The following is a 72,089-nucleotide window of genomic DNA, read 5'->3' as shown; positions in this document are numbered from 1 at the left end:
AGTGGAATGTAATGGAGTGGAGTGTAATTCGATGTCATGGAATGGAGTGGAGTGGAGTTCATTGGAGTGGAGAGGAGTGTAGTGGATTGGAATGGATTGTAGTGGATTGGAAAGGAATGAATAGAGTGGAATGGAATGGTCGGGAATGGGATGGAGTGCAGAGGTGAGGAATGGAAAGGAGTGGAGTGGCATGGAATGGAGTAGAGTACAATGGAATGGAATGGAATGGAATGGGGTACAGTGGACTGGAATGGCATGGAGTGGAACAGAATGGAATTTAATGGAATGGAATGTAGTGGAACAGAGTAGAGTGGAGTGGCATAGAATGGAATAGAGTGGAGTAGAGTGGAATGGAGTGGAGTAGAGTAGAATGGAGTTGAATGGAATGGAAAAGAATGAGTTGGAGTGGAATGGAATGAAGTGGAATGGATTAGAGTGGAATGGAAAGGAATTGAGTGGAATGTAATGAAATGGAATGGAATGGAGAGGAGTGGATGGGAATAGAGTGGATTGGGGTAGAATTCAGTGGAATGGGGTAGAATGGAACGGAATAGAATGAAATGGAGTGGAGTGGAATGAAGTGGAGTGGCGTGGAATGGAATGGAATGGAATGGAGTGGGGAGTATTGGGAGGAGTGGAGTGGAATAGAGTGGAGTGGTGTGGAGTGGAATGCAGTGGACTGGAATAGAGTGGAATGAAATGGAGAGGAGTGGGGTGGAATGGAGAGGAAAGTCATGTAGTGGAATGGAATGGAATGAATTGGAGTAGAATTAGTTGAGTGGAGTGGAGTGGAATGGAGTGGAATGAAACGGAGTGGGGAGGAATTAAGTGGAGTGGAATGGAATGGAATGGAATGGAGTGGATTGGTATGCAGAGGAGTGGAGTGGAATAGAGTGGAGTGGAGTGGAATGGTGTGGAGTGGAATGGAGTGGAGTGGAATGGAGTGGAATGAAATGGAGAGGAGTGGAGTGGAATGGAGTGTAAGGTAGTGGAATGGAATGGAGTGGAGTGGAGTGCAATGGAGTGGAACGGAATGGAGTGGAGTCGAATGGACTGGAATGGAATTGAATGGAGTGGAGTTGAATTGAATTGAATAGGATGGAGTGGAATTGACTGGAGTGGAGTGGAGTGGAGTGAAGTGGAATGGAATGCAATGGAATGCAGTGGAATGGAATGTTGTAGAATGGAATGAAATGGCATGGAATGGAGCAGAGTGGATTGGAGTGGAGTGGAATGAAGTGTAGTGGACTGGAATGGAATGGAATGGAGTGGAATGTAATGGATTGTAATTCAGTTGAGCGGAGTGGAATGAAGTGGAGTGGATTAGAATGGAATGGAATGGAGAGGATTGGAATAGAATAAAATGGAGTGGAGCGGAATGTAATGGAATGGAGTGGAATGGAGTGGAGTGGAGTGGAATGGTGTTGAATGGAGGGGAGTGGAATGGAGAGGAGTGGAGGTGAATTGAATGGAATGGATTAGCGTGGAGGGCAGTGGAATGGAATGGAATGGATTGAAGTGGAGTGGACTGGAATGGAGGGGAGTGGAGAGGAATGGAATGGAATGTAGTGAAGTGTAATGGAGTGGAATGGAATGGAAAGGAATGGAGTAGAATGGACTGGAATGGCGTTGATTGGAGTGGATTGGAGTGGAGTGTAACGGAGTGGATTCTTCCACTCCATTCCATTCTATTCCATTCCAATCCATTCCACTTAACTCCATTCCATTCCACTCCACTCCACTCCAGTAGGCTCCATTCCATTCCACCCGGTTCCATTCCACTACACTGCACTCCACTCAACTCCATTCCGTTCCATTCCATTCCATTCCATTCCGCTCAACTCCACTCCACTCTATTCCACTCAACGCCACTCCATTCCTCTCCACTCCATTACATTCCATTGCATTACATTCCACTCCACTCCACTCCATTCCATTCTATGCCATGCCATTCCTTTCCATTCAACTCCATTTCACCGCATTCCTCTCCATTCCATTCCATGCCTTTCCTTTCCATTCAACTCCATTTCACTCCATTCCACTCCATTCCACTCCACTCCACTCCGTTCCATTCCATTCCATTCCACTCCAATCCATTCCATTTCATTTCATTTCATTCCATTCTTTTCTTTCCTCAGGATGTCATTCTGTCAGAAAGGATGGAGTGCAGTGGAACAATCTCAGCTCACATTTCTTTTCAGCATTCCATTGCTTTTCAATCCATCCCCTTCCATTACATTGTATTTCACTCAGCGCACTCCACTCCACTCCGTTCCGTTCCACTCCATCCTATTCCTTTCGACTCCATTCAACCCCACTCCAATCCACTCCACTCCACTCCACTCCACTCCATTCCATTCCATTTCGTTTCGTTGCATTGCGTTCTATTCGTTTCTTTCGACAGGATATCACTGTGTCACCCATGCTTGAGCTCATTGGCACAATGTCAGCTCACATTACGTGTCAACTTTACATTGCATTGCATTCCATTCAATTGCATTTCATTGCATTCTATTACATTCTGTTCCATTCTTTTCCATTCCATTCCATTCCATTGCACTCACTTCCATTCCTTTCCACTTCGTTCCACTCCACTCCACTCTACTACGTTCCATTACATCCAATTCCATTCCACTCCATTCCACTCCTTTCCACTCCACTGCCCTCTACTCCACTCCATTCCACCCCATCCTACTCCATTCCCCTCCATTCTACTGCACTCCACTCCTCCCCACTCCATTCCACTTCCTTCCATTGCATTGCCTCCCATTCCATTCCTCTCCATTCCATTCTGCTCCACTTTATTCCACCCCACTCCATTCCAGTCCACACCATTCCATTCCTTCCCACTGCATTCCATTCCATTCCTTTTTATCGAGAGTATCTCACTCTGTCACCTAGCCTGTAATGCAGTGGCATAATCTCAGCTCACATTCCATTCCATTCCCTTCCATTCCTTTCCTTTCCTTTCTGCTCCACTCCGCTGCAATCCGCTCCATTCCATTCCGTTCTTCTCCTTTCTTTCGAAAGATCTCCCTCTGTCACACAGGCTGTAACGCAGTGACATAATCTCAGCACACATTTCTACATTCTGTTCCGTTTCTTTCTATTCCATTCTTTTCCATTCCGTTCCTTTCCAATCCGTTCAACTCCACTCCACTCCACCCCACTACATTCCATTACATCCGATTCCATTCAACTCCTATCAACTCCTCTCCACTTCACTGCACTCCACTCCCCTCCATTCCACTCCATGACATTCCATTCCACTTCATTCCAGTGCACTTCACTTCACCCCATTCCACTCCACTTCATTCCGTTACATTCTACTTCATTCCATTCCTCTCCATTCCACTCCACTCCACTTCACTCGACTCCACTGCAGTTCACAACATTCCATTTCATTCCATTCCTTTCAGTTGCATTCCATTGCATTCCTTTTTATCGAGAGTATCTCACTCTGTCACCCAGCCTGGAATTCAGAGGCAGAATCTCAGCTCACATTCCATTCACTTCCGTTCCGTTCCATTCCATTCTGCTCCGCTCCACTCCACTCCAATCCGCTCCATTCTATTCCATTCCATTCTTCTCCTTTCTTTCAACAGGATCTCCCTCTGCCACACAGGCTGTATCGCAGTGGCACAATATTAGCACACATTTCTCCATTCCTTTCCGTTTCTTTCTATTCCATTCTGTTCCATTCCATTCCATTCCAAAGCGTTCCACTCCACTCCACTACACTACATTCCATTACATCCGTTTCCGTTCCCCTCCTGTCAACTCCCCTCTAGTCCACTGCACTCCACTCTACTCCATTCCACTCCCTGATAGTCCATTCCGCTCTATTCCACTGCACTCCACTCGACCCCACTCCACTCCACTTCATTCCAATACATTCCATTCTATTCCATTCATCTGAATTCCACTCCACTCCCCTTCACTGTACTCCAATGTAGTTCACTACTTTCCATTTCATTACATTCCTTTCTACTGCATTCCATTCCATTCCGTTCTTTGGAGAGTATCTTACTCTGTGACCCAGGCTGCAGTGCAGTGGTACAATTTCAGCTTACATTTCATTTCACCATTCCATTCCATTCCACTGCACTCCACTCCACTCCACTCAAATCCATTCCACTCCACTACACTCCAGTCCATTCCAGTCCACTCCAATCCTTTAATTCCATCCCATTCCATTCCACTCCTTTCCACTCCACTCCACGCCATTCCACTCCAATCCATTCCATTCCATTCCAGTCCTTTCCATTCTATTCCTTTCTTTGAGAGGATCTCATTCTCACCTGGCTTGTGTGCAGTGACACAATCTCAGCTCACGTTTCATTTCACCTTTCCAATCCATTCTTTTCTTTACATTCCACGGCACTCCACTCCACTTAACTCAATTCCAGTCCACTCTACTCCAATGCATTCTATTCCATTCCTTTCCAACCCTTCCATTCCACGCCTTCTTTCGACAGGATCTCCCTCTGTCACACAGTCTGTTCCGCAGTGGCACAATCTCAGCATACATTTCTTCATTCCATTCCATTCCATTCCATTCCACTCCACTCCACTCCAATCCATTCCAGTGCACTCCATTCCATTTCTCTCCATTCCATTCCCCTCCATTCCACTCCACTCCACCCCATTCAACTCCACTCCATTGAACTCTACTCCATTCTTTTCCATTCCATTTCATTCCATTCCACTCAATTCCACTCCACTCCACTCCAATCCATTCCATTCCATTCCTTTCCGTTCCATTCCATTCCATTCTATTCCATTCCATTCCACTCCTTTCTTTCAACAGCATCTCCCTCTGACACACAGGCTGTAGCGCAGTGGCACAATCTCAGCACACATTTCTCTGTTCCTTTACCTTTCATTCCATTCCATTCTGTTCCGTTCTGTTCCTTTCCATTCCACTGCACTCCACTACATTCCATTACATCCGATTCCATTCCACTCCTTTCCACTCCTCTCCAAGCAACTACACTCCACTCCACTGCATTCCACTCTGTCATTCCATTGTGCTCCAGTCCACTCCACTCCATTCCACTCCACCCCACTCCACTCCACTTCATTCCATTCAATTCCATTCCATTCCATTCCATTTAGTTCCATTCCGTTCCTCTCCATTCCACTCCACTCCACTTCACTCGACTGCACTCCAGTTCACTCCTTTCCATTCCATTACATTGTATTCAATTCCATTCCTTTCTTTCGAGAGTATCTGACTCTGTTACCCAGACTGGAGCGCAGTGGCACAATCTTAGGTCACAATTCATTTCACCCTTCCATTCCATTCCATTCCACTTCATTCCACTCCACTCCACTCCACTCAATTCCAAACCATTCCACTCCACTACATTCCATTCTATCCATTGTACACCACCCTACTCCATTCCTCTTCACTCCACTCCATTCCATTCCATTCCACTCCATTCTATTCAATTCCATTCCACTCCACCCGACTCAATTCTCTCCACTCCATTCCATTCAATTGCACTCCTTTCCACTCCATTCCATTCCATTACACTCCACTACACTACACTTCACTCCACTCCATTCTATTCCGTTCCAATCCAGCCCACTCCAATAAATACCATTCAACTCCATTCTACACTTCTCCATTCCCTTCCATTCCATTCCGTTCCTTTCCAATCCACTCCATTCAGTTCCTTTCCACTCCACTAAACTCGATTCCATTTCTCCCCACTCCACTCCATTTCACTCCACTCCAATCCACTCAACTCCACTCTACTGCACTCCACTCCATTCCATTCCATTCCATTTATTTCCATTCCATTCCAATTCATTCCATTCCAGTCCACTCAATTCCACTACATTCCACTCCATTCCACTCCATTCCATTCCACTCCACTCAATTTCATTACATTCCACTCCATTCCACTTCATTCCATTCCATTTCACTCCTATTCACTCCAGTCCATTCCAATCCATTCCACTTAACTACATTCTATTCCACACCTCTCCACTCCATTCCACTGCATTTCACTCCATTCCATTCCATTCCATCCACTCCACTCCATTCCTCTCCACTCTATTCCACTCCAACAAATACCATTCCCTTCCATTCCAGTCCGTTCCCCTATCTTCCACTCCACTTCACTTCACTCAACTCCACTCCACTCCAATCCATTCCATTCTGTTCCTTTCCACTGCATTCCATTCCATTCCTTTCTTTTGAGAGTATCTCACTCTGTCACCCAGTCTGGAGTGTGGTGGCACAATCTCAGCTGCTGTTCCGTTCTGTTCCGTTCCGTTCTGCACCACTCCACTCATCTCTTCTCCATTCAGTTCCGTTATGTTCCACTCCATTCCACTCCACTACAATCTATTGCATCCGATTCCAGTACACTCCATTCCACTACTCTCCACTCCACTGCACTCCCCTCCTCTCCTTTCCACTCAATCCCATTCCATTCCACTCCATTCCACTGCACTCCACTCCAACCCACTCGATTCCACTTAATTCCATTCCATTACATCCCTTTCCATTCCTCTGCATTCCACTGCACTCCACTCCACTCCACTCCACTCCACTCCACTCCATTCCATTCAATTCCATGCCACTGCATTCCTTTCCATTCCTTTCTTTCAAGAGCATCTCACTCTGTCACACAGCCTGAGGGTAGAAGCACAATCTCAGCTTCCATTCCATTCAATTCCATTCCATTCCATTCCTTTTGAATCCATTCCAATGCATACCATTCAATTCCCATCCACTCCATTCCATTCCATTCCACTCCATACCAGTCCACTCAGCTGCAATTCACTCCACTTCAATCCACAACTTTCCACTCCACCCTTTCCATTCAAGTCCATTCCATTCCACTCCTCTATACTCCACTTCACTCCACTCCACTCCATATCACTCCATTCTACTCCATTCCATTCCACTCCTTTCCATTCCACTCCATTCCATTCCACTCCATTACACTTCAATCCACTCCTTTCCACTCCACTCCATTCCATTCAACTCCATTTCATTCCACACCTTTGCACTCCACTCCACTCCACTCCATTAAATTTTACTTCACTCCACCCCAATCCACTCCAGTCCATTCCACTCCACTCCATTCCATTCAATCCCATTCCACTCCACTCCACTACATTCCACTCCACTACGCTCCATTCCACTCCAATCCGTTCCACTCCAATCCATTCCCCTCCACTCCATTCCATTCCATCCCATTCCATCCCACTCCACTCCACTCCATTCCACTCCTCTCCACTGCAATCCATTCCATTGCACTTCACTCCACACCAGTCCAATCCGCTCCATTCCACTCTACTCTGTTCAATTCCATTCCATTCCGTTTCACTTCACTCCAATCCATTCCTCTACACTACTCTCCATTCTACTTCACTTCTCTCCTTTCCATTCCATGATATTCCACTCAACAGCATTCCATTCCATTTCAATCCATTCCATTGCATTCCACTCCATTCCAGTCCATTCCACAGCATGCCACTCCACTCCACTCCTCTCCATTCCATTCCCCTCCATTACATTCCACTCCATTCTATTCTACTCCATTCCATTCCATGCCACTCCATTTTACTCGACTCCACTCTATTCCTCTCCATTCCATTCCATTCCATTAAAATCCATTCAACTCCACTCAATTCCAATCCACTCCATGCTGTTCAATTCCATTCCATTCCCCTCCACAACATTCCTCTCCACTCCATTACACGCCACTCCATTCCATTCCTTTCCATTCCATTCCGTCCCCTTCCATTCCACTCCAATCACTTCACTCAACTCTATCCCTCTCCAATCTATTCCATTCCATTCCATTCCATTCCATTCCATTCCATTCCATTCCTTTCCATTCCACTGCATTCCATTCCACTCCTTTCTTTCGAGAGTATCTCACTCTGTCACCCACTTTGGAGTGCGGTGGCACAATCTCAGCTGCTGTTGCGTTCCGTTCCGTTCTGTTCTGCTCCACTCCACTACTCTAGACTCCTTTCCGTTCCATTCCTTTTGACTAAACTCCACTCCACTACATTCCATTACCTCCTATTCCAGCTCACTTCATTCCACTCCACTCCAATTCACTGCACTCCACTCCACTCCATTCAACTTCATCCCATTGTATTCCACTGCATTCCACTGCACTCCACTCCACCCCACTCCACTCCACTTCATTCCATTCCATTACGTCGCATTCCATTCCTCTCCATTCCACTCCACTCCACTGCACTTCACTCCACTCCACTTCAGTCCACTCCATTCCATTCCATTCCATTGTGCTGCATTCCACTAGATTCCTTTTTTTCAAGAGAATCTCACTCTGTCACACAGCCTGGAGTGCACTGACACAATCTCAGCTTCCACTCCATTCCATTCCATTTTATTCCATTCCCTTCCATTCCATTCAATTCCATTCCATTACTTTCCAATCCATTCCACCGCATTCCATTCCTCTCCAATCCCCTCTGTTCCACTCCACTGCACTGAACTCTAATCCACTCCAATCCACTCCACTCCACAACATTCCACTCCATTACTTTCCATACAATTCCATTCCATTCCACTCCACTATACTCCACTCCACTCCATTCCAATCTACTCCATTACACTCCATTCCATTCCGTTCCATTCCATTCCACTCCATTCCACTCTAATCCACTCAATTCCACTCCACTCCCTTCCATTAAACTCCGTTTCATTCCACTACACGCCACTTCAGTCCACTCAAATCCATTCATTTGTAATCCACTCCACTCCACTCTAGTTCATTCAACTCCATTATATTCCATTCAATTCCGTTCCACTCCACTCCACTACATTCCACTCTACTGCACTCCTTTCCACTCCACTCCTTTCCACTGCACTCCTTTCCACTCCACTCCATTCCATTCCATTCCATGCCACTCCACTAAACTCCATTCCTCTCCTTTCCACTCTAATCCATTCCATTACACGTCACTTCACTTCACTCCCCTCCATTCAATTCCACTCCATTCCATTCCATTCCATTCAGTTCCATTCCATTCCATTCCATTCCACTCCACTCCAATGCATTAAACTCCACTCTTCTCCATTCTACTCCACTTCTCTCCTTTCCATTCCATTATATTCCGCTCCATTGAATTGCATTCAACTCCAATCCATTCCATTCCATTCCACACCATTCCAGTCTATTCCACTCCATTAGACTCCACTCCACTCCCATCCATTCCACTGCAATCCACTCCACTCTTTTCCTCTGCATTCCACTTCACTACTTTCCTTTCCATGCCACTTCGTTCTAATCCACTCCACTAAATTCCTCTCCACTGCAATCCATTTCAGTCAATTGAATTCCATTTCATTTCACTCCACTCTACTCCACTCTACTGCACTCAACTCCACGCCATTCCATTCCATTCCTTTCAATTCTATTCCATCACATTCCATTCCATGGCTTTCTCTTTCAATAGACTCCATTCTACTCCACTACATTCCACTACATTCCTCTCCACTCCATTCCATTTCACTCCACTCCACTCCACTCCTCTCCATTCCACTGCAATCCATTCCATTCCATTCCATCCCACTGCACTCCATTCCATTCCATTCCACTCCTCACCATTCCATTCTACTCCATTCCATTCTACTCCATTACACTCCACCCCATTGCATTCCAATCTATTCCACTGTACTCCACTCCGCTCCACTACACTCCTTTCCATTTCACTCTAATCCACTCCACTCCATTCATACCACTCCAATCCATTCCATTCCACTCCACGCCACTCCACTCCATTCCACTCCACTCCACTCCTGTCTTCTCCTATCCAGTCCAGTCCACTCTACTCCACTCAATTCCACTCCATTCCATTCCATTCCACTCCATTCCTCTCCACTCCATTCCACTACACTACACTCCATTCCATTCCACCCAACTCATTCCACTCCACTCGACTCCTTTCCACTTCTCTCCACTCCACTCCATTCCACTCCATTCCATTCCATTTCATTTCACTCCATTCAACTCCTCTCCGCTCCACTCCATCCCATTCCATTCCCTTCCAAACCATTCAATTCCATTACACTCCACTCCAATCCATTCCATTCCATTCCATTCCACTGCATTCCATTCCCTTCCTTTCTTTCAAGAGTATCTCACTATGTCACCCTGTCTGGGGTGTGGTAGCACAATCTCAGCTGCTGTTCCATTCCGTTCCATTCCTTCCCACTGCACTCCACTAGAGTCCATTACATGAGATTCCAGTGCTCTCCTTTCTACTCATCTCCACTCCACTGCACTCCACTCCACTCCATTCCGTTCCATCACATTCCATTCCACCACATTCCACTGTACTCCTCCCCACCCAACTCCACTCCACTTCATTCCATTCCACTACATCCCATTCCATTCCACCCCACTCCACTGCACTTCACTCCACTCCACTCCAGTACACTCCATTCCATTCCATTCCATTCCATTACATTCCATTTCATTCCATTCCTTTCCATTCCATTCCGTTTCATTGCATTCCATTCATTTACATTAAATTTCAATGAATTCCATTCCATTCCTTTCCTTCAAGAGAATCTCACTCTGTCACAGAGCCTGGAGCGCAATGGGACAGTCTCAGCTTCCATTCCATTCCATTCCATTCCATTCCATTCCATTCCATTCCATTCCGCTCCATTCCCTTCCATTCCTTTCAAATCCATTCAATTGCATTTCACTCAACTCCACTGTATTCCACTCCAATTCACTCCATTCCACTCCAACACACTGCACTCCACTACACTCCACAACATTCCATTCCATTCAATTCCATTCAATTCCGTTCCATTCAATTCCTATCCACGATGCTCCAGTCCACTCCACTCCACTCCATTCCATTCCATTCCACTCCATTACACTCCAGTCCAGTCCATTCCACTGTAATCCATTCCACTCCCCTCCACTCCATTCCACTCCAATCCATTCAATTCCAGTCGATTCCACTCCAATCCACTCGAGTCTAATCCACTATACTCCATTCCATTCCATTCCATTCCATTCCCCTCCTGTACATTCCACCCCACTACACCCCATTCCAACCCAATCCATATCATTCCACTCCATTCCATTCCAATCCATTCCATTCCATCCCATGCCACTCCACTCTCCTCCATTCCACTCCTCTCTCCTCTGCTCCATTCCATTCCATTCCCTTCCAATCCATTACATTCCATTACATTTCGCTCCAATCCACTCCATTTCACTCTATTCCACTCCACTCCACTCTATTCCACTTCTTTCCGTTCCATTCCAATCCACTCTACTCCATTCCATTCCATGCCACTCCATTCTACTCTGCTCCACTCCATTCCTTTACACTGCATTCCTTTCTATTCCATTCAATTCCATTACATTCCACTCCACTACTGTCCACTATACTCTACTCCACTCCACTCTATTCCATTCCCCTCCTCTCCTCTCCTTTCCACTCCACGCCATTCCATTCCTTTCTGTTTCAATCCACTCCACTCTACTTTACTCCATTCCACTCTATTCCCCTCCACTTCAATCAATTCCATTCCACTCCACTCCACTCCATTCCATTCCACTCCACTACACTCCATTCCACTACACTCCTCTCCATTCAACTGCATTCCATTTCATTCCGTTCCTTTCCACTCCACTCCTTTCCATTCTGCTCTATTACAATCCACTCCATTGCCTTCTACTCCATTCCACTGCACTCAACCCCACTCCTTTCCATTTCAGTCTATTCCACTCCACTCTACTCCATTCCACTCCACTCCAATCCATTGCATTCCATTGCATTACACTCCGCTCAACTCCATTCAATTCCACTCCACTCCACTCCACTGCAGTCCACTCCATTCCACTCCACTCCATTCCATTCCAATCCACTCCACTCCATTCCATTCCCTTCCATTCCATTACACTCTACTACACGCCATTCCACTCCACTCCACTCCATTCCACTTCTCCCCACTCCACTCCTCCTCATTACATTCCATGCTGTTCTATTCCATTCCACTTCTTTCCACTCCACGCCATTGCATTCCATTTCCTTTAAATCCATTGCATTCCATTACACTCCACTTCACTCCAATCCACTCCATTACATTCCACTCCATTCCATTCCCTTCGTTTCTTTCCATAGGTCCTCACTCTGTCACAAGGACTGGAGTGCTGTGTCTCAATCTCAGCTCCCATTTTGTTTCACCATTCCATTGCATTTCATTCCATCCTATCCCATGCCATTCTATTACACTTCACTCCACTCCACTCCACTACATTCCATTCCACTCCACTGCATTCCATTCGAATCCGTTCCTCTCCACTGCACTCCACTTCACTCTACATCACTCGACTCCATTCCATTCCAGTCCAATCCATTTCACTCCCTTGCATTCCACTGTTTTCTTTTGACAGGATATCACGGTGTCCCCCAGCGTGTAGTTCAGTGGCACAATCTCAGCTCATATTATATGTCAACATTCCATTGCATTGCATTCTATTCCATTGCATTCCCTTGCTTTCCATTAAATACCATTCCATTCCATTCCATTCTATTCCGTTCCAATTCATTCCATTCCTTTCCATTCAATTCCTTTCCATTCCATTCCACTCCACTCCACTCCATTCCACTCCAGTCCACTCCATTGTACTCCACGCTACTCCACTGCACTCTAATCAATTCCACTCCATTCCAATCCTATCCATTCCATTCCACTCCGTTCCTTTCCACTCTATTCCATCCAACTCCATTCCATTACAATTCACTCCATTAGTCTCCACTACACTCCACTCGAATCCATTACACACCACTCCAGTCCACTCCACCCCATCCCCTCCACTCCACTCCATTAAACTCCACTCCCCTCCATTCCACTCCACTCCAATCCACTACATTCAAATAAATTCCACGCCACTACACTCCACTACACTCCACTACACTCCACTACACTCCACTCAACTCCGTTCCATCCCACTCCATTCCACTCCATTCTGTTTCACTACATTCAACTGCACTCCATTCCGTTCCATTACACGCCCCTCTCCACATTCCATTCCACTCCATTCCACTGAACTCCATGTCATTACACTCCACTCCACTCCACTCAATTGCAAGTCATTTCTTTCCATTCCATTCCACTCCACTCCATTCCTCTCCAATCCAGTCCTCTCCACTCCCCGCCATTCCATTCCATTCCACTGCATTCCATTCTATTCCTTTCATTCGAGAGTATCCCACTTTGTCATACAGTCTAGAGTGCGGTGACACAAACTCAGCTGCTGTTCCGTTCCGTTCTGCTCCCCAAGACTCCTCTCCAGTCCTTTCCGTTCCATTCCTTTGCACTCCACTCCATCCACTACATTCCATTACATCCTATTGCACTACATTCTCTTCCACTTCTCTCCACTCCACTACATCCCACTCCTCTCCTTTTCACTCTATCCCATTCCATTCCACTGCACTCCACTCCACCCCACTCCACTCCACTTCATTCCTTTCCATTTGGTCCCATTCCATTCCTCTCCATTCCACTCCACTCCACTTGACTCCACTCCAATCCTCTTCAGTCCACGCCATTTCATTCCATTCCATTCCAGTTCATTCCAATCCATTCCTTTCTTTGAAGAGAATCTCACTCTGTCACACAGCCTGGAGCACAGTGGCACAATCTCAGCTTCCATTCCATTCCATTCCATTCCATTCCATTCCATTCCACTGCAGTCCATTCAACTCCACTCCACACCATACCACTCCACTCCAATCAATTCTACTACACTCCACTCCACTCCACTCCACAACATTTAACCTTGTCCTTTCCATTCAATTCCATTCCATTCCACTCCACTATACTCCACTCCACTCTCTCCATTACATTCCTTTCCACTGCATTCCATTCCATTCCACTCCGATTCACTCAATTTCACTCCACTCCATTTCATTCCACTCCCCTCCACTTCTCTCCACTGCACTCCATTCAATTCCACTCCACTCCACTCCAATCAACTCCCGTCCTTGCCACTCCACTCCATTCCATTCCATTCCATTCAAATCCACTCCGCTACATTCCACTCCACTCCATTCAACTCCAATCAATTTCTCTCCACTCCATTCCAATGCACTCCATTCCATTCCATTCCATTCCATTCTATTCCATTCCATTCCGTTCCATTCCATTCCATGCCACTCCACTACACTCCATTCCACTCCACTCCACTCCATTCCACTCCACTCCATTCCACTCCTCTCCCCTGCAATCCATTCCATTCCTCTTGACTCCACTTCACTCCACTCCATTCCAGTCCACTCCATTCCATTCCATTCCACTCCACTCCATTACATTCCTCTACACTCCTCTCCATTCTAGTCCACTTGTCTCCATTCTGTTCCATTCCATTGCATTGCATTCCATGCCATTCCACTCCATTGCGTTCCATTCCATGCCATTCCACTCCACTCTAATCCATTTCATTCCTTTCCACTCCATCCCATTCCACTCCATTGCACACTATTCCATTCCATTATATGCCACTTCATTCTACACTCCACTCCATTCCTCTCCACTGCATTCCATTCCATTCCACTTCACTGCACTCCACTAAACTCCATTCCATTCCATTCCACTCCACTCCACTCCATTCCACTGTAAGCCATTCCATTGCATTCCATTCATTACCATTCCATTCCATTCCATTCCATTCCTTTATGTTTCTATCTAGCTATCTCTGCTCCACTCCACTCCATTCCCCTCCACTCCAATCCTTTCCACTCCACTCCACTCCACTGCATTTCATTCCACTCCACATGACTCCAATGCACTTTTCTCCATCCACTACATTCCACTGCATTCTCTTCCGTTCCACTCCACTCCACTCCGTTTTAATCCATTCCATTCCACCCCATTGCATTCCACTTCACTCCTCTACACTCCACTCCGCTTCACTTCACTCTGTTCCATTTCACTCTATTCCTTACCGCTCCACTCCACTCCAATCTATTCCATTCCATTTCCTTCCAATCCACTCCTTTCCACTCTGTTACATTCCACTCCACTCCGCTACAGTCCACTCCTTTCCACTCCACTCCATTCCATTCCTTTCCACTCCACTCCATCCCATTCCATTCCACTCCACTCCACTCCATTCCACTCTACTCATCTCCATTCCTTTCCTCTCCACACTATTACATTCCACTACATTCATAGGATCTCACTCTGTCACAAAGGCTGGAGTACAGTTGCTCAATCACAGCTCAAATTTCTTCACCATACCATTGCATTCCATTCCATCCCATTTAGTTCCATTCTATTACACTCCACTCCACTCCACTCGACTCCATTCCAATCCACTGCATCATTTTCCTTTCGAATTCATTCCACTCCACTCCACTTCACTCCGCTCCACACCATTCAGTTCCCTTAAAATCCATTCCATTTGAATCTCATGTATTCCACTCCTTTCTTTCGTCAGGATATCACTGTGTACCCCAGGCTGTGGTGCAGTGGCACACTATCAGCTGAAATTATAGGTCAACTTTCCATTGCATTGCATTCTATTCCACTGCATTCCTCTGCATTCCATTCCTTTCCATTCAATTCCATTCCATGCCACTCCATTCCACTCCACTGCACTCCATTGCATTACACTTCGGTCCACTCCTTTCCACTCCACTCTACTCCACAGTGCTTCACTCAATTCAACTCCATTCCATTCCACTCCATTCCATTCCATTCCATTCAACTCCATTCCATTCCACTCCACTCCACTGTACTCCACTCCATTCCATTTCACTCCACTACACTCCACTCCAACCCAATCCACTCCACTGCATTCCACTCTACTCCATTCCCCTAGACTACACTCCATTAAACTGTACTCCACTCCATTCCACTCCACTCCATTGCATTGCATTCCATTCCCCTCCATTTCACTCCACGGCACTTCACTCCACTCCACTCCACTCCAATCCATTCGATTCCATTCCACTGCACTCCATTCCATTCCTTTCTTTTGGTAGTATCTCAATCTGTCACCCAGTCTGGAGTGTGTGGCACATTCTCTGCTGCTGTTCCTTTCCTTTCCGTTCAGTTTTGCTCCGCTCCACTCCTCTCCACTCTGTTCCATTCCGTTACATTCCAGTGCACTCCACTCCACTCCACTAAATTACATCGGATACCATTATACTCTATTAAACTCTACTCCATTCCTATCCACTCCACTGCACTCCACTCTACTCCATTCTACTCCATCCCATTCCTTTCCACTCTATTCCACTGTACGGAATTACCCCACTCCACTCCATTTCATTCCATTCCATTACGAACCATTGCATTCTTCTCCATTCTACTCCACTCCACTGCACTTCACTCCACTACACACCATTCCATTCCATTCCATTCCATTCCACTTCATTTCATTCCATTCCTTTCTTTCAATAGAATCTCACTCTGTCACAAAACTTGGTGCACAGTGGAACAATCGCAGCTTCCATCCACTCCATTCCATTCTATTCCATTCCATTCCATTCCTTTCCAATCCAGTTCACTGTATTCTATTGAACTCCACTCCACTCCATTCCACTCCACTTCACTCCATTCCACTCCAATCCACTGCCCTCCACTCCACTCCACAACATTCTACTCCATTCCATCGTATTCCGTTCCACTCCATATAATTCACTCTACTACACTACACTCCAATCCACTCCATTCCACTCCATTCCATTCCACTCCATGCCATTCCACTCCATTCCATCCCACTCCACTCCACTCTAGTCAACTCTATTCCACTCCACTCCATTAAATTTCATTCCATTGCACTCCATTCCATTCCATTCCAATCCACTCCACTCTAGTCCACTCCACTCTACTTCATTCCATTCCACCCCACTCCGTTCCACTAAACTCTGCTCCATTCCTTTTCCTCCACTCCACTCCCCTTCACTCCATTACACTACATTGCATTCCATTTCATTCCACTTTATTCCACTCCACTTCACTCTACTCCATTCCATTCCTTTCCTTTCCAAGCCATTCCATTACAGTACACTGCACTCCAATCCACCCCACTCCACTCCATTCTATTCCACTCCTGTGCATTCCATTCCTTTCATTCCATAAGATCTCACTCTTTCACAAAGGCTGCAGTACAATGACTCAATCTCAGCTCACACTTGTTTTCACCATTCCATTGCATTCCATTCCATCACATGCCTTGCAAATCTATTACACTCCACTCCATTCCATTTCACTCCACTCCATTCCATTCCATTCCATGCCACTCCACTAAACTCCATTCCACTTCTCTCGTCTGCAATCCATTCCATTCCACTTCAATCCACTCCACTTCACTCCACGCCTTTCCTCTCCACTACATTCTATTCCATTCCAATCCATTCCATTCCCCTCCCCTCAAATCCATTCCACTTCACTCATCTCCATTCTACTCCACTTCTCTCCATTCCATACTTTCCACTCCATTGCATTGTATTCCATTCCACTCCATTCCAGTCCATTTCACTCCATTCCAATCCACTCCAGACCACTCCATTCCACTGCATTCCACTCCATTCCATTCCACTCAATTCCACTCTACCCCATGCCATTCAATGCCACTCCATTCTACTCCACTGCACTGCCTTCCATTCCATTCCATTCCAGTCAACTCCACCCCACTATACTCCACTTCACTCCCCCACATTCCATTACACTCAACTCCACTGCATTCCACTCCGTGCCATTCCACTCCGTGCCATTCCTTTGTGTTCCATTCCATTCCATTCCATTCCATTCCGTTCCATTCCATTCCTTTCCATTCCACTACTTTCCTTTCCACTACATTCAATCTCACTCCATTCCATTCCATTACACTCCATTCCATTCCACTCCATGCCATTCCATTCCACTGCACTAAACTCCAATCCATTCCACAGCACTCCATTCCATTCCACTCCATTCCTCTCCACTCCACGCCATTGAACTACACTCCACTCCATTCCACTCCACCACAATCCACTCCACTCAACTCAATTCCCCTCCACTCCACTCCACTCCACTCCACTACTCTCCACTCAACTGCGTTCATTTCCACTCCTTTCCAATCCATTCAAATGCACTCCATTCAACTACACTCCATTCCTTTCCATTCCACTCTTCATCACTCCATACCCTTCCACTCCATTCCATTTAACTACATTCCATTCCACTCCACTCCACTCTACTCCACTCAATTCCACTCCATTCCTTTAGACTGCACTTCATCCTTCTCCACTCAATTCCACACCACTCCTCTCGATTCTATTCCATTCCATTCCATTTTCCTCCATTCCACTCCGTTACACTGCACTTCATCCTTCTCCACTCAATTCCACACCACTCCACTCGATTCTCTTCCATTCCATTCCATTTCGCTCCATTCCACTCCATTGCATTCACTCAACTCTTCTCCACTCCAATTCGTTCCATTCCATTGAATTCCACTGCATTCCATTCCATTCCTTTCTTTCAAGAGTGTCTCAATTTGCCACCCAGTCTGGAGCGCGGTGGAACAATCTCAGCAGCTGTTCCGTTCTGTTCCTTTCCGTTCTGCTCTGCTCCACTCCTCTCCACTCCGTTCAGTTCCTTTCTTTTCCACTCCACTCCACTACACGCCATTCCACTCCTCTCGACTCCGCTGCACTCCACTTCACTCCATTCCACTCCATCCCATACCATTCCAATCCTCTCCTCTCCACCCCAATCCACTCCACTTCATTCCATTCCATTAACTCCCATTTCATTCATCTCCTTTCCAATCCACTCCACTTCACTCCACTCCATTCCTCTCCAGTTCACTGTATTCCATTCCCTGCCATTCCACTACAATCCATTCCATTCGTTTCTTTCAACAGAATCTAACTCTGTCACACAGCCTGGAGCGCAGTGACACAACATCAGCTTCCATTCCATTCCTTTGCAATCCATTCCAATTCATTCCACTCAACTCCACACTACTCCATTCCACTCCACTCCACGTCATTCCACTCCACTCCACTTCACTGCACTCTAATCCAACCCAATCCACAACGTTCCACTCCATTCCTTTCTATGAATTTCCATTCCATTCCACTCTACTATACTCCTATCCACTCCACTCCGTTCCACTCCATTCCACTCCATTCCATTCCGCTCCATTCCATTCCACTCCATTCCACTCTAATCCACTCTATTCAACTCCACTCTATTCCATTCCACTCCATTGCATTCCACTCTCCTCAACTGCAATCCACTCCGCTCCATTCAATTCCACTCCATTCAACTCCAATACACTCCAATACACTCCAGTCCGTTCAACTCCACTACATTCCATTAAATTGCATTCCATTCCACTCCACTCCACTACATTCCAATCCACTACACTCCATTGCACTCCAATCCATTCCACTCTACTCCATTCCCCTCTACTTCACTGCATTCCATTACATTCCATGTCACTCCACTAAACTCCATTCCACACCTCTCCACTGCAATCCATTCCCTCCACTCCACTCCATTCCACTAGACTCCATTCCATTCCATTTCACTGCACTCCAATCCATTCCACTCCAGTCCTCTCCATTCTACTCCACTTCTCTCCATTTCATTCCATTACATTCCAATCCATTGCATTCCATTCCATTCCACTCCATTCCACTCCATTCCACTCCATTCCACTCCACTCCATTCCATTCCAGTCCATTCCACTCTATTCCACTCTACTCCACTCCACTATATTCTAGTCCATTACATTCCACTCCATTCCATTGCATGCAACTCCATTCTACTCCACCCCACTCCATTCTTCCTCACTAAAGTCCATTCCATTCCTTTCAATTCCATTTCATTCCACTCTACTCCTCTCCACTATACTCCCCAACACTCCACTCCACTCCATTGCACTCCACTCCTCTCCATTACACTTCACGCCATTCTATTCTATTCCATTCAATTCCTTTCTATTTCAATCCACTCCACTCTACTCCACTCCATTCCACTCCATTCCCCTCCAATCCAATCCATTCCATTCCATTCCACTCCACTCCATTCTTTTTGACTCCACTCCATTACACTACACTCCTCTCCATTCCACTACATTCCATTCCATTCCGTTTCACCCCACTCAGTTCCATTCTAATCCATTAAACTGCATTCCATTGCATTCCACTCCATTCCACTGCACTCCACTCTGCTCCAATCCACTTCTTTCCATTTCACTCTTTTCCCCTCCTCAACAGTCCATTCCACTCTACTTCAATCCATTCCTTTCCATTTCATTCGACTAAACTCCACTCCTTTCCATTCCACCCCACTCCAAACCAGTCCACACCATTCCACTCCACTCCATTCGATTCCAATCTACTCCACTGCATTCTATTTCATTACATTCCTTTCCACTATCCTCCACTCCATACCACTCCACTCCATTCCATTTTATTCAACCCCACTCCATTTCACTCCACTCCACTACATTCCACTTTTCTCCATTCCACTCCACTGCACTCCATTCCACTCCTTTCCCTTCCATTTCACTTCATGCCTTTTCACTCCACTCCACTCCACTCCGTTCCCTTCCAAAGCATTAAATTCCATTACACTCCACTCCAATCCACTCCACTCCACTCCACTGCACTCCACTACTTTCCATTGCACTCCATTCCATTCCATTCCTTTCTTACCATAGGATCTCACCATGTCACAAATGCTGAAGTACAGTGGCTCAATCTCAGCTCACATTTCTTTTCACCATTCAATTGCATTCCATTCCATCCCATTCCTTACCATTCTATTACACTCCACTCCACTACACTACATTTCATTCCACTTCTTCACATTCCATTCGAATGCATTCCACACCACTCCACTCCACTTCACTTTGCTCCACTCCATTCCATTCCATTCCAATCCATTCCATTTCACCCTCTTAAATTCCAGTCCCTTATTTTGACATGATATCACTGTGTCCCCCAGGCTTTAGGGCAGTGGCACAATCTCTGTGCACATTTTATGTCAACTTTGCGTTGCATTGCATTCTCTTCCAGTGCATTCCTTAGTATTATATTCCAATCCATTCCATTCCTTTCCATTCACTTCCTTTCATTGCCACTCCATTCCAATCCACTCCACTCCACTCCATTCCACTCCATTCCGCTGCACTCCACTCTTTCCTCTCCATTCAACTTCTTTCCATTCCACTCCAGGCCACTCTACTCCATTCCATTCCTTGCCACTCCACTGTACTCCACTCCTCCCCATTCCTCTCCACTGCATACCATTCCATTCCATTCATTTCCATTCCATTCCATTCCACTCATCTCCACTATATTACACTCTACTCCATTCCATTCCACTCCACTCCACTCCATTCAACTCCACGCCATTCCATTCCATTCTATTCCATTCCATTCCATTCCTTTCTATTTGAATCCACTCAACTCTACCCCACTACATTCCACTCCATTCCGCTCCACTCCAATCCATTCCATTCCACTCCATTCCATTCCACTCGTCTCCATTCCACTGCCTTACATTCCATGCCATTCCATTCCACTCCACTCCATTCCATTCTACTGCATTATACTCCACTCCATTGCCTTTCACTCCAACCTACTGCTCACCACTCTGCTCCACTCCACTCCTTTCCATTTCACTCTATTCCACTCCAATCCACTGCATTCCACTGCATTCCAATCCATTCCATTCACTCCTCTCCATTCCACTTCTCTCCACTTAACTCCACTCCACTCCAATACACTCCATTCCATTCCGTTGCATTCCATTCCACTCCACTCCACTCCAATACACTCCATTCCATTCCATTCCATTCCATTCCATTCCATTCCATTCCATTCCACTCCACTCCATTATATTCTATTCTATTCCATTCCATTCCATTCAATTCCCTTCCAATCCCTTCCATTGCATTCCACTCCACTCCAGTCCACTCCACTCCAATCCACTATACTCCACTCCACCCCACTGCATTCCATTTCCCTCCGTTCCATTCCATTCCTATGTTTCCATAGAGTCTCACTCTGTCACAAATGCTGGAGTACAGTGACTCAATCTCAGCCCACATTCCTTTACACCATTCCATTGCATTCCATTCCATCCCAATCCATGCTTTCTGTTACACTCCACTCCACTCCGTTCCACTCCATTCGTTTTCAATGCATTGCATTCCATTTGAATCCATTCCACTCCACTCCTTTCCACTTAAATCTGCTCCACTCCACTCCATGACATTCCAATCCATTCCATTTCATTCCCTTGCATTGCTCTCCTTTCTTTCGACAGGATATCCCTGAGTCCCACAGGCTGTAGTACACTGGCACAATCTCAGCTCACATTATATGTCAACTTTTCATTGCCCTGCATTTTATTCCATTGCATTCCTTTGCATTCCATTCCATTAGATTCCATTCCATTCCATTCAATTGCTTTCCTTGTCACTCCATTCCACTCCACTCCACTCCACTCTACTCCTGTCCACTGTACTCAATTCCACTCCATTCCATTCCATTCCATTCCCTTCCATTCCATTCCATTCCATTCCATTCCTTTCCATTCCTCTCCATTCCATTCCACTCCATTCCATTCCACTCCATTCCATTCCACTCGACTCCAATCAATTCCACACAACTCCATTCCACTCAACTCCATTCCCCTCCACTCCACTCCTTTAAACTCCACTCCATTCCACTCAACTCCAATCCACTCCAGTTAACGAAATCCCACTTGACTACACCCCACTACACTCCACCTAACTCCATTCCATTCCACTCCATTCCATTCCACTCCTTTCCAATCCACTGCAGTCAAACCACTTCATTCCATTCCATTTCACTCCCCTTCACTCCATTCCATTCCACTCCATTCCACTTAGCTTCATTCCATTCCACTTCACTCCACTCCACTCCACTCAATTGCACTCCCTTCCATAGCATTCCATTCTACTCCACTCCACTCCTCTCCGTTCCATTCCACTCCACTCAATTCCATTCCATTCCATAGCATTCCATTCTACTCCACTCCACTCCTCTCCGTTCCATTCCACTCTACTCAATTCCATTCCATTCCATTGCATTCCATTGCATTCCATTCCAACCTATTCCATTCCATTCCATTCCTTTCCCCTCTATTCCACTCCAATACACTTCACTCAACTGCACTCCACTCCAATCCTTTCCTTTCCATTTTATTAGACTGCATTCCATTCCATTCCTTTCTTTCAACAGTATCTCACTCTGTCACTCAGTGTGGATTGCAGTAGCACAATCTCAGCAGGTGTTCCTTTCCATTCCATTCCGTTCCATTCTACTCCACTCCACTCCTCTCCACTCCGTTACGTTCCGCTCCGTTCCACACCACTCCACTGAATTCCATTACATGCGATTCCAGTACACCCCATTCCACTCCTCTCCACTCTACTAGACTCCATTCCACTCCATCCAATTCCATTCCACTCCATTCCACTGCACTCAACTCCACCACACTCCACTCCACTTCATTGTATTCCTTTACTTCCCCTTCCGTTCCTCTCCATTCCACTCCACTCCACTTCACTCCACTCTACTCCACTCCACTTCACTCCACTCCACTCCAGTCCACTCAATTCCTTCCCTTCCACTGCATTCCATTCCATTCCTTTCTTTCAAGAAATCTCACTCTGTCACACAGCCAGGAGTGCAGTTTTACAATCTCATCTTCCATTCCATTCCATTCCATTCCATTCCATTACTTTCTATTTCAATCCACTCCTCTCTACTCCACTCCATTTCACACCATTCCCTTCCACTCAAATCAATTCCACTACACTGTGCTCCACTCCGCTCCTTTCCATTTCACTCTATTCCACTCCACTGCACCCCATTCCACTTCAATCCATTCCAATCCATTCCATTTCACTCCCTTGCATTGCACTCGTTTCTTTAGACAGTATATCACTGTCTCTCCCAGGCTGTAGTGCAGATCACATTATATGTCAACTTTTAATTGCACTGCATTCTATTCCATTGCATTCCATTTCATTCCATTCGTTTCCATTCAATTGCTTTACATGCCACTCCTTTCCATTCCAATCCACTCCACTCCATTCCACTCCAGTCCACTCCTTTCCACTCCTTTCTACTCCACTCCACTATACTCAATTCCAACCCATTCCATTCCATTGCATTCCATTCTTTTCCTTTCCATTCCACTCCACTCCATACCACTGCACTCCATTCCACTCTATTCCATTCCACTCCACTCCACTCCAATCAATTCCACACAACTCCATTAAACTCCACTCCATTCCCGTCCACTCCACACCATTGAACTCCCCTCCACTCCATTCCACTCCACTCCAATCCACACCACTTAACTAAATACCACTCCACTCCACTCCACTAGAATCCACTACACTACACTCAACTCCATTCCATTCCACTCCATTGCATTCCATTCCACTCCATTAGAGTCCACCCCTCTCCAATCCACTCAATTCCATTCTATTCCACTGCACTCCACTGCATTCCATTCACTCCATTCCTCTTAACTCCATAACAGTCCACTCCTCTCCACTCAATGCCACTCCATTCCATTAAATTCCATTCCACTCCACTGAATTCCTCTCCAGTCCATTCCACTCCATTGCACTCCACTCCACTTCACTCATCTCCACTCCACTCCAACCCAATCCATTCCATTCCATAAGAATGCATTCCCTTCCATCCCATTAGACTGCATTCAATTCCATTCCTTTCTTTTGAGAGTATCTCACTCTGTTACCCAGTCTTTATTGCGGTGGCACAATTTCAGCTGCTGTTCCGTTCCGTTCCGTTCTGTTCTGCTCCACTCCAATCCTCTCCACTCCTTTCTGTTCCGCTCCGTTCCACTCAACCCCAGTACATTCCATTACATCTGATTCCAGTACACTCCATTCCACTCCTCTCCAATCCACAGCACTCCACTCAACTCCATTCCACTCCATCCCATTCCATTCCACTCCATTCCACTGCATTCAACTCCACACCACTCCACTCTACTTCATTGCATTCCTTTACATCCCATTCCTTTCCTCTCCCTTCCACTCCACTCCACTCCACTTCACTCCACTCCACTCCAGTCCATTCTATTCCATTCCTTCCATTCCACTGCATTCCATTCCATTCCTTTCTTTCAAGAGAATCTCACTCTGTCACACAGCTTAGAGTGCAGATTCACAATCTCAGCTTCCATTCCATTCCATTCCTTTCCATTCCATTCCATTCCATTACTTTCTATTTCAATCCTCTCCTCTCTACTCCACTCCATTCCACTCCATTCCCCTCGACACCAATCCATTCCATTCCATTCCACTCCATTTCACTCCATTCCCCTCGAAACAAATCCAATCCATTCCCCTCCACTCCACTGCATTCCATTCTATTTCAGTCCACTACACTCCTCTCAATTCCACTACATTCCATTCCATTCCGTTTCACTCTACTCCATTACATTCTTCTCCATTACACTCCACTCCTATGCATTCCACTCCATTCCACTGCACTCTGCTCCGCTCCTCTCCTCTCCTTTCCATTTCACTCTACTCCACTCCACTCCATTCCAATCCACTCCACTCCAATAAATTCCATTCCATTTCATTTCACTCCACTCCACTCCATAACTTTCCACTCCAGTCCACTCCATTCCACTGAACTCCATTCCATTTCATTCCACTCCTCTCCATTCCATTCCATTCCATTCCATTCCATTCCATTCCATTCCATTCCATTCCACTCCACTCCATTCCATGCCACCTCACTCCATTCCACTTCTCTCACCTCAACTCCACTCTACTTCTTTCCACTCCATTCCATTCCTTTCCACTCCATTCCACTCCAATCCACTCCAATGCATTGCATTCCATTCCCTTCCTATGCATTACATTCCATTTCACTCCACTCCAATCTACTCCACTCCACTGCAGTGGACTCCACTCCATTCCATTCCATTTCACTCCATTCCATTCCATTCCTTTCTTTCCATGGGATCTCACTCTGTCACAAAGGCTGGAGTACAGTGGCTGAATCTCAGCTCACATTTCTTTCACAATTCCATTGCATTCCTTTCCATACTGTTCCATGACATTCTGTTCACTCCACTCCACTCCACTCCACTTCACTCCATTCCATTCATTTTCATTCCTTTCCTTTCTTTCCATAGGATCTCCTTCTCAGAAAAGCTGGAGAACAGTGGCTCAATATCAGCTCACATTTCTTTCCACCATGCCATTGCATTCCATTCCGTCCCATTCCATGCCATTCTATTATCCTCCACTCCACTCAACTCCACTCCACTCCATTCCATTCCAACAAATCGCATTACATTTGAATCCATTCCACTCCACTCCACGCCAGTACACGCCGCCCCACTCCACTCCATTCCAATACATTAGATTTCACCATCTTGCATTCCACTCCTTTCTTTCAAGAGGATATCACTGTGTCACCCAGGTTGTAGGGCAGAGGCACAATCTCAGCTCACATTATATGTCAACTTTCCTTTGCAGTGCAATCTATTCCATTGAATTTCTTTGCATTCCATTCCATTTCAGTCCATTCCTTTACATTCAATAACTTTCCATGTTCCTGTCCACTCTATTCTATTCCATTCAATTCCATTCACCTCCACTCCATTCCACTTCACTCCACTCCATTACACTCCACCTCATTCCATTACACTCCACTCCAATCTATTCCAGTCCACTCCACTCCACTCCACTCCATTTCATTCCATTCCATTACAGACCACTCCACTCCATTCTAATCCACTCCACTCCACTACATTCCATTCCACTCGACTCCATTCCATTTCTCTCCACTCCATTCCATGCCATTTCTTTCCACTGCACTCCATTCCATTCCACTTCATTCCACTGCACTCCACTCCATCAACTCCAGTCCGCTAAATTGCATTCTATTCCATTCCACTGCGCTCCATTCCAATCCATTCCACGCCATTCCACTCCACTCCACCCAATTCCATTCCTTTCTATACCATTTCACTCCTTTCAATTCCATTTGAATTTACTAAATTCCTCTCCACTCCATTCCACTCAATTCCATTCCGTTCCATTCCACTCCGTTAAATTGCATTCCACTCCACTCCATTCCATTCTATTCCATTCCACCGCACTCCACTCCAATGCACTCTACTCCACTCCTTTCCACTCCATTCCATTCAACTCCATTGTACTTCACTCGATTCCATTCCATTCCTCTCCAATCCACTCCACTCCATTGCAAGCACAACAGTCCACTCCCCTCCATTCCATTCCACTCCATTCCATTCCATTCCATTACAATCATGTCCATTCCATTCCACTCCACTCCACTCCATTCCATTCCACTCCACTTCACTCCTTTCCACATCACTCCACTCCCCTCCATTCCGCCCCATTCCATTCCATTCCAGTCAACTCCATTCCATTCCATTCCAGTCAACTCCATTCCATTCCATTCCACTCGACTCCATTCCACTCAATTCCACTCCATTCCACTCCATTACACTCCATTCTATTCCACCCCACTGCACTGCAATCCATTCCATTCTATTCCACTGCACTCCAGTCATCTCCATTCAATTGCTATCCCTACCACTCCACTCCTTTGCATTCCACTCCATTATATTCCATTCCATTCCACTCCCTTTCATTCCAGTACACGCCTCTCTGTTTCATTCCACTCCACTCCACTCCATTCCAACTCACTCTACTTCACTACACTCCATTCCAGTCCAATCTGCTCCATTCCATTCCATTTCATTCCACGCCATTCCATTCCACTCCATTCTAATTCATTCCAGTCCACTCCAATCCACTCCACTCCATTCCATTAAATGCCATAGCACTCCACTCTAGTCCGTTCCAATAAATTCCACTCCACTGCATATCATTCCACTACACGCCACTCTATTCCAATCCAGTCCACTCCATTCCATGCCATTCCATTGCATTCCACTCCATTCCATGTCATTCTATTTCATTCCACTCCATTCCATTCCATTTCACTCCATTGCAGTCCATTATACTCCACTCCACTCCATTCCATTCGATTCCACACCAATCAAGAACATTATACTCCACTACAATCCATTCAACTCCATTCAACTCCATTCCACTCCTTTCAATTCCACTCCATATCATTCCATTCCATTCCATTCTGTTAATCTCCACTCCACTCCATTCCATTCCACTCCATTCCACTATACTCCATTCCATTCCCCTCCAGTCCACTGCACTCCTCTCAGTTCCATTCCAGCCAGTTCCATTCCTCTCCATTACACTGCACCGCACTCCATTCCACTCAAATCCATTCCATTCCAATCTGTTTCATTCGACTCCACTCCACTCCATCTCACTCCAGGTACTCCACACCACTACATTCCCCCCCCCCCATTCTATTCCCTTCCATTCCATTTCATTCCCCACACTCTACTCCATTCCAATCCAATCCACTCCATTTTAATCCACTGCACTCCATTCCATTCCATTCCTTTGAACTCCATTCCATTCCATTCCACTCTACTCGATTCCACTCCACTTCATTCTACTCCACTCCATTCCATTCCATTCCATTAAACTCCATTCCACTCCACTACACTACATTCTACTCCACTACACTTCATTCCATTCCATTCCATTCGACTCCACATCATTCCACTCCACTGAATTCCATTGCATTCCTATGCATTTCTTGCCATTGCATTCCTATCCATTTCTTGCCATTGCATCCCACTCCACTTCATTCCAGGCCACCGCTCCCAACTCCACTGAACTCCAATCCATTCCACTCCACTCCATTCCATTCCACTCCACTCCATTGCATACCACTCCATTGCATTCCTCTCCAATGCATTCCACTCCTGTCCATTCCACTCCATTCCATTCCACTCCATTTACTTCCATTCTAGTCCACTCTTACTCCAGTCCATGCACTCCTCTTCACTCCACTTCCATTCCTCCTCACTCCAATCCATTCCATGCCATTGCAATCCACTCTACTCCATTCCATTCCGTTACACTACATTCCATTCCATTCAACTCCATTCCAGTCCAGTCCTATTCACTCGACTCCACTGCTTTCCAGGGCACTCCACTCTATTCAACTCCTCTCAACTCCCCTCTACTTCACTCCACTCCACTCAATTCCATTCCAATCCATTCCATTCAATTCCATTTCACTCCACTCCTTCCCATTCCCGTCTACTCCATTCCATTCCATTCCATTCCATTCCATTCCATTCCACTGCACTACACTCCTTTCCACTCCATTCCACTCTATTCCTTTCCATTCCCTTCCACTACAGTCCCTTGCCTTCCTTTTCACTCCACTCCTATCCACTGAAGTCCACTCCAGTCCATTCCACTCCATTCCAATCCAACCCACTAAATTCCATTCCATTCTAGTCCTCTCTAGTCCACTCCAGTCCATTCCACACCATTCCACTCCACTCCAATCCAATCCACTCCAATTCACTGCATTCCATTCCACTCTATTCCACTCCACTCCTCTCCATTCCAGTCCACTCCATTCCATTCCACTCAACTCCACTCCACTCCATTCTACTCCACTCCATTCTTTTCCATACAACTCCATTCCATACCGCTGAAGTCCATTCCATTCCACTCCACTGAATACCATTCCACTGCACTTCATTCCATTCTAATCCACTCAATTCCAACGCATTCCAGTCCATTCCACTCCACACCACTCCATTCCATTCCATTCAACTCCACTTCATTCGTTTCCCGTCAACTCCATTCCATTCATTTGCATTCCGCTACACTGCACTCTTTTCCACTCCATTCCACTCCATTCCTGTTCATTCCATTCCACTCCACTCCATTGCATTCCATTCCGTTCCTCTGCGTTCCACTCCAGTCCATTCCACTACATTCCACTCCACTCCATTAAATTCCATTCCATTCCACTCCTCTCCACTCCACTTCAGTCAATTCCACAACATTCCACACAATTCCACTCCACTCCACTCCAATACACTGTATTTCATTCCAATACATGCCATTCCACAACATTCCAATCCCCTCCACTCCATTCCAGTCCACTCCATTCCATTTCCTCCACTCCATTCCACTCCACTGTATTCCACTCAACTCCATTCTTTTCCTTTTTTCTCCATTACACACCACTCCAGCCCATTCCTCTCCACTCCACTGCATTCTACTCCACTGCACTCCATTCCATTACGTTCCTTTCCAATCCACTCAATTCCAATGCATTCCACTCCATTCCACTCCACTCAATTCCATTCCAGTCCATGCAAATCCATTCCATTCCATTCCAATGCATTCCATTCCACACCATTCCATTCCACTCCAATCCATTGAAGTCCAATCCACTCAATTCCTCTCCACTGCACTCCACTTCACTCAACTCCATTCCATTCCATTAAGTTCTGCAAAACTCCATTCCATTCCAGTACAATTCATTCCATTCCATTCCATTCCACAGCACTCCACTCCATTGCTCTCCACTCCATTCCACTCAATTCCATTCCACTCCATTCCACTCCATTCCATTCCAATCCATCCCACTCGTCTCCTGTCCATCCATTCCATTGCACTCGATTCCAATGCACTCCATTCAATTCCACTCCATTTCATTCCATTCCATTCCATTCCATTCCACTCCACTCCATTCCATTCCATTCTACTCCATTCCCTTCCAATCCACTTCACTCCATTCCGTTCCACACCACTCCACCCTATTGCACTCCATTCCTCTCCAATCTACTCTACTCCTCTCCACTTCATTACATTCCACTCTTTTCCACTCCACTCCACTCTAGTCCACTACGTTCCATTACAACTGATTCCATTCCACTCCTCTCCACTGTATTGCACTCCTCTCCACTCCTCTCCACTGTATTGCACTCCTCTCCACTCCTCTCCACTGTATTGCACTCCACTGTACTCCATTCCACTCCATCCCATTTCATTTCACTCCACTCCAGTGCACTTCACTCCACCACACTCCACTGCATTCCATTCCATTCCAACCCATTCTATTTCTCTCCACTCCACTACAATCCACTTCACTCCACTCCATTCCAGTCCACTCTAAAGCATTCCATTCCATTCAACTGCATTCCATTCTAATCCATTCTTTCGATAGTATCTCACTCTGTCACACATTATGGAGATCAGTGGGACAATTTCAGCTTCCATTCGATGACATTCCATCCCACTCCACTCCACATCACTCCACTCCATTCCACTCTACTCCATTCTACTCCACTCCTCACCACTCCATTCCACTGCACTCCATTCCTTTCCATTCCACTCCTCTCCACTCTACTCCACTGCATTCCATTCCATTCCAATCCATTCCATTCCATTCCACTCCACTACTCTGAATTTCTTTAAACTCCATTCCACTCCAAACCTCTCCACTCCACTCCATTCCATTCCGTTCCATTCCATTCCATTACTTTCCATTCCAATCTATTCCATTCCATTACATTTCATTCCACTCCATTCCACTCTACTGCACTCCACTCCATTCCGCTCCATTGCATTCTACTCCATACCATTCGAAACCATTCCATGCAACTCCACTCCATTCCATCACACTCCAATTCATTCCAACCCATTCTACTCCATTGCACATCTCTGCATTCCACTCCACTCCCCTGCACTCCAATCCATTCCAGTCCTTTCCACTCCACTCCATTCCATTCCCTACCCCTCCATTTCATTCCACTCCATTCTGTTCAATTCCACTCCATTAGAGTCCATTCCACTCTATTCCAGTCTACTCCACTCCACTACATTCCTCTACATTCCACTCCATTACACTCCGTTCCATTCCACTCCATTCAATTCCACACCATTTCACCCACAGCACTACATTACACCAATCTCCAATCCATTCCATTCCATTCCACTCCAGTCCACTCCACTGCACTCCTTTCCATTCCACTCCACTACCCTGCATTCCACTACACTCCACTACTTTCCACTCCACTCCATTCCTTTCCATTCCATTCTATCCACACTAGTTGACTTCAATCCATTCCATTCCACTCCATTCCATTCCATTCTAATCCATTCCCGTCCATTCCACTGCATTCCACTTTACTCAACTGGTCTCCATTCCACTCCATTCCACTCCATTCCATTTCATTCCATTCTACTCCTCCGCATTCCATTCCATTCCACTGCACTCCACTCCATTCCACTCTTTGTCATTCTGCACCATTCTTTTCCACTCCATTCTACTCCACTCCAGTCAATTCCCCTCCAATCCATTCCATTCAACTCCATTCCATTTCTCTGCATTCTACTCTACTCCGCGCTATTGCACTCCACTTCTTTCCATTCCATTCCACTGCTCTCCAGTCCAGTCTACTCTTATCCTTTCGATTCAACTCCTCTCCACTACACTCCATTCCTCTAATTTCCACTCCACTCCAATCCACTGTATTCCATTCCACTCCACTCCATTCCACACCAATCTAATCCATTCCACTCCACCTCATTCCGTTCCATTCCATTTCATTCCACTCCACTCCATTCCATTCCACCCCACTCCATTCCATTCCACTCCTCTCCATTCCAGTCCACCCCACTCCATTCCACTCCACTCCACTCCCTTTAACTCAACTCCGTTCCATTACATCACATCCCACTTCACTCCATACCTTTCCACTTCACTCCATTCCATTCCATTCCATTCCATTCCAGTGCACTCCACTGCACTCCACTTCACTTCACTCCGTTCAAGTCCATTCCATTACCTTACATTCCACTCCACTCCATTCCATTCTATTCCACTCCAATCCACTCCACTCCATTCCACTCCATTCCACTCCACTCTACTGCTTTCTACTCCGTTACAGTCCACTCTACTCAACACCACTCCCTTCCTCTGCACCCCACACCACTTCGTTTCTCTCCATTCCACTCCATTCCGTTGTACTACGTTCCACTCCACACCATTCAATTGCATTCCACTCTACTCCACTGTAGTTCACTCCATTTCATTTCAATTCCTTCCATTCTATTCCAATCCGGTCTTCTACAGTCCATTCCATTCTAATCCATTCCACGCTATTCCTCTCCACTGAACTCCCTTCCACTCCATTCCACTCCATTTCATTCCATTCTATTCCATTCCATCCCATTCCATTCCACTACATTCCGCTCCATTCCTTCCATTTCATTGCACTCCATTACTGTCCATTCCACTACATTCCACTCTACTGCACTCTGCTCCATTCCACTCCATTCCATTCCCTTCCATCCCACAACATTCCTCCCCACTCCAGTCCATTCCATCACATTCCAATCCAATCCAGTCCATTCCATTCCACTACATTCTAATCCACTACATTCCAGTACACTCTATTCGACACCACTCAACTCCATCCCATTCCATCCCATTCCATTCCATTCCATTCCATTCCATTCCATTCCACTACATTGCTTTCCATTCCACTCTACTCTACTCTAATTCACTCCATTCCACTCCAAACCTTTCCATTCCATTCCATTCCATTCCATTCCACTCTACACCACCACATTACACTGCACTCAAATTCATTCCATTGCATTCCTCTCCTCTTCATTCCACTTCACTCCACTGCATTCTAATCCACTCTACTGTATTCCATTCCATTCCATTCCATTACACGCCATTCCATTCCACACCAATCCATTCAAGTCCACTCCACTCCATTCCATTCCATTTGCTAGCATTCCGTTCTATTCCATTCCATTCCATTCCATTCCACTGCACTCCACTGCATTCGATTCCAATCCCTTCCACTCCAATCCTTTCCATTCAACTCCACATCACTCCATTCCATTTAATTCCACCCCTTTCCCTTCCACTCCATTCCACTCCACTCCATTCCATTCCATTCCATTACAGTCTATTCCACTCCATTCCATTCTACTCCACCTCACTCCATTCCCCTCCACTTCACTAGATTCCATTCCATCAAATCCACTCCACTCCATTCTAATCCATTCCACTCCATTACACTCCACTCCAATCCATTCCATTCCATTCCATTCCATTCCATTCCATTCCATTCCATTCCACTGCTTTCTTGTCCATTCTACTATATGCCACTGCACTCCACTCCATTCCAATCCATTCCTCTCCATTTCACTCCACTTCTTTCCTCATCATTCCACTCCATTCCATTCCATTACACTTCACTCCACTCCACTCCACTACATTCCTCTCTACTACATTCCACTGTACTCCATTCAATTCCACTCCAATTCACTGCACTCCATGGCACTCCATTCCAATCCACTCCATTCCACTCCCTCCTCTCTTTTGCAATCCACTTCATTCCACTCCATTCCACTCCACTCCATTCCATTCCAATGCATTGCATTTCATTCCACTCCAATCCATTCCACTCCATTCCATTTCATTCAACTCAGTTCCACTCCACTCCTGTTCATTCCCCTCAAATCCACTCAATTCCATGCCATTACATTCCACTCCACTTCAATCCACTCCACTCTCCTCCATGCCACTCCACTCTACTCGATTCCATTACATTGCATTCCATTCCACTTCATTCCATTCCTCTTCACTCCATTTCAATCCATTCCACTCCTTTTAAATCTACTCCACTCATCTCCACTCCATTCCATTCCATTCCACTCAACTCCATTCTATTCCACTCCACTCCTTTCCATTCCTTTCCATTGAATGGAACTCCACTTCTTTCAACTCCACTCCACTCCATTCCACTCCATTACACTCTACTCCATTCCATCCACTCTAATACATTCCACTCCACTCCACTACACTTCCCCCCATTCCATTGCACTCCATTCCACTCCACTCCATTCCATTCCATTCCTTTCCCTTCCATTCCACTCCATTCAATTCCATTCCACTCCAATCCTCTCCACGCTATTCCATTGCTCTCCACACCACTCCACTCCACTCCATTCCATTACAATCTACTCCATTCCATTCCCTTCCTTTCCACTCCATTCAACTTCACTCCATTCCTAATCATTCCACTCTATTCCATTCCAATCCATTCCAATCCACTCCACTCCACTCAATTCTATTCAATTTCACTGCAGTCCACAGCTTTCCATTCCAATGCATTCGTCCACTCCACTCCAATCCATTCCATTCTATTTTATTCCACTCCATTCCATTCCTCTCCATTCCATTCCCTTTTACTCCACTCCAGTCCACTCCACTTCACTCCATTCCATTCCATTCCTTTCCACTCCTATCCACTCCACTCCACTCCATTTCACTCCATTCCATTCCTCTCTATTGCACAACACTCCACTCCATTCGACCCCATCCCATTCCATTCCTTTTCATTCCTCTCCATTCCACTCCTATCCACTCCATTCCATTCCACTCCACTGCGCTAAATTCCACTCAAAGCCACTCCACTCAATTACACTCCACTCCATTCCTTTGCATTCCTTTCCATTCCATTCCACTCCACTGCGCTAAATTCCACTCAAAGCCACTCCACTCAATTACACTCCACTCCATTCCTTTGCATTCCTTTCCATTCCATTCCACTCCACTCCATTCCACTCCCCTACACTCTATTCCGTTACCTTCCATTCTTTTCCCATCCAGTCCTTCCACTCCAATCAATTCCTGTCCACTCCACCCCATTCCACTCCACGTCACTCCACTCTACTACATTCCATTCCTCCCCACTGCATTTCAATACTCTCCAATCTTTTCCATTCCATTCCATTCCACTGCACACCACTCCACACCCCTGCATTCCAATCCATTCCATTTCTTTCCACTGCATTCCATTCGATTCCAATTTACCCAACTTCATTCCACTCCACTCCATTCCTCTCCAGTCCGCTCCATTCCATTTTGCTCCACAACACTCCATTACAACCCATTCCACCCCATTCCTCTACACTACCCTCCACTGCATTGGATTTCATTCCATTCCATTCCATTCCACTTCACTCCATTCCAATGCATTCCACTGCATTCCAGTGCACTCCACTCCACTCCACTATATAATATTCCATTCCACTGCACACCATCCATTCGATTCCAATCCATTCCACTCCACTCCATTCCCTTCCCCTCCACCGCACTACATACCAACCCAATCTAATCTGTTGCACTCCACTAAACTGCATTCGGTTCCATTGCATTCCACTCCATTCCATTCCATTAAACACTATTTCACTCCACTCCACTAAATTTAACTCCATTCCCCTCCATTCCAATCCATTCCATTCCACCCCATTCCAGACCATTTCACTCTATTCCACTCCACTCCACTCCATTCCACTATATTCCACTCCATTCCACTCAATTCCATTCCATTACATTCCACTCGACTCCATTCCATGCCATTACATTCAACTCCATATCTCTCCATTCCATTGCATTCCATTGCACTCCATTCCACTCTACTCCATTCCGTTCATCTCCAATCCACTCCACTCCACTCCATGCTGTTCCACTCCATTCCATTCCTCTCCATTCCTCTCCACTCCACTCCCTTCCACTGCAATCTATTTCATTACATTCCATTTCATCACACTCCACTCCTCTGCACTCCACTCGATTCCATTCCATTTCATTTAAATCCACTGCTCTCCACTCCACTCCACTCCACCCCATTCCATTCCACTCCAATGTACTCCACTCCTCCCCATTCCTCTCCTGTGCATTCCACTCCACTCCATTCCATTCCATTCTATTCCATTCCATTGCCATACATTCCATTCCATTCCAATCCACTCCACTCTATTCCACTCAACTCCACTCTGTTCCACTGCAATCCACTGCATTCCACTCCACTCCTCTGAACTCCATTCCATTCCATTTCATTCCACTCCATTACATTTCATTCCACTCCATTCCATTTCCTTCCACTCCATTCCATTCCATTCCACTCTACTCCATTACACTTCACCATGTTCAACTCCACTCTGTTCCATTCCAATCTATTCAACTCCTTTCCACTACACCCCAGTACATTTTACTCCACTCCAATTCATTCCATTCCATTCCATTCACCTCAAATGAATTCTACTCCACTCCACTCCATTCCATTCAATTCCATTCCATTATACTCCATTCCATTCCATTCCACTCCATTCCAGTCCATTACACTACATTGTCCTCCTCTCGACTTCACTCTACTCCACTCAATTCTATTCCACTGTACTCCATTCCAATCCATTCCAGTCCATTCCAATCCATACCATTCCAATATACTCTACTGCATTCCACTCCACTCCACTCCATTCCATACCGTTCCATTCTATTCCACTCCCCTCCCCTACATTCCATTGTACTCCATTCCACTCCACTCCACATCACTGCACTCCATTCCTTTTCATTCCATTCCATTCCATTCCACCCTACTCCACTCAATTCCATTCCCCTAAAGTCCACTCCCTTCCACTCAACTCCACCCCAGTCTACTAAACTCCATTCCATTCCACTCTACTCCATTCCAATTCATTCTTTTCCACTGCATTACACTCCATTCCAGTCAACACCATTCCACTCCATTCCTCTACACTACACTCCATTCCCCTCCATTCCACCACACTCCTTTCCACTCCATTAAACTCCACTCCGTTCCATTACATTACACACCACCCTAATCCACTCTATTCCATTCCTCTACACTCCACTCCATTCCAGTCGATTCCATTTCATTTCACTCTACTCAACTCCTCTCCACGACATTCTATTTTATTCCTCTCCAGACCGTTCCATTCCATTCCACTCCACTCCACTCCATTCCAATCCATTCCACTACATTCCACTCCACTCCCCTCCATTACTTTCCATTCCACTCCTTTCCTCTCCATTCTGCTCCTATCCACTCCCATCCACTACATTCCTGTCCACTCCAGTCTACTCCATTCCATTCCATTCTTCTGCACACCATTCCATTCCATTCCGTTCCATTACACTGCAATAATTCCATTCCGTTACACTTCATTCCAATCTATTCCACTCCATTCCATTCCATTCCTTTCCACTCCAACCGATTGCATTCCATTCCATTCCATTCCACTTCACTCCATTCCGTTACATTCCACTCCACTCCATTCCATTACACTCCTCTCCATTCCTTTATTCTCCACTCTATTCCATTCCATTCCACTCCACTGGACTCCACTTCACTACAATTCACTCCAATCCATTCCACTCCATTCTATTCAACTCCCTTCATCTTCAATCCATTCCATTCCATTAAACTCCACTACACTACACACCATTCCAAGGCACTCCATTCCACTTCTCTCCATTCAATTCCGTACCATTCCCCTCCAATCCACTCCATTCCGTTTCACTCCACTCCACTCCTTTCAACTCCAGTGCATTCAACTCCTCTTCTCCCCTCTCCATTCCATTCAATTCTACACCACTCCATTCCATTCTATTGCCCTGCACTCCACTCCACTCCATTCCACACCATTCCAATCCACTCACTCCCCTCCAATCAATTCCGTTCCATTCCACTGCACTTCACGTCACTCCATTCCATTGCGCTCCATTCGACTCCACTCTTTTCCATCACACAGCATTCCATTCTATTCCATTCCACTCCATTCCATTCCACTGCACTCTATTCCATTTGGTACCACTCCACTCCACTCCATCCCGTCCATTCTACTCCATTCCATTTTATTCCAGTCTATTCCACTCCACTCAATTCCTGTTGATACCAATATATTCCTCTCCATTCCAGTCCACTCCACTACACTCGACTCCATTCCATCCCATTCTACTCCACTCTGCTGTATTCCATTCCATTCTACTCCAATCCACTTCATTCCAATCCATTCCACTCCATTCCACTCCATGCCACTCCATTGCATTACATTACACTCCATTCCACTTGATTCCACTCCAATCCATTCTACTCCACTCGATTCCACTCCACTCCATTCCACTCCATTCCCCTCCATTCCAGGCCACCCCTCTCCAATCCACTCAATTCCATTCTATTCCAATGCACTTCACTCCATTCCATTCCAATCCATTCCATTCAAGTCCATTCCATTGCACTCCATTCCACCCCACTCCAATCCATTCCACTCCCTTCCACTCATTTCCACTCCACTCCACCCCATTAAACTCCACTCCACTCCACTCTATTCCTTACCATTCCATTAAATTCCAATCCATTAAATTTCATTCCACTCCATTCCATTTGACTCGACTCCATTCCAGTCAATTCCACTCCACTCCAGTCCACTCCATTCCATTCCACTCCATTCCAGTCCATTACACATCATTCCACTCCACTCCACTCAATTCAACTCCATTCCACTCCATTCTACTACATTCCAATCCACTCCATTCCATTCTATTACACTCCATTCCACTCCATTCCATTCCAATCCATTGCACTCTACTCCATTCCATTCCTGTCCACTCCACTCCACTCCATTCCACTCCTTTCCTTTACATCCCATTCCATTCATCTGCATTCCACTCCACTCCACTCCATTCCACTCCAATCCATTCGAGTCCAATCCATTTCATTCTGCTCCACTGCACTCCACTCAATTCCATTACCCTCCAATGCACTCCACTCCAATCGACCTCACTTCATTCCACTCGAGTCCTTGGCATAACAATCCATTCCATTCCACTCCCTTCCACTCCACTCCATCCCACTTCAATCCACTCCATTCCACTCGACATCACTCCATTTAATTCCATTCCTTTCAACTCCATTCCATTCCAATCCACTTTACTACATTCTACTCCACTCCATTCCACTCCACTACATTCCATTCCATTCCATTCAACTCCATTCCACTCTACTCCACTCCGTTCCACTCCACTCCACTCCATTCCATTCCATTCAACTTCAGTGCACTCCATTCCACTCCACTGCATTCTATTGCATTCCACTCCATTCCATGCCATTCTATTCCAATCCACTACATTCCACTCCACTCCATTCCATTCCTCTCCATTCCATTCCATTCCCCACCTCTCCATTGTATTCCACTCCACTCCATTTTATTCCATTCAATTCCATTCCGTCAATTCCTGTCCATTTCATTTCACAGCAATCCACTCCATTCCACTGCATTCCACCGTATTCGATTCCATTCCATTCCACTACACACCATTCCATTCCATTCCTGTCCACTTCACTCCACTCCATCCATTCCACTCAATTCCATTATATTGCACTAATTTCTAATCCACTCCACTCCACTCCACTCCACCCCATTCCATTCCATTCCCTTCAATTCCATGCCATTTCACTCCACTCCACTCCATTCCACTCCACTCCATTCCACTCCACTCCATTCCGCTCCATTCCACTCCACTCCATTCCATTCCAATCCATTCCACTCCACTCCTCTCCATACCACTCCACTCCTTTTCATTCCATTCCATTCCACACCACTCCACTCCACTCCACTGCACTCATTTTCACTTCATTCCATTCCATTCTGCTGAATTCCATTCCATTCCACTCCATTCCAGTCTGCTACACTCCACTCCACTTCACTACACTACTCTCCATTCTATACCAAGCCATTACGTTCCACTCCGTTCCATTCCATTCCATTCCACTGCATTCCATTCCATTCCTTTCCACTTCACGCCACTCAATTCTACTCCATTTCCATTCCATTTTTCTCTTCTCCAATCCACTCCACTTTAATCCACTCCAGTACATTCCATTCCGTTCCATTCAACTCCATTCCTATCCACTCCACTACATTCAACTCCAATCCACACCAGTCAACTCCAGTCCACTCCATTCCATTCCATTCCACGTCACTGTACTCCATTACACCCTACTCCAATTCATTCCATTGCATTCCATTACACTCCATCACTTCCACTTATATCCACACCATTCCACTCCATTCCACTCCATTCCTCTCTAGTCCAAGCCACTTCATTCCATTCTATTCAATTCCATTCCATTCCACTCCGTTCCACTTCACTCCAATCCATTCCACTCAACTCCATTCCATTTTTTTGCATTCCATTCCATTCCACTGCATTACATTCCACTCTACTACATTACAGTTCAATCCACTCCATTTCCCTCCACTGCATGCCAGTCGGATTCACTCCCCACTCCAATCCACTCCAATCAACTCCATTCCAGTCTGCCCCGTTACATTCCATTCCATTCCACTCCATTCCTTTCCACTGTACTACATTCCGACCCACTGCACTCCATTCCACTCCACTCCACACCACTCAATTACATTAAATTCCACTCCTCTACATTCTATTCCACTCCACTCCATTACATTCCATTCCTTTCCACCTCTCTCCGCTCCATCCACTCCACTCCATTCTTGTCCACTCCAATACACTCAATAACATTCCATTCTGTTCCATACCATTCCATTCCATTCCATTTCATTCCTTTCCATTCCACTATATTCCATTCCATTCCTCTGTACTCCATTCTTCTCCACTCCATTCTGCTCCACTCCATTCCATTGCACTCCATTCCACTCCACTCCATACCATTCCATTCCACTCCACTCCATTCCTTTGCACTCCACTGAACTCCATTCCACTCCACTGCATTCCAATCCATTCAATTTACCTCCGTTCCACTCCACTCCATTCCTTTCCATTCCTCTCCACACCACTCCATTCCATTCCTTTGAACTCCATTCCACTCCACTCCATTCAATTCCACTGCATTCCATTCCATTCCAATCCGTTCCATTCTATTCCACTCCACTCCATTCTATTCAACTCCATTCCACTCTTCTGACTGCATTCCACTCCACTCCACTCCATTCCATTCCTGTCCATTCCATTCCACTCCCCTCCTCTCCATTCTGATCCACTCCACTCCTTTTTATTCCATTCCATTCCTTTCCATTCCAGTCAATTCCATTCCATTTCACTTCACCACAATCCACTCCATTCCATTACATTCCCCCCCATTCATTTCCATTCCATTCCGCTACACTCCATTCCATTCCACTAAATTCCATTCTATTCCACTAATTTCTATTCCACTCCACTCCATTCCACTTCACTCCATTCCATTCCATTCCCTTCAATTCCATGCCATTTCATTCCACTCCACTCCAAACCAATCCACTCCACTCCACTCCACTGCACTCCATTCTACTCCAATCCATTACGCTCCACTCCTCTCCATACCATTTTGCTCCTTTTCATTCCATTCCATTCCACTCCACTCCACTGCACTCATTTCTCCTTCATATCATTCCATTCTTGTGAATTCCATTCCATTCCACTCCATTCCAGTCCACTACACTCCATTCCACTCCACTCCACTCCACTCCACTCCATTCTATACCAAGCCATTACATTCCACTCCGTTCCATTCCATTCTACTGCATTCCATTCCATTCCATTCCACTTCATGCCACTCAATTCCTCTCCATTCCATTCCATTCTTCTCTATTCCAATCTACTCCAATCCAATGCACTCCACTCCATTCCATTGCATTCAACTCCATTCTTATCCACTCCACTCCATTCAACTCCAATTCAACCCAAAATGACTCCAGTCCTCTGCATTCCATTTCTTTGCATGCCTCTCCACTCCATTCCACTATATTCCATTCCATTCAATTCCATTCCACTCCATTCCTTCCACTCCTTTCCAATCCAGTCCACTAAATTCCACTCCATTCCTGTCCACTCCACTCCACTCCATTCCGTTACATTCCTTTCCACTCCACTCCATACCACTTCACTCCATTCCACTCTACTTCACTGCATTCCTTACATTCCATTCCATTCAACTGCATTCCATTCCACTCCACTCCATTATAGTCTATTCCACTCCATGTCCCTCCACTGCATGCCAGTACATTTCACTCCATTCCACTCCAATCCACTCCACTCTACTCCATTCCGGTCCACTCCATTTTATTACATTTCATTACATTCCACTCCATTCCTTTCCACTCTACTACACTCCAACCCACTCCATTCCATTCCACTCCACTCCTCACCACTCCATTACGCTACATTTCACTCCACAACATTCTATTCCACTCCACTCCATTACATTCCATTCCTATCCACTTCACTCCACTCCATCCACTCCACTCTACTCCATTCCAGTCCATTCCATTACACTCCATTGCATTCCATTCCATTCCAATCAATTCCATTCCATTCCTTTCCATTCCGCTAGATTCCATTCCATTCCACTCTACTCCATTCCTCTCCACTCCATTCCATTCCACTCCACTGAACTCCACTCAACTCCACTCCTTTCCATTCACCTCCTTTCCACTCCACTGCATTCGTTTCTATTCTGCGCCCCTACACTCCTCTCCATTCCATTGCACCCCATTCAACTCCACTTCATTTCATTCCACTCCATTCCATTCCATATAATTCAGTTCCATTCCACTACACTCCGCTGCATTCCATTGCAATCTACTCCATTCCATTCCATTCCACTCGACTCCATTACACTCCATTCCACTCCATTCTACTCCATTCAAGTACACTCCACTCAACTCCAATCCACCCCAATCCATTCCATTCCACTCCACTCCACTCCATTCCTTGCACTCCATTCCACTCCAATCTTTTCAGTTCCATTCCTGTCCATTCCACTCCAATCCACTCAACTTCACTCCACTCCTCTCCATTCCATTCCACTCTACTCCATTCTATTCTTTTCCATTCCATTCCACTCCATTCCACTCCACTTCATTCCACTTGATTCCACTCCATTCTTCTCCATTCCAGTCCACTCCACTCTACTCCTTTCCGTTTCACTGCACTCCACTCTACTCCATTCCATTCCAATCCTTTACACTAAACTCCATTCCATTCCACTCCACTCCATTCCACTACTCTCGATTCCATTCCACTCCATTACACCCCACTCCGTTCTTTCCGTTCTACTTCACTCCATTCCACTCCATTCCACTCCTCTCTGCTCCATTTCAATCCATTCAAATCCACTCGACTCCACTCCATTCCAATCCTTTCCACTAAATTCCATTCTACTCTTCTGCATTCCAATCCATTCCATTCCATTCCACTCCAATCCACTCCAGTCCATTCAACTCCATTACACTCCAATCCAATGCAATCCAGTCCATTCCACTCCACTCCATTCCATTCCATTCTACTGCACTCCACTCCAATCCACTCCACTCTACTCCATTCCATTCCACTCCACTCCACCCCATTCCAATGCATTCCACTGCACTCCACTTCACATCAATCCACTCCATTCCATTCTACTCTACTCCTTTCCACTCAATTAAATTCCACTCCATTCCAATCCAATCCATTCCACTTCACTCCACTGCATTCAAATCCACTCTACTCCACTCCATTCCATTCCACAGCAGTCCAGTCCGTTCCATTCCAATCCATTCCACTAAAAGCCATTCCATTTCACTCCATTCCACTCCATTCCAATACATTCCACTCCATTCCACTCCACTTCACTTCATTCCATTCCATTCCATTGAACTTCATTCCATTACACTCCATTTCATTCCACTCCACTCCACTCCATTCCATGCCATTCCTTTCCATTCCAATCTATTCCATTTCATTCCACTCCACTTCAGTCCATTCCACTCTTTCTGGTCCTTCCCTCTAGACTCAACTCCATTCCATTCCATTGCACTCCATTCCATTCCACTAGACTCCATTCGAGTTTTTTACACTCCTTTCCACTCCACTCCACTCCATTCCATTACACTCCATTCCATTCTATTACACTCCAATCCATTACATTCCACTCCATTCCACTCTAATCCATTCCATTCTATTACACTCCATTGCATTACATTCCACTCCATTCCACTCTACTCCATTCCATTCCTCTCCACTCCTCGCAACTCCACTCCATTACATTCCACCCTATTACATTCCTCTCCATTCCACCGCACTCCACTCCAATCCACTGCAATCCATTGCATTCCAATCCATTTCATTCAACCCCACTCCTCTCCACTCCATGCCACTCCATTCCATTCCACTCCAATGTACTCCACTGCAGTCCACTCCACTCCACTCCATTCCATTCCAATCCATTCCCTTCCATTCCATTCCCCTCCACTCCACTGCATTCCACTACACTCCACTCCATTCTATGCCATTCCATTCCACTCCACTATATTCTATTCCATTCCACTGAATTCCATTCCATTCCATTCCACTCCACTCCACTCAATTCCACTCCATTCCATTCCATTCCATTCCACTCCTCCCCATTGCATTCTGTTCGATTCCACTATGCTCCACCCCATTCCACTCCATTCCACTCAATGCCATCCCACTGTATTCCACTCCACTCCATTCTAATCCAATGCATTTCATGCCACTCCTCTAATTTTCCTCCACTGCACTCCATTTCACTCCTCTGCATTCCATTCACCTCCAATCCGTTGCACTCCCCTACTCTCCAGTCAATTCCTCTACACTGCATTTTATTCCATTCCATTCCATTCCATTGCAATCCATTAAAGTCCAATCCAGTCACTTTCACTTCATTACAATCCACTTCACTCCACTCCATTCCTTTCAATACAATTCCATTATATTCTGCTCCTTTCTAATCCACTGCACTCCATTTCACTCTACTCCACTCCACTCTACTCCATTCCACTCCATTACACTCCATGCCACTCCACTCCATTCCACTCCAATCCACACCACTCCACTCCTCTCCAAACCAATCCACACCATTTCGTTCATTTCCATTCCACTCCTACCCATTCCAATGCACTCCACTTCACTCCATTCCACTGCACTATATTCCACTGCATTCCATTCCAATCCACTGCATTCCATTCCCTTCCACTCTATTCCATTCCACGAAACTCCATTGCACTCCTTTCTAATCCACACCACTCCACTCCACTCCATTCAACTCCTCTGCACTCCACTCCATTCCAATCCATTCCAATCCACTCCAAACAACTCTACTCCTTTCTATTCCATTCCGTTCCATTCCTATCCATTCCATTCCACTCCACTCCAATCCTCTCCACTGCATGCAATTCCATTTAATTCCATTCCATTCTGCTGCATTCCATTCCATTCCACTCCATTCCAGTATACTCAACTCCATTCCATTCCACTCCATTCCTTTCCACTCAACTCCATTCCATTCCATTCCTTTCCACTTTAATACATTCCACTCCACTCCAGTCCATTCCACTCCATTCCATTACACAGCATTCCACTGCACTCCGTTACATTCCATTGCTCTCTGGTACACTCAACTGCATTCCATTCCACTCCATTCCTTTCCATTCCACTGGATCCCACTGCTTTCTTTTCCACTACACTCCACTCCAGTCTTTCCAAAACTCTCCACTCAACTCCACTCCACTCCACTCCCTTCCATTCCTCTCTACTCCTTTACATTCCATTCAATTACACTCCATTTCACTCTGCTACAATCCAATCCATTCCACTCCATTCCAGTCCCCTTTGGTCCACTCCATTCTTTTGCATTCCATTGCACTGCACTCCAGTCCACTTCGCTCCACTCCATTCCACTCAACTTCATTCCATTACTTTCCATTCCATTCCTTCCCATTCCATTCCACTCCATTCCATTCCATTGCCCTTCATTCCAGTACACTCCATTTCACTCCACTCCATTCCATTGCAGTCCACTCCACTCCATTCCAGTCTACTCCACTCCACTCCACTACATTCTATTCCACTGCACTCCATTCCATTCCACTGTACCATACTTAACCCACTCCACTTCACTCCATTCCACTTCATTCCATTCCATTCCACTGCATTACAATCCATGCCATTCCACTGCACTGCACTCCATCCATTCCACTCCACTCCATTAAATTGCATTCCATTCCACTGCAGTCCACTGCATTCCAATCCATTCCACTCCATTCAATTCCACTCCACTCCATTCAATTCCACTCCATTCCATTCCACTCCATTCCAATCCTCTCTACTCTATTCCTCTCCACACCATTCCACCCCACTCCATTCCACTCCACTCCATTCCATTCCACTCCAATCCATTTCATTCCATTCCATTCCACTGCACTCCACTCGACTTCATTCCACTGTACTCTATTCCACTCCTTTACACTCCTTTCCATTCCATTCCATTCTGCAACACTCCACTCCAACCCATTACATTAGCACTCCATTCTACTCCACTCCATTGCATTCCCCTCTGCTCCATTCCAATCCATTCCACTCCATTCCACTCCACTCCACTCCATTCCATTCGATTCCTTTCCACTCCTTTCCCCCAAATACCACTCCATTCCACTCCATTCCCAACCATTCCGTTCCATTCCTATCCATTCCATTTCATTCCAGTCCATTGCATTCAATTCCCGTACTTTTCAGTCCATTCGAATTCCCTCGACTCTTTTCCATTAAATGGAATGGAGTGGAGTAGACTGCAGTGAAGTGGAAGAATGTCATGGAATGGAATGGAGTGGAATGGAATGGAGTGTACTCCAGTACAATGGAGTGGAATGAATTGGAGTGGAGAGTACTGGAGTGTAATGGAATGAAGTGGAGTGGAATGGAATGGAAAGAAAGTGGAGTAGAATTGACTTAAGTGGAGAGGAGTGGATTGGAGTGCAATGGAACGGAATGGAATGTAGTGGAATGGAATGGAATGCTGTGTCGCGGAATGAAATGGCATGGAATGGAGTTGAGTGGAGTGGAATGGAGTGTAGTGGACTGGAATGGATTGGAATGAAATGTAATGGAGTGGAATGGAATGGAATGGAATGGAGTGGATTGGAATAAAGTGAAGTGGTGTGGAATGGAGTGCTGTGGAGTGGAATGGACTGGAATGGAATGAAGTGGAGTTGAAAGTAGTTGAGTGGAGTGGTGTGGAGTGGAGAGAAGTGCAATGGAGTGTAGTGGAGTGGAGTGGATTGGAATGGAATTGAATGGGATGCCGTGGAGAATAGTGGAATGGAGTGTAATGGAATGGAGTGGAGTGGATTGGAATGGAATTTAACGGAATGGAGTTTGGTGGATTGGAATGGAGCGAAGTGCAGAGGAATGGAGTGGAATGGAATGGAATAGAATGGAATGAAAAGGAGTTTAGTGGATTAGAATTCCGTGGAGTGTAAATGAGTGGAATGAAATGTAAATGAATGGAATGGAAATGAATGAAATATATTGTAGGGGAATGGCATGGAGTGTAATGGACTGGAATGGATTGGAATGGCAAAGAATGGAATGGAATTGTTTGAATAGGAGAGGAAGGGAGTGGAGTGAAATGGAATGGAAAGGAGTAGAATGGAGTGGATTGGAAAGTAGTGAAAAGGACTGGAGTGGAGTGGACTGGGGTTGAAAGGAATGGAGTAAGGAACAGTGGAGAAGAGTGGAGTGGAGTGGAATGAAATGAAATGGAACGGAATGGGGGGCAGTGGTATGGAGTGGAGTGGAGTCGAATGAAGTGGAATTGAATGGAGTGAAACGGATTGGATTGGAGTGGTAAAGATTGGAGTGGAATGGAATGCAATGGAATGGAGTGGAATGTAATGAAGTGGAGTGCATTGGAATGGATTGGAGTGGAATGGAATGGAGTAGAGTGGAATGAATTGGAATGGAATGGAGTGGAATGGTGTGGAGTGAAATGTAATGGAATGTAATAGAGTGGAATGCAGTGGAAAGGTATGGAATGGATGAGAATGTAGTGGAATGGAGTGGATTGCAGTGGAATGAAGAGCAATTGAGTATAATAGAGTGGAATGGAATGAAATGCAATGTCATGGGAAGGAGTGCAGTGGAGACGAGTGAAGTGGATTGGAGAGGAAAGGAGTGGAATAGAATGGAGTGGAATGGAATGTAGAGGAGTGGAGTGAAGTGGATTGAAGTGGAGTGGAATGGAGTGGAATGGATTGGAATGGAGTGGAATGGAGTGGAGTGGAATGCAGTGGAATGGATTTGAGTGGAATGGAATGGAATGGAGTACAGTGGAGTCGAAAGGAGTAGAGTGGAGTGGAGTGGAGTGGAATGGAATGGAGTGGAATGGACTGGAATGGAGAGGAGAGGAATGGAATGGAATTGAAAGGAATGGAATGGAATGGAATAGAGTGGAGTGGAATGGAGTGCAGTTGAGTGGAATGAAATTGAGTGGAGTGGAGTTGAGTAGATGTGAATGGAGTGGAATGGATTTAAATAGAGTGGAATGGAGTGGAGTGGAGTGTATTGGAGTGGAGAGCACTGAAATGGAGTGGAGAGGAGTGGAATGGAATGGAGTGGTGTGGAGTGGAATGGAATGGAATGGAGTGGAATGGAATGGAATGAAATGGAGAGGAATGGAATGGAGTGTAGGGGAATTGAGTGGATGGAATGGAGTGGAGTGGAGTAGGGTGTAACGGAATGAAGTGGAGTGGAGAGGAATAGAGTGGAATGAAATGCAGTGGAATGGGGTAGACTGGAGTAGAGTGGAGAGGAGTGCAGTGGAATGGAATGAAATGGAATGGGGAGGAATGGAATGAAATGGAGTGGACTGGAAAGGAGATGAGTGGACTGGAAAGGAGTGGAGTAGAATGGAATGGAGTTTTAATGAATGGAATGTAACGGAATGGTGTAGAGTGGAATCAAATGGAGTGAAGTAGAATACAAAGGAGTGGAGTGGAATGGAATGGAATGGAATGAAGTGGAATGGAGTGGAATGGATTGGAGTAGAGTCGAATGGAGTTGATTGGAACGGAATGGAATGGAGTGTAGTGCAATGAAGTGGAGTGGAATATAGTAGAGTGGAATGGAACTGAAAGGAGTGAAAAGGAATGGAATCGAACAGAATGTAGTGGACTGCGGTTTAATAGAGTGGAGAAGAGTGGAATGGAGTGGAGTGGATTTGACTTGAAGAGAAAGCATAGGAATGGAGTGGAATGGAGTTGAGTGGAATGGAGTGGAGTGGAGTGGAGCGGTGTGGAATGGAATGGAATGGAGTGGAGTGCAATTGAGTGGAATGGAATGGAATCGAGTGGAGAGGAATGGAATGGAATGGAAAGGAGTGGAGTGATATGGTGTGAAGTGGAGTGGAGCAGAGTGGAATGGAGTGGAATGGAATGGAATGGGGTGGAGTAAGAAGGAGTGGATTGTAAAGGAATAGAGAGGAATGTAATGGAGTATAATGGAATTGAGTGGATTGGATTAGAGTGGAATAGAATGGTGTGTAATGGAATGTAGTGCAGTGGAGTGGAATGGAATGGAATGGATTGGAGTGGAAAGGAATGGAATGAGATGGAGGGGAATTTAGGGGAGTGGAGTGTAGTGGAGTGGCATGGAACGGAATGGAATGCAGTGGAATGAAATGGAATGCAGTGGGGTCGAATGCCATGGCATGGAATGGAGTGGAGTGGAGTGGAGTGGAAAGCACTGAAGTGGAATGCAGTGTAGTGGACTGGAATGGATTGGAATGGAATGGAATGGAGTAGAAGGGTATGCAAAGTAAAGGAATGGAGTAGAGTGGAGAGCAATGGAATGGAGTGGAATGGAATAGAGTGGAGTGGAGTGCAATTGAGTGGAATGGAATTGAGTGTAGTGTAGTGAATTTGAATGAAATGCAGTGGAGTAGAGTGGAATGGAGTGGAAAGGAAATGGAGTGGAATTGACTGGTGTGGAGTGGAGTGGATTGTGGTGGAGTGGAATGGAATGGAATGGAATGGAAAGGATTGCATTGATATTGTGTGGAGTGGAGTGGAGTGGACTGGAATGGAATGGAATGGATTCGAGTGGAATGGAGTGGAGTGGAAAGGAATAGAGGCGAATGTAAATGGAGTATAAAGGAATGGAGTTTAGTGGAGTGGAGTGGAATAGAATGGAGTGTAATGGAAAGGAGTGGAGTGGAGTGGAGTGGAATGAAATAGAGTAGAGTAGAGTGGAAAGAATGGAACGGAATGGAGTGGAATTGAGTAAACTAGAGTGGAGTGTAGTGGCATAGAATGGAATGGAATGCAATTAAATGAAATGGAATGCAGTGGGGTGGAATGCAATGGCGTGGGATGGAGTGGAGTGGAGTGGAGTCGAAAGGAGTGGAATGGAATGGAGTGTAGTGGACTTGAATGGATTTTAATGGAATAGAATGGAGTGGAATGGAATGGAATGGAGTGGAGTGGAGTGGAATGGAGTGGAGTGGAGTGACATGGAATTGATTGGAGTGGAATGGATGAAATGGAATGGTTTGGAGTGGAGTGGAATTGAATGGAGGGAAGAGGAATGGAATGGACTTTAATGGAACGGAATGTAATGGAGTGGAGTAGAGTGGAGTGGATTGGAGAGAAATAGAGTTGAGTGAAATGGAAAGGAATGTAATGGAGTGGAGTGGACGGGAATGGAGTGTATTGGAATGGAATGGAGTGGAATGCAATGGACAGGAATGGTATGGGGTGGAATGGAGTGGAATGGAATGGAATGGAGTGCAGTGTAATGGAGTGGACTGCAATGGGATGAATTGGAGTTGAGTGGAGAGGAATGGAATGTAATGGATTGGAGTAGAGCGGTATGGAGTCGAATAGAGTGGAATGGAGTGGATTGGGGTGGTGTGGAGAGGAATGGAATGGAATTGAATGGAGAGGAATAGAATGGAGTGGGATGGAATGGAGTGGAGTGGAGTGGAACGGAAAGGAATGGAATGGAATTGAATTAAATAGAATGAAATGGAGTGGAATAGAATTAAATTGAATGTAGTGGAGTGGAGTGCAATGGAGTGGAATGGAATGGAATGGAGCAGATTGGATTGGAATGGAATGGAGAGGAGTGGAATGGAATTGAATGCTTTGGAGTGGAATAGACTTGAGTAGATTGGAGTGGATTGCAGTGTAATGGAATGGAATGGAATGCAGTGGAATGGAATGGTATGGAGTGGAATGAAATGGCGTGGAATGGAGTGGAGAGGAGGGGAATGCAGTGAAGTGGAGTGGAATGGAGTGTAGAGCAATGGAATGAATTGGAATGGAATGGAATGGAGTGGAATGGAATAGAATAGAATGGAGTGGAGTGGAATGGAATGTAGTGGAGTGGAATGGAGTGGAATGGAATGGAGTGGAGTGGAATGCAGTGGAGTGGAATGGAGTAGAGTTGAGTGGACTGGATTGGAGTATAGTGGAGTGGAATGGAGTGAATTGGAATTGAATTGAATGGAATGGAGTGCAGTTGAGTGGAATGGAGTGGAGTGGAGATGAATGGCGTCGAATGGAATGGAATGGAATGGTACAGATTGTAATAGAATGGTGTGTAATGGAATGGATGGGAGTGTAATGTAATGGAATGGAATGGAGTGGAGTGGAATGGAGTACACTGGAATGGAATAGAATGGTGTGGAATGGAAAGGAATGGAATGGATTGTATAGGAGAGGAATGGAAAGGTGTGGAATGGAATGGAATGCAATGGAAAGGAGTGGAAACGAATGGACTGGAATGGAATGGAATGGAATGGAATGGAGTGGACCGGAGTGGACTGGAATGCAAAGGACTGGAACGGAGCAGATTGGATTGGGTGGAGTTTAGTGGAGATGATTGGAGTGGAGTGGAAAGGAGTGGTGTGGAGTGGAGTGGCAGGGAGCATAATGGAATGGAGTGGAGTGCAGTAAAATGGAATGGAATGGAATGGAATGGAATGGAATGGAATGGAATGGAATGGAATGGATTGAAATGGAATTGAATGCCATGGAGTGGAATGGAATGGACTGGAATGGAGTAGAATGGAATGGAGTGGAATGGAGTGTAATGAAGTATTGTGGAGTGGATTGGAGTGGAAAGGAGAGGAATGCTGTCGAATGGAGTGGATTGGAGTGGAGTGGAATGGAATGAAAAGGAATGGTAGCTGACATTGTGCCACTGCACTGCAGGCTGAGAGACAGAGAGAGATACTCTCGAAATAAAGGAAGGGAATGGAATGCATTGGAATGGAATAGAACGGAAAGTAATGGAGTGGAATGGAAAGGACTGGAGTGCAGTGGATTCAGGTGGAATGGAATGAAACTGAGAAGAGAGGAGTGAAGAAGAGTGGAGTGGAAAGGAATGGAATCGAATAGGATTGAGTGTGGTGGAATGGAGTGGAGTAGAGTGGAATGGTAAGGAATAGCATGGAGTGGAAATAAATGGAGTGTTATGGAGTGGAATGGAGTGGAGTGGAGAATAGTCGAATGGAGTCGATTGGACCAGAATGAAGTGGACTGGAATGGAATGTAGTGGAATGGTATGGTATGGAAAGGAGTGTTGTGGATTGGAATGAAGTGGAGTTGTGAGGAATGGAATGGAATGGAGTGGAATGGAGTGGAATTGAATGGAATGGAGTGGAATGGAATGGAATGGAGTGGAATGGAATGGAATGGAGGGGAGTGGAAAGGAATGGAATGGAATGGAATGGAGTCAGATGGAATGGACTGGAGTTGATTGGAATGGAAAGGAGTGGAATAGAATGGATTGGAGTGGAATGGAGTGGAGTGTAGCGCACTGGAATGAAGTGGTAGGAAATGGAGTGGAATGGACTGGGCTGGAATTTAGAGGAGTGTCATGGAATGGATTGGAATAGAATGGAGTTGAGTGTATTGGAGTGGAGTGGAATGGGGTGGAGTGGAATGAAATGGCATGGAATGCTGTACAGTGGAATGGAATGGAGTGGAGTGGAAAGGAATGGAATGAAGTGGAGTGGTATGGAATCGAGTGGAAATGAGTGGATTGGAGTGGAGTTGAGTGCAGTGGAATGAAAAGGAATATAATGGAGTTCAGTGTAATGGGATGGAGTGGAGTGGAATGGAAGGCAGTTCACAGAAATCGAGAGGACTGGAGTAGATTGGAATGGAGTGGAGTGGACTGGAATGCAATGGAGTGGAATGGAATATCATGGAATGGTGCAGAGTGGAATGAAAATGAGTGGAGTAGAATGGAATGGAATGGACTGGGATGGGAGGGAGTGGAATGAAATGGAGTGGAATGGAGTAGAGTGGTGTGGAATGGAATGGAATGGAGTGGAGTGGAGAGGAATGGAGTGGAGTGGAGTGGAATGGATTTGAATGGAATGAAATGAAATGGAATGGATTTGAACAGAGAAGAGTGGAATGGAGTAGAGTGGAATGGATTGGAATGGAGTTGAATGGAATGAAATGGAATGAACTGGAATGGAGTGAAGAAGAATGGAATGGAGTGGAGTGGACAGGAATGGAGAGGAGCTGGGTGGAATGGAACAGAATGGATCGGAGTGGGTGGTAATGCAGTGCAGTGGAATGGAGTGGAGTGGAGTTCAGTGGAGGGCAATGGAATGTGGTAGAGTGGAGTGGAGTGGAGTGTACTGGAATGGAATGGAGTGGAGTGGAATGGAGTAGAGTGAAGTAGAATGGAGAGGAATGGAATGCAGTGGAATGCAATGGAGTGGAGTGGAGTGCAGGGGAGTGGAGTGGGGTAGAGTGGAGTGATATGGTATGGAATGGAATGGAGTGTAGTGGAGTGGAATGGACTAAAGTGGAGTGGAATGGAACGGAATGGATTGGAATGGAGAGGAATGGAATGGAAAGGAATGGAATGGAATGGAATGGAGTGGAGTGGAGTGGAATGGAATGGAATGGAGTGGAGTGCAGTGTAGTGGAAAGGAATGAAGTGGCATGGAGTGGAATGGAGTGGAATGGAGTGGAATCTAATTGAGTGGAGTGGAATGGAATGGTATGGAATTGAGTGCATTGCAGTGGAATGGAGTGGAGTGGAATGGAGTGGAGTGGAGTGGAATGGAATGAAATCCAGTGGAGTGAAATTGAATGGAGTGGAATGGAATGGAATGGAAAGGAGTGGAGTGGAATGAAGTGGAAAGGAGTGGAGTGAAATGGAATGGAATGGAATGGAGTGTAATGGAGTGGAGTGGAGTGGAACAGAGTGGAGTGGAAAGAAGGGGAATTAAATGGAAAAGTGTGGAATGGATTGTAGTGGAGTCGAATGGATAGCAGTGTAGTGAAATGGATTAGAATGGAATGGAGTGGAGTTCAGTGGAATGGAATGGAATGGCGTGAAGTGGAATGGAGTTGAATGAAATGGAATGTAGTGCAGTGGAGTGAAATGGAATGGAATGGAGTGGAGTGGAGTGGAAGGGATTGGAAGGGGTTGGAATGGAAAACAGTGCAGTGGAATGGAATGGAATTGAAAGGTTCATAGTAGAGCAGAATGGAGTGGAGTGGATGGAGTGGAGAAGAGTACAATGGAATGGAGTGGAGTGGAGTGGAGTGGAATGGAATGGATTGGAATGCAACGCAGTGGAATTGAATTTAGTGGAGTGAAGTAGAGTAGAGTGGAGTGGAATAGAATGAAGTGTAGTGGAATGGATTGGAATGGAATGGAATAGAGTGGAGTGCAGTGGAAAGGAATGGAATGGAGTGGACAGGAGTGGAGTGGACTGGAAAGTAGTTAAATGGAGTGGAATGGAGTGGAATGGAGAGGAGTGGAATGGAGTGGAATGGAATGGAATGAAATGGAATGGACTGGAGTGGAGTGCTGTGAAATGGAATGGAATGGAGTGGAGTGCACTGGAATGGACTGGAATGGAGTAGAATGGAGTGGAATGCAGTTGAGAGGAATGTAGTGGAAAGTAATGTAATGGAATGGAATGGAATGGAGTGGAGTGTAGTGGAATGAACTGGAATCGATTAGAATGTAGTTGAGTGGAGTGGAATGGAATGGTATGGGGTGGAGTGCATTGGAGCGCAATGGAGTGGACTAGAATGGAGTGGACTTGAGTGGAATGGAATGGAATCCAGTGGAGTGGAATGGAATGAAATGGAGTGGAATTAAATAGAATGGAGTGGGATGGAGTGGAGTGGACTGGAACTGAATGAAAGGGAGTGAAATGGATTGGAATCGAATGGAATGGAGTGCAGTGGAATGGAATGCAATGGAGTGGAGTGGAGTGAAGTGGAATGCAATGGAGTGGAATGGAGTGGAATGCAGGGCAGTGCAATGGTGTAAAATGGAATGAAATGGAATGGAATGGAGTGCAGTGGAGTGCAGTGGAATGGAATTGAATGGAATGGAGTTGGGTGTAATGGAATGTAGTGTAGTGGACTGGCATGAAGTTGAGTGGAAGGAATGGAGTGGAATGGAATGGAAGGGATTGGAATGGTGTGGAGTGGAATGGAATGGAGTGCAGTGGACAGGAATGGCATGGAGTGGAATGGAATGGAGTGGAGTGGAATGGAATGGATTGGTGTGGAATGGATTGGAGTTGAGTGGAGTTGAGTGGAATGGAATGGAGTGGAATGGTTTGGACTGAATTTGAGTGCAGTCGAATGAAATGGAATCGAATGGAATGGAGTGTGGTGGAGTGGAATGGAATGGGATGGAGTGTAATGGAATGGAATGGAATGCAGTAGAATGGAATGGATTAGAGTTACTGAAACGTAATGGAGTGTAGTGGAGTCGAAATAGTTGAGTGGAGTGGAGTGGAATGGAGTGGAGTGGAATTTAAAGGAGTGGATTGCAGGGGAATGGAATGGAGTGGAGTGGAGTGGAATTCAATGGAGTGGAATGGACTGGAATGAGGTGTAATGGAATGAATTGGAATGCCATGGAGTTGAATGGAATGGAATGGTGTGGAATGGATTGGATTTGAGTGGAGTTGAGTGGAATGGAATGAGTGGAATGGTTTGGACTGAATTTGAGTGCAGTTGAAAGAAATGGAATCGAATGGAATGGAGTGTAGTGGAATGGACTGGAATGGGATTGAGTGTAATTGAATGGAATGCAATGCAGTAGAATGGAATAGATTAGAGTTACTGAAATGTAATGGAGTGTAGCGGAGTCAAAATAGTTGAGTGGAGTGGAGTGGAATGGAGTGGAGTGGAGTTTAAAGGAGTGGATTGCAGGGGAATGGAATGGAGTGAAGTGGAGTGGAATTCAATGGAATGAAATGGACTGGAATGAAGTGTAATGGAATGAAGTTAAATGCCATGGAGTTGAATGGAATGGAATGGAATGAAATGGTTTGGAATGGAGAGTAATGGAGTGGAGTGGGCTACAGTGGAGTGGAGTGGAGGGAAGTGGAATGGAGTGGAGTGGAGTGGAGTGGAACTGAGTGGAATGGAATGGAATAGAATTTAATGGAAAGGAATGTAATGTAACGGAATGAAATGGAATGGAATGGAATGGAATGGAATGCAATGGAAAACAATGGAATAGAATGCAATGCAATGGAAAGTTGACAAGTAATGTGAGCGGAAATTTTGCCACAGCATTCCAGCCTGGTGGTCCCAGAGATATCCTGTCATAGCAAAGGACTGGAATGCAATGGAGTGATATAGAATGGAATGGAGTGGAGTGGAGCAGAGTGGAATGGAGTGGAGTGGAGAGGAGTGGAATGGATTCGAATGGAGTGGGATAGAGTGGAATAGAATGAAGTGGAGTGGATTGGAGTGGAGTGAAAAAGAATGGCATGGAATGGGATGGAATGGAATGAAATGGAATGCTAAAAAGAAATGTGAGCTGAGATTGTGCCACAGTACTCCACACTTTGTGACAGAGTGAGATCCTGTGGGAAGAAAGAATGGAATGGAACGGAGTGGAATGCAATTTCATGGGTGGAATTGAAAGGAATGGAATGGAATGGAGTGGAGTGGAATGGAGTGGAGTGGAGTGGAATGGAGTGGAAGGGAATGGAATGGAATGCAGTGGAGTTAAGTGGAACGGAGTGGAATGGATTTGAATGGAGTGTAGTTCAGTGGAAAGGAATGGAATGGAGTGGAGTGGAGTGGAGTGGAACAGAGTGGAATAGAGAGGACAGGAGTGGAGTGGAGTGTAATGGAATGGAATGGAGTGGAGTGGAATGGAGTGCAGTGCAGTGGAACAGAGTGGAGTGGAATGCAGGGGAAGTAAATGGAATGGTTTGGAGTGGATTGGAATTGAGTGGAATGCAATGGAGTAGAGCGGAAAGGATTGGAATGGAATGAAGTGGAGTGCACTTTTATGGAATAGAATGGAATTGAGTGGAGTGGGGTGGAGTGGACTAGAATGGACTGGAATGAAGTCGAATAAACTGGAATTGAGTGGAGTGGAGTAGAATGGAATGGAATGGAGTTGGGTGGAGTGGAATGGAGTGGAATGGATTGGAATGCAGTGGAGTGGAATGGAGTGGCGTGGGATATAGTGGAGTGGATTGGAATGGAAAGGAATGTTGTGGGATGGATAGGGGTGGAGTGGAGTGGAATGGAAAGGAAAGGAATGGAACAGAATGGAGCAGAGCGAAGTAGAATGGAATGGAGTGCAGTGGTGTGGAAAGGAGTTGAGTGGAATCGAGTGGAATGCAGTGGAGAGAAACACAGTGGAGTGGAATGGAATTGAATGGAATGCAATGTAATGGAGTAGAGTGGAATGGAATGCAGTGGAATGGAATGGAATGGAGTGGAGTGCATTGGAGTGGAATGGAATGGAGTGCAGTGAAGTGGAGTGTACTGGAATGAAAGGGAATGGAATGAAATCTTATGGATTGGAATAGAGTGGATTGGAGTGGAATGGAGATTAATGGAATGGAGTGGAATGGAATGGAGGGAATGGAGTGGAGTGGAGTGGAATGGAGTGGAATGGACTGGGATGGACTGGAACGCAGTTGAATGGAATGTAACAGAATGGAATGGAATGGAATGGATTGCAATGCAATGCAATAGAGTGGAGTAGAGGGGATAGGTCTGGAATAGAGTGGAATGGACAGGAACGAAGTGGAATGAGATGGAACGGATTGGAATGGAATACCATGGCATGGAATGGAGTTGAATGGAGGGAAATGGAGAGGAGTGTAGTGGAAAGGAGTGGAATGAATGGAATGGAATGGAATGAAATGGAACGGAGTTGAATGGAGTGGACTGGACTGGAATGGAGTGGAGTGGAAAGTAGTGAAGTGGAGTGCACCGTAATGGGATGGAGTGGAATGGAGTGGAGTGGATTGGAACAGAGTTTAGTGGAATGTAGTGGAATTAAACAGAATGGTGTGGAGTTGATAGGGGTGGAATGGAACGGAGTGGAGTTGAATAGATTGTAATTGAATGGAGTGGAGTTCAGAAGAAAATAATGGAGTGCAGTGGAATGGAAGGGAGTGGAGTGGAATGGAGTGGAATTGAATGGAACGGAGTGGAGTGGTGTGGAATGGAGTGGAATGGACTGCATAGGAGTGCAGTAGATTGGAGAGAAATGGAATGGAATGGAGTGGAAAGGAGTGGAGTGGAGTGGAATGGAATGTATTGGGGTGAAGACGAATGGAATGGAATGTAGTGGAATAGAATGGAATGGGATGCAGTGGAATGGAATGGATTGGCGTGGAATGGAGTGGAATAGAATGGAGTGGAGTGGAGTGGAATGGAATGAAATGGAGTGGAGTGGAATGGCGTGGAATGGAATGGAGTGGAAAGTAGTGGAGTGGAGAGGAGTGGAGTGCAGTTGAATGGATTGGAATAGAATAGAATGGAGTGGAATAGAATGAAGCAGAGTGGAGTGGAGTGAAATGGAGAAGAGTGGAATGGAATGGAGTGGAATGGAAAGGAATGGAATGGAGTAGAGTGGAATGGAGTGGAGTGGAATGGAATGGAATATCGTGGAGTGGAGTAGAGTGAAATAAAATGGAATGGACTGGACAAGAATGGAGTGGACTGGAATGGAGTTCAATGTTGTTAAAGGGAGTGGCTTGGAAAGACTTGGAATGGAATGAAACGTGATACCGTGGAGTTGAACATAATGGAATGGAATGGAATGGAATTGAGCGGAGTTGATTCTAGTGGAGTGGAATGGAATGGGGTGGAGTGGAGTGGATTGGAATGGAATGGAGTGGAATGGAATGGAGAGCAATGGAATTCAATGGATTATAGTGGAGTGAAATGGAGTGGAGCAGACTGCAATGGATTGGAAAGGAATGGAATGGAATGGTATTGAGTGGACTCGAGTGGGATGGAATGGAGTGGAGTGGAAAGGATTGGTGTCGAACGGAACGCAATGGAATGGTATGGAGTGGAATGCAATGGCATGGAATTGAGTGGGGTGGAGGGGAGTGGAGTGGAATGGAGTGTAGTGGACTGGAATGGATTGGAATGGAATGGAATGGAAAGGAATGGAATGGAGTAGATTGGAAGGGAATTTAATGGAATGGAAAGTAGTGGATTGGAATGGAGTGGAGTGAAGAGGAGTGGAGTAGAATGCTGTGGGGTGGAGTGGAGTGGAGGGGATTGTAATGGAATAGAATGAACTGGAATGGAGTGGAGTGGAATGGAGTGATGTGGAGAGGAATTAAGTGGAATGGATTGGAATGGAAAAGAAGGTAACGGAATAAAGTGGAACGGGGTGGAATGGAATGGAATGCAGCAGGGTGGAGTGGAGTGGAATAGATTTGAATGGAGTGGAGTAGAATGGAGTGGACTGGAATGTAGTGCAATGAAGTGGAATAGAGTGGCATGGAGAGGAGTGGAATGGAATGGAATGTAATGGAGAGAAGAGTAATGGAATGGAATGGAATAGAATTGAGCAGAGTGGATTGAATTGGAATGGAGAGGAATGGAGTGGAGTGGAGTGGAATCGAATGGAGTGTAGCGGCGTGGAATGGAATAGAATGGAGTTTAATTGAATGGAGAGGAATGAAATGGAATTCAGTGAAGTGGAGTGGAATGGTGTAGGGTGGACTGGAATGGATTGGAATTGAATTGAGTTGAATGGAATTGAGTGGACTGGAGTGGAGTGGAATTTATTGGACTGGGATTGGATGGAATGTGTTGGAATGGAGTGGAATGTAATGGAGTGGAATGGAATGGACTGGATTGGAATGTAGTGGAGTGGAAATAACTGGTGGCAAATGGAATGGAACGGAAAGAAATGGAATGGAAAGGAGTGGAATGGATTGGACTAGAATGGAATGGAATGGAATGCAGCAGAGCGGATTTTATTGGACTGGAGTGGAGTGTATTGGAGTGAAATGGAGCGGAATGGAATGGATTGTAGTGGAGTGGAATGAAACGGAATGGAGTGGAATGGACTGAAGTGAATTGGAATGGAATGGAACGAATTAGAGTGAAGTGGAGTCGAGTGGAATGGAGTAGAATGGTCTGCAATGGAATGGAGTGATATGGAATGGAGTGGAATGCTGTAGAATGTAGTGGTGTGGAATGAATTGGATTGGAGTTTAGTGTAATAGATTGAAGTGGATTGGAGTTGAGTGGAGTGGAGTGGAATGGAATGGAAAGAAATGGCAGCTGTGATTGTGCCACTGCGCTTCATGCTGAGTGAAAGAGTGAGATACCCTTGAAAGAAAGGAATGGAATGGAATGCAGTGGAATGTATTGAAGTGGAATGGAATGGAGTGGAATGTGAAGGACTGGATTGGAGTGGAGTGCAGTGCAGTGGAATGGAATGGGGATGAGTGGAGAGAAGTGGAGTGGAGTGGAATGGAATGGAATGAAATGGATTGTGGTGGAATGGAATGAAATGGAGTTGAATAGAGTGAAATGGAGTGGAGTGGAGTAGAGTGGAAAGGAGTTGAATGGACTGGAATGGAGCTGAATGGAATGGAATGGAGTGTAATGGAAAGCAATTGAGTGCAATGAAATGGAACAGAATAGAGTGGAGTGGAGTGGAGAGGAATGGAGTGGAATGGATTGGAATGGAATGCAATGGTATGGAATGAAGTGGACTGCAGTATAATGGAATGTAGTGGAGTGGAATGGAATGTATGGAGTGGAATGGAGTGGAATAGAATGGAATGGTGTGGAGTGGACTGGAATGGACTGGAATGGAGTGGAATGGACGGGAATGGAGTGTCAAGGAATGGAATAGAATGAAATGTAATGGAATGGAGTACAGAGTAATCGAATGGAATGGAATGGAATTAAATGGAATGGAGTGGAATGCAGTGGAATGGAAAGGAAAGAAAGGCAATGGATTGGCTCGGATTGGAGTGGGGTGGAGTGGAGTGAAGTGTAGTGGAGTGGAATGGAGGGGAATGGAATGGAGTGGATAGGAGTGGAATGGAATGAAATGCAGGGGAATGGAAAGGAATGCATTGGAATGGAATGGAAAGGAATGGAATGGAGTGGACTGCAATGGAGAGGAATGGAATGGAATGGAGTGGAATGAAGCGGAATGCAGTGGTGTGGGATGGGGTAGAGTGGAATGGAGTGGAATGGAATGGAATGGAGTGGAGTGCAGTGGGATATAATTGATTTGAGTTCAAGCTGAGATTGTGCCACTGTGCTCCACGCTGAGTGACAGAGGGAGAAGGGAATGGAATGCAATGGAATGAAATGGAATGGATTTTAGTGGACTTGAGTATAGTGGAGTGACGTGGAGTGGAGTGGAATGGAGAGGAATGGAATGGGATGGAATGGAATGAGGTGGATTGGAGTGGAGTGCAGTAGAATGGAGTGGAATGGATAGGGATGCAGTGGAATGGATTGGAGTGCAGTGGAGTTGAGAGGAGTGGAATATACTGGAATGGAATCAGATGTGGTGAAACGTAGTGGAGTGGAGTGGAGAGGAAAAGAGTGGAATGGAATGGAATGGAATGCAATGAAATGGAATGGAATGGAATGGAATAGAATGCAAAGGAATGCAGTGGAATAGAATTCCAGTGAAATGGAAAGTGACATGTAATGTGAGTTGAGATTGTGGCCCTGCACTCGAGCCTGGGTGACACAGTGATATCCTGTCGAAGGAAAGCAACGGAATGTTATGGAGTGATATGGAATGGAATGTAATGAAATGGAGTGGAGAGGAGTGCAGTGAGTGGATTGGAATTGGAGCAGAATGGAATGGGATGGAATGGAATGGAATGCAGTGGAGTGCAGTGGAGTGGACTGAAATAGTATTTAATGGAATGGGATGGAATGGAATGCAATGGGATGGTGAAAAAAATGTGTGCTGACATTGTGCCACTTCACTCAAGCTTCTGTTACAGAGTTAGATCCTGTTGAAACAAAGGAATGGAATGGAATGCAGGACAATAGTATGGAATGGAGTGGAGTGGTATGGAATGGAGTTGTGTGGAATGGAATGGATTGGAGTTGAAAGGAAAGGAATGGAATGGAATAGATTAGAGTGGAGTGGAGAGGAGTGGAGTGCAGTGGACTGAAGTGGAATGGAATGCAGTAGAGTGGAATGGAATGGAGTGGAATGGAATAGAATGCAGTGGAATGGAGCAGAGAGACAGACTGAGATACTCACGAAATAAATTAATGGAAAGGAATGCAGTGAAATGGAAAGGAATGGAGTGGAGTGGAATGGAATGGAATGGAATGGAATGGAATGGTATGGAAGCTGAGATTGTGCCACTGCGCTACAGGCTGTGTGACAGACTGAGACACTCTCGAAAGAAAGGAAAGGAATGGAATGCAGTGGAATTGAATGGAAGGGAATGGAGTGGAATGGAGTGGAATGGAGCGGAGTGGAGTGGATTGAAGTGGATTGGAGTGGAATTGAGAGGATTGGAATGGGATGAAATGTAAAGTAATGAAGAAGAGAGGAGTGGGTTAGACTGGAGGGCAGTGGAATGGAGCGGAGTGGAATGGAGTAGATTGGAGTGCAGTAGAGTAGAGAGGAGAGGAATGGAGTGCACTGGAATCGGATGTAATTTAATGAAGTGGACTGGAGTTGAGTGGAGTGGAACGTTGTGGAATGGAATGGAATTTAATGGAATGGAATGGAATGAGGTGGAATGGAAAGGAATGGAATGGACCTGAGTGGACTGGAGTGAAATGGAGTGGAATGGAATGGAGAGGAGTGGAGAGGAGTGGAATGGAATGGAATGGAGTGGAGTCGGCTGGAGTGGAATGGAATGGGGTGGAGTGGAGTGGAATGGAATGAAATTGAATGGCATGGAATGGAATGGAGTAGAGAGGAATAAATGGGAATGGAAGGGAGTGGTGTGGAGTGCAAGCAAGTGAAATGGAAGATGGAGAACTGGAGTAGAATGGAGAGGAGTGTAGTGGAATGGATTGGAGTGGATTGGGATAGTATGGAGTGGAGTGGAGTGGCATGGAATAGAATGCAATGGAATGGAGCGGTGTGGAATGGAGTGGAGTGGAATGGAGTGATGTGAAATGGAGTGGAATGTAATGGAATGGGGTGGAGTTGAAAGGAACGGAGTGGAGTGGAGTGGAATGGAATAGAGTGCAGTGGAATGGAGTAGAGTGGACTGGAGTGGAATGGAATGGAATGGAATGGAATGGAATGGAATCAAATCAAATGGAATGGAGTGAAGTTAAATGGTGTGGAGTGGAGTGGAATAGAAGGGAATAGAGTGGAATGGAATGGAGTGAAATGGAGTGGAGTGAAGTGGACTGGAGTGTAGTGGACTGGCGTTGAGTGGAATGGAATGGGGTGGAATGGAATGGAATGGAAGCTGAGATTGTGCCACTACACTCTGGGCTGTGTGACAGAGTGAGATACTCTCGAATGAAAGGAATGGAATGGAAAGCAGAGGAATGGAATGGAATGGAATTGAATGGATAGAGTGAAATGGAATGGTTAGACGCAGAGTACAATGGAGAGGAGTAGAGAGCAATAGATTAGAGTGGACCGGAGTGCAGTGGAGTGGAGTGAAGTGGAGTGAAGCAGAATGGAGTGGGATGGAGTGGAATGGAGTAGAGTGGGGAGCAGTGGAGTTGAGAGGAATGGAGTGGACAGGAAACAAATGTAAATAAATGAGGTGGAGTTGAGTGGATTTCAGGAGAAAGGAGTGGAATGGATTGGAATTGAAATGAACAGAATGGAATGGAGTGGAATGGAATGGAATGGAATGGACCCGAGTGGAATGTAGTGGAATGGAGAGGAATGGAATGGAGTGGAGTGGAGTGGAATGTAATAGAATGGAATTGAGTGGAGTGGACTGGAGTGGACAGGAATGGAGTGGAGTGGAGTGCAGTGGAATCGAATTTAATTGAAAGGAATGGAATGGAATGGATTGGAGAGGAATAGAGTGGAATGGAGTGGAGTGGTGTGGAGTACAATGGAGTAGAATGGACTGGAATGGAATGGAGTGGAACGGAATGAAGTGGAATATAATGAAATGGAATGGAGTGGAATGGAATGGAATGGTTAAATGCAGAGTACAATGGAAAGGAGTGGAGTGGAATAGATTAGAGTGGATTGGAATAGAAAGGAATGGAGTGGATTGGAGTGGAGTGAAATGGAGTGGAGTGGAGTGGAGTGAAATGAAATGGAATGGACTGGAGTTGACTGGAGTGGAGTGGAGTGGTTTGGAATGGAATGGAGTGTAGTGGAACGGAAAGGAGTGAAATGTAGTGCAGTGGAATGGAATGGTGTGGAATGGAGTGAAATGGAATGGAGTGTAATGGAGTCGCATGGAATGGAGTGGAATTGAATGCAATGGAGTGGAGTGGAATGGAAAGGAGTGGAGTGGTGTGGAGTGGTGTCAATTGGAGTCGAGTAGAATGGACTGTAAAGGAGGAGAATGGAATGGATTGGAGTGAAATGCAGTGGAATGGAATGGAATATACTGGAGTGGAATGGAGTGGACTGGAATGGAAAGGAATGGAGTGGAGTGGAATGTAGAATAAGAGAGTGGAGTGGAATTGAATGGAATGGAGTGGAATGGAGTGGAGTGGGGTTTAATGTAATGGAGTAGAGTTTAGTGAAGTTGAGTGGATTGGTGTGGAATGGAATGGAATGGAATGAGGTAGAGTGGAATGATGTGGAGTGCAGAGGGATGGAGTAGAATGGAATGGACCAGAATGAAATGGAGTGGCATGTAGTGGAATGGAGTGGATTGGAGAGGCGTGGAATGGAGTGTACTGGATTCGGATGTAATGGAATGTAGTGTTGTGGAGTGGAGTGGAAATGAAAGGAACAGAACGGAGCAGAGTGGAGTGGAGCACAGCGGAAAGGAACAGAATAGAACAGTGGCTGTTATTATGCCACAGCGCTCCATACTGGGTGAGAGTGAGATACTCTTGCAGAAAGGAATGGAAGGGAATGCAGTAGAATGGAATGGAATGGAATGGATTGGAGTGGATTGGAGTTGAGTGAATTGGAATGGAGGTGACTGGAAAGGAATGGAATGTAGTGGAATGAGGTGGAATGAAGTCGAGTGGAGTGGACTAGAGAGGAGTCAAGTGGTATGGAATGGAAAGAATGGAGTGGACTGGTATGGAGTGGCGTGAAGTTGAATGGAGTGTAGTGGAGTGGATTGGAATGGAATGGAATGGCTTGGAATGGAGTGGAATTGAGTAGGGTGGAGAGGAATGGAGTGTAGTGGATTGGATGGGAGTGAAATGGAATGGAGTGGAATGAAATGGAATGGAGTGGAATGCAACAGAATGGAATGGAATGGAGTGGAGTGGAGTGGAATGGAGTGGAATATAGTGGAGTGGAATGTAGTGGAGTGGAATGGAGGGGAGTGGAGTGGGGTGGAATTGAATGGAATTAAATGGAAAGGGGTGGAAAGAAGTAGATTGAAAGAAGTGGAGTGGAATAGAATGGACTGGAATGGAATGGAGTGAAATGGTGTGGACTGGAATGGAATGAAGTGGAATGGAATGGAATGGATTGGAGTGGAGTGGAATGGAGTCGGATGAAATAGAGTGGATTGTATTGGAATGGAGTGGCATGGAGTGGAATGGAATGGAAGGGACTGGAGTGGAGTGGAATGAAATGGAATGGAGTGGATTGGAATGGAATTGACTGGAGTGCAGTGGAATGGATTGGAGTGGAACATAATGGAGTGCAGTGGAATGGAGTGGAGTGGAGTGGATTAGAGCAAAGTGGAAAGAAATGGAGTAGATGGGAGTGGAGTTTCGTGGAATGGCATGGAAATGTTTGGAATAGTATGGAGTGGAGTGGAATGGAGTCGAATAGAATGCAGTGGATTGGAATGGAGTGGAATGGAATGGCATGGAATGGAGTGGAATGTAATGCAATGGAGTGGAGATTAATAGAATGGAGTGGAATGTAATGCAATGGAGTGGAGATTAATAGAATGGAGTGGAATGTAATGCAATGGAGTGGAGATTAATAGAATGGAGTCGAGTGGAGTGGAGTGGAGTAGAGGGGAATGAAGTGGAATGGACTGGAATGGAGTGGAATTGAATGGAGTTAAACAGAATGGATTGGAATGGAATGGAATGGAATGGAGTGTTGTGTAATGGAATGGAGTGGACTGGAGAGGAGTGGAGTGAATCACAGTGAAGTGCAGTGGATTGGAAAGGAATGCAATGTGAAGTAATGGAATGGCATCAAGTGGAGTGGAGTGGGGTGGAGTGGAGTGCAGTGGGATGGAGTTCTTTGGAATGGGAAGGAATGGAATGGAGTGGAGTGGAGTGCTGTGAAGTGGAAAAGAGTGTAATAAAGTGTACTGGAATCATATGTAATGCAATATAATGGAGAGGAGTGGAGTGGAAAGCAATGGAAGGCAATGGAGTGGAGTGGAGCAGAATGGAATGGAACAGAAAAGCAGCTGAGATTGTGCCACCGCAGAACAGACTGGGTGACACAGTGAGATATTTTGCAAGAAATGAATGAAATGGAATGCAGTTGAATGGAATGAAATGTAGTTGATTGGAGTGGAGTCGAGTTGAGTGAAGTGGAGTGGAGAGGAATGGGGGGCATCGGAATGGAATGGAAAGGAATTCTATGGAATGGAGTGGAGAGGAGTGGAGTGGAGTGGAAAGGAATGGAGTGGAATTGATTTTAGTGGAGTGGAGTGGAGTAGAGTGGAATGGAATGGAATGGAATGCATTGGAATGGAATGGAAGTTAGTGCAGTGGAGTGGAATAGCATAGAATAAAGTGGAGCAGAGTGGAGAGGAAGGGAGTGTAGTGGACTGGATTGGTGTGGAATGGAATGGAATGGAGTAGAATGAAATGGAATGGAGTGGAATGAAATGGAATGGAATGGGTTGCAGTGGAGTGGACTGGAATGGAGTGGAGTGTAACGGATTGGAGTAGAGTTTAGTCGAGTGGAGTGGAGTAGAATGTAGTGGAGTGGAGTGGATTTGGGTGGAATGGAATGGAAATGAACGGAATGGAGTGGACTCGAATGGAGCAGAGTAGAGTGGAGGAGAATGTACTGGAAGGGAATGGAGTGAAAAGGAATGGAGTGGAGAAGAGTGGAGTGGAATGCATTGGAATGAAGTGGATTGGAATGGACTCGAATGAAACGGAGACTAATGGAGTGGAATGGAGTGCCAAGGATTGGAATCGAGTGGAATAGAGTGGAATGGATTGGAATGGATTGGAATGGAATGGAATGGAGTGGAAGGAATGGAAATGACTGGAGTGTATTGGGAGGGAATGGAGTGGAATGAAGTGGAATGGAGTGGAATGGAGGGGTTAAGAGTGGATTGGAGCTAAGTGGAAAGAAATGGAGTGGAGTGGAGTTTCGTGCAGTGGCATGGAATGATTTGGAATAGTATGGAGTGGAGTGGAATGTAGTGGAGTGGAAGGCAGTGGGACGGTATGTCATGGAATAGAGTGGAGTGCAATGGAATGGAGTGGAGTGCAATGGAATGGAGTGGAGAGGAATTGAATGAAATGGAGTGGAGTGCATTCGAGTGGACTGGTGTGGAATGGAGTGTAGTAGAATGGAATGGAGTGGAATGGAGTGGATTGGAGAGGATTGGAACAAAGTCGAATGAATTGAAATGGAGTGGAATGGAGTTTCTTGGAGTGGCATGGAATGGAATGGAGTGCTGTTGATTAGAGTGGGGTGGAATGGAGTGGAATGAAATGGAATGGAGTGGAATGGAATGGAATGGTGTCAAATGGAATGGAATGGAATTGAGTGGATTGGAATGGAATGGAATGGAATGGATTGGAATGGAATGGAATGGTATGGAATGGAATGGAATGGAATGGAATGGAATGGAATGGAATGGAATGGAATGCAGTGGATTATAATGGAGTGGAATGGATTAGAATGGAATGGAGTGGAGTGGAATGGAATGCAATGGAATGGATTGGAATGGAATGGAATGGAATGGAATGGAATGGAATGGAATGGAGTCGAGTGGATTGGATTGGAGTGGAGTGCAGTGGAGTGGAATGGAGGGAACGGGAATGGGTTGGAATGGAGTGAAATGGAATGGAGTGGAGTGGAGTGGAGTGGAATGGAATGGAATGGAAAGGAAAAGAATGGAAAGGAATGGATTAGAATGGAATGGAATGGAGTGGATTGCAGTGGAGTGGAATGGAATGGAATGGAGTGGAGTTGAATGGAGTGAAAGTAATGGAGTGGACTGGAATGGAATGAAATGGAATGGAGTAGAATGGAGTGGATTGGAATGGAGTGGAACGGAGTAGTGTGGGGTGAAGTGGAGTAAATTAGAATGGAGTGGTGTGTTGTGCAGCGGAGTGGAGTGGAGTGTATTTTAGTGGACTGGAATGGAGTTGAATGGAATGGAATTGATTCGAATGGAATGGAATAGAATGTAATGGAGTGGAGTGGAGAGGAATGGAATGGACTGGAAGCTGAGATTGTGCCACTGTGCTACAGGCTGAGTGACAGAGTGAGATACTCTTGAAAGAAAGGAATGGAATGGAATGCAGTGGAAATGAATCTAATTGAAGTGAGTGTAGTGGAACTGAATGGAGTACAGTGAGGTGGAGCGGAGTAGAACCGAATGGAGTGGAGTGAGGTGGAGTGGAGCAGAATGGAGAAGAATGGAACGGGATAGAATGGAATGGAATGAAGTGGACTGGGGTCTGATGGAGTGTATTGCATTGGAATAGATCAGAATGGAATGTGATGGATTGGAATGTAGTGGAGTGGAGTGCTGTGGAGTGGAGAGGAGTGGAATAGAGTGGAATGGAGTCGCATATAATGGAATGTAGTGGAGTGGAGTGGAGTGGTAAGGAGTGTAATGGAATGGAATGGAATTTAATGAAATTGAATGGAATGGAATGGAATTTAATGGAAAGCAATGGAATGAAATGGAATAGAATGCAAAGCAATGGAAAGTAAAATGTAATGTGAGCTGAGATTGTGCCACTTCACTCCAGCCTGGGTGACACAGTGATATCCTGTCAAAATAGAGGAATGTAAGGCAATGGAGTGAAAATGAATGGAATGGTATGCATTGAGTGAAGTGCAGTGCAGTGGATTGGATTGGAAAGGAGTAGAATGGAATGGCATGGAGTGGAATAGAATGGAGTGGAGTGCACTTGATTGGAATGAAATAGTATGGAATGGAATGGGACAGAAGGGAATGCAATGGAATGGTGAAGACAAATGTGAGCTGAGATTGTGCCACTGCAATTCAGCTTTTGTGACAGAGTGAGATCCTGTGGATAGAACAAAAAACCCTTCAAAAAATAAATGAATCCAGGAGTTGGTTTTTTGAAAGGATCAACAAAATTGATAGACCGCTAGCAAGATTAATAAAGAAAAAAAGAGAGAAGAATCAAATAGATGAAATAAAAAATGATAAAGGGGATATCACCACCGATCCCACAGAAATACAAACTACCATCAGAGAATATTACAAACACCTCTATGCAAATAAACTAGAAAATCTGGAAGAAATGGATAAATTCCTCAACACATACACCCTCCCACGACTAAACCAGGAAGAAGTCGAATCTCTGAATAGACCAATAACAGGAGCAGAAATCGTGGCAATAATCAATAGCTTACCAACCAAAAAAAGTCCAGGACCAGATGGGTTCACAGCCGAATTCTACCAGAGGTAAAAGGAGGAGCTGGTACCATTCCTTCTGAAACTATTCCAATCAATAGAAAAAGAGGGAATCCTCCCTAACTCATTTTATGAGGCCAGCATCATCCTGATAGCAAAGCCTGGCAGAGACACAACAAAAAAAGAGAATTTTAGACCAATATCCTTGATGAACATTGATGCAAAAATCCTTAATAAAATACTGGCAAACAGAATCCAGCAGCACATCAAAAAGCTTATCCACCATGATCAAGTGGGCTTCATCCCTGGGATGCAAGGCTGGTTCAATATACACAAATCAATAAATGTAATCCAGCATATAAACAGAACCAAAGACAAAAACCACATGATTATCTCAATAGATGCAGAAAAGGCCTTTGACAAAATTCAACAACCCTTCATGCTAAAAACTCTCAATAAATTAGGAATTGATGGGACGTATCTCAAAATAATAAGAGCTATTTATGACAAACCCACAGCCAATATCATACTGAATGGGCAAAAACTGGAAGCATTCCCTTTGAAAACTGGCACAAGACAGGGATGCCCTCTCTCACCACTTCTATTCAACATAGTGTTGGAAGTTCTGGCCAGGGCAATTAGGCAGGAGAAGGAAATCAAGGGTATTCAATTAGGAAAAGAGGAAGTCAAATTGTCCCTGTTTGCAGATGACATGATAGTATATCTAGAAAACCCCATTGTCTCAGCCCAAAATCTCCTTAAGCTGATAAGCAACTTCAGCAAAGTTTCACGATACAAAATCAATGTGCAAAAATCACAAGCATTCTTATACATAAATAACAGACAAACAGAGAGCCAAATCATGAGTGAACTCCCATTCACGATTGCTTCAAAGAGAATAAAATACCTAGGAATCCAACTTACAAGGGATGTGAAAGACCTCAAGGAGAACTACAAACCACTGCTCAAGGAAATAAAAGAGGATACAAACAAATGGAAGAACATTCCATGCTCATGGGTAGGAAGAATCAATATCATGAAAATGGCCATCCTTCCCAAGGTAATTTATAGATTCAATGCCATCCCCATCAAGCTACCAATGACTTTCTTCACAGAATTGGAAAAAACTACTCTAAAGTTCATATGGAACCAAAAAAGAGCCCGCATCGTCAAGTCAATCCTAAGCCAAAAGAACAAAGCTGGAGGCATCACACTACCTGACTTCAAACTATACTACAAGGCTACAGTAACTAAAACAGCATGGTACTGGTACCAAAACAGAGATATAGATCAATGGAACAGAACAGAGCCGTCAGATATAATGCCACATATCTACAAGTACCTGATCTTTGACAAACCTGACAAAAACAAGAAATGGGGAAAGGATTCCCTATTTAATAAATGGTGCTGGGAAAACTGGCTAGCCATACGTAGAAAGCTGAAACTGGATCCCTTCCTTACACCTTATACAAAAATCAATTCAAGATGG

This window comes from Pongo abelii, chromosome Y (assembly GCF_028885655.2).
Source record: "Pongo abelii isolate AG06213 chromosome Y, NHGRI_mPonAbe1-v2.0_pri, whole genome shotgun sequence".
Classification (NCBI taxonomy): domain Eukaryota; kingdom Metazoa; phylum Chordata; class Mammalia; order Primates; family Hominidae; genus Pongo; species Pongo abelii.
The sequence above is the reverse complement of the archived record's forward strand: the minus strand, read 5'-3'. Positions refer to the sequence as shown.